Here is a 60,948-nt window from a genome sequence, read left to right as displayed (position 1 = left end):
TAGAAATGTGTGCTGAGAAGTTGTCACCTATAAGTCACGGCTAGACAAGTCTAGATATGTGTGCTGAGAAGTACTCACCTATAAGTCGCGGCTAGACAAGACTAGAAATGTGTGCTGAGAAGTACTCACCTATAAGTCGCGGCTAGACAAGACTAGAAATGTGTGCTGAGAGGTACTCACCTATAAGTCACGGCTAGACAGGACTAGAAATGTGTGTTGAGAGGTACTCACCTATAAGTCACGTCTAGACAAGACTAGAAATGTGTGCTGAGAGGTATCCACCTATAAGTCGCGGCTAGACAAGACTAGAAACATGTGCTGAGACATTCTCCCTCTATATGTCACGGCTAGACAAGACTAGAAACGTATGCTGAGAAGTACTCACCTATAAGTCACGGCTAGACAAGACTAGAAATGTGTGCTGAGACATACTCCCTCTATATGTCACGGCTAGACAAGACTAGAAACGTATGCTGAGAAGTACTCACCTATAAGTCCCGGCTTGACAAGGCTAGAAACATTTGCTGAGACATACTCCCTCTATATGTCACGGCTAGACAAGACTAGAAACGTATGCTGAGAAGTACTCACCTATAAGTCACGGCTAGAGAAGACTAGAAACGTATGCTGAGAAGTACTCACCTATAAGTCACGGCTAGACAAGACTAGAAATGTGTGCTGAGAAGTACTCACCTATAAGTCACGGCTAGACAAGACTAGAAATGTGTGCTGAGAAGTACTCACCTATAAGTCACGGCATGACAAGACTAGAAATGTGTGCTGAGAGGTACTCACCTATAAATCACAGCTTGACAAGACTAGAAACATGTGCTGAGACATACGCCCTCTATAAGTCACGGCTAGACAAGACTAGAAATGTGTGCTGAGACATACTCCCTCTATAAATCACGGCTAGACAAGACTAGAAATGTGTGCTGAGACATACTCCCTCTATAAGTCACGGCTAGACAACACTAGAAACATGTGCTGGGACATACTCCCTCTATAAGTCACGGCCATACAAGACTAGAAATGTGTGTTGAGAAGTACTCACCCATAAGTCACGGCTAAACAAGACTAGAAATATGTGCAGAGACATACTCCCTCTCTATGTCACGGCTAGACAAGGCTACAGTTTTTTCCCGAGACATCCTCTATAGGTTACACGTGGACTTCACATACCTTGACTAACAGTAAGAGTTCCGATCATAAACACAAAGAAACACAGAGCGACACCCGCCATTGTTGCTGTGAAGAGGTCAACAGGGAGACGAAGTCAAAGATAACACCGAAAGTGTGTTACTTATTTTAAAATAAATGGTTTAATTTACTTCAATTTTTTTTAAACGAGATAAAAGTCTGCATTCAAATTTAGTATAAAAACCTTTGCGTTCAGGATTGCGTTCTCAAATGAACAAAAATAACATGGAATAATCCTGGAATATACTATAGATCTTGTCCTTTAATATTCTTTATAAGAATGTACACTCCTTGGAATGTCCTGTTTGTAATCTATGAGTTTAAAAAAAATAATTTCTGGAGAAATAAACAGCTGCAGAGCGTACCAAACGTTTGTTTTGATATACTTAAATTCGCGTTTCTAGAGAGTCAGTGAGTGAGTGGGTAAAGTTTTACGAGGCTGTTGGCAACATCAAATTCCGAAGGCGCGTTTCGCATCTTCACTGATAGACAGATTGATAAAGACGCACAACTTTTACCAATGTATGCAAAATTAAACATGTGTATTTTGGGACACAAGAGTAAAAGTAGAATATACTAGGCGTTTCCAAGGTTTTATACCCCTTTCACATGCACAACAATTACTAACATAAGTAATTTTGCATATATGTAACTATACATACGTGTGTATATGTAAATTTACTCTGCGTTCACATGAAAATCAACTTAGGTGTGTAAATAAAGTATGTAAATTGTGTAAGGCACACATATTCGTTAGTCTGTTTACGACTTTCAACACAAAACAGGTTGTTTTCCAATCAAAGTTGAATGAAAAGAGAGTTTTCGCGTGAAGCAACATGTGTTTGATTTAATTTGTACACAAAGTTTTGACTCCTTGAAACCAAAAGAAAACACAAACTCAACACTGTAAATACACATAAAAGTTGGCAACTGTTGACAATTTGTTTGGTGTTGGCAAAAGAACAGATATTAATCAGATCATCCTCTGACGTCAACATAAACGTTCACATTGCAACATATACACCCAGTGCAAATTTACATTTACATTTGCACCTGCTCCAGACATGATGTAAATTTGCTACCGGTGTAAATATACACACATAAGTAAACGCCTTCACATGACAAGTATACTCACGTATGTATTTCTACACACGTACGCACAGTATACACACATGTACAGAGGCGCATGTGAACGGGGTATTAGCCAGAAGTTGTACATTGGAGACTGTACATGCACAAGCTACATCTTCAGCATCATCTGATGCCATTCAACAAGGAAAGAATTATTTCACATCGCAGAAAAATAAGGAGACAATTTCATTTCCAGCGTGGTTTGACAACAATGGCTAGCTTCTACAAAGACAAATCTGGGTGAAAGATTCACAGAGATACGGCTCGGTGGGAAAGTGTCACCATAATAGTCGTGGCAATGATTGGTTGGTTTGTTTCTTTGTTGTTTAACGCCACACTCAGCAATATTCCAGCTACATAATCGAGTCTGGACCAGACAATCGAGTGATTAATATCATGAGCATCGATCCATGTAATTGGGATCGATGACATGCATCAACCAATTCAGCGAGCCTGACCACCCGATCCCGTAAGTCGCCTTTTACGACAAGCATGGGTTGCTGAAGACCTATTCTACCCCGGATCTTCACGGGTCCAATGATTGGTATGCTAATTGTCGTATGCACACAGGTTTGCTGAAATCTGTGAGAAGGTCAAGGGGTACCTGAAACCTAGTGACAACTGGGTAAGATCCAACACATGAAGCGAAAAGAAAAAGTTGGCATCTTCAACGCAATACAAAACTGTTGGAAAACCTGTTGGATGTTGGCAAAACGGAAACCTGTTGGGTGTTGGCAAAACTACAGTGTTCGATAGCATCAACGTACGTGAAGGTTTTAGTGAAGAACTTATGGACGACTGCGCCTCCTTGCCACGTGAGGAAGGTTTGGCAGAGGTCATCAATGGTTGCGAGGAAAATGAAACCTTCCAAACTGTGCCAGCTGCAATCGACGGACCTCATATCCCTAAAACTTTGTACCAAGAGAGGCAATGGAGATTACCGATGTAGCTGGGCTTGATATTCATTAATGATGGAGGGTCTTTGCGATCACCGGTTTGTTTTAAGAAACATAACTATGGGATGGCCCTGTGGTGTCCACGATGCCAGAGTTTGTACCAACTCTGAAATATTCCACGAGGGTAAACTGCACATTGTATAGTTACCTTTACATAACTTATTGACTTGATATATGTAAATGTTCTCTCTCTCCCTGTGTTCCCCATGAAGGGTTTATGGTGCTTATCATCTGAGATATCATGCCGCAGTTTAACATGGCTACCACCTCAGATACAGTATACACCACAGACTCCGAGCCCATCTGTCCTTGTTTTATCCCTTAACGCAGAGCGCCAGGTAGGATAGCAACAAGTACCATATTTTATCGTCTTAAGGTATTACGCGGCCGGGGAAAGAGGCTTCACTTACAGACACAGATGAAGCGAGTCTAACTTTACCTTTCTTGTGCTCTTGCATTATGGACCAAAACTAGAACGAGCGATCTTCTTGTGATCATGATCATCTTGTGTGATGTTCTGACAAAGACGTATCCACTCCTCGCTGACTTAGTTGATGCATGTCATCGTATCCCAATTGATGCTCATGATGTCAATCACTAGATTGTCTGGTCCAGACTCGATTATTTACAGACCGACGTCATCAGGAATATCGCGAAATGCAGCGTTTAACATCAAACAGACAAACAAACAAAAGTATACCACTCGATCAACAAAAAAACATCATCACGGTTATTTGAGTTTATTGGACGGTACGATGCTCCCGTCATCCGATGATGGGCGAGCCTGCAACCTGCAATACGTGGTAGTTATTCGCATCCTCCACGAACCCATTACCGCTGGACTTTGTGAGGTTAACAACAAGAGGTGGATGTCCACATAGCTGCAGCGCCATCTACCAACACAAAGACATGCATGAGCTGTCTGTCGCAGAAAGGTCAGGTTTCGGTTAAAGCACAGAGTTGATATGTCTGTTGTATCCTTATCTTGTCAAACGTAACAGTTGTTCCTCACCGAAAACCCATCATCCGTGCAGCCTAGGAAGACACCAGCGATACCATGTTCGTCCTCCACGTAGATCCCGAACACGAAGGTGGCAACGGGGGTGTAGGGCGGCACCATGCAGCATATGTCAACCACCTGTGAGTGAGTGAGTGAGTGAGTGAGACCTACACATGCCCCCCCCCCCCCCCCCCCCCCCCCCCCCCCATCACTTGTGTTTTTGTTTATTCAGCAAGGTCACGTAGGCCATCGGCCCATATCACAACAGTTGTACAGCAGCCATCATTGTAAGTGACATTTACATCAGCAGTTTTGTCCTTAATTGACTTATACATCTACAAAGCCAAATTTCTTTTGATATTAGATTTTTCACTTGACATCAAGACATTGTAATTATGTAATACATAGTAGTTTTGGGGAATGTGCCGTTCACGCCATTCGGGATACACCGTACATACCAACAAGAAATGATAGTATTACTCATCCTCAACAAACCTTATTTTACAAACATTGCAAAACCTTTCGTTTCTTGGTACATTTGCATATCTGCCAGTCTCAATTTTGAGTTGCTGAGAACTACACCTAAACTTAGCTAAAGCTACACGAAATTTAGGGATAGAAACATACTTAATATAACACTCTTGAGACACTGTAGATTTATGCTGATAAATATAATTTGCTTTTTCCATCAGTTCTGATAAAAGTGATGCGTATATGTGAGTGTGAGTGAGTGAGTCCTACCCATGCCCCTTTCACTTGTGTATATACTGAGTGAGTGAGTGAGTGAGTTAGTTTAACGCTGCCCTATCAGCATCTGAGCCATATCACAACCGCTAGTTGAGGACAGCCCAAGGGTGCGTAGTTATAATCAACACTACTTCACGGGTAAACAAACCTAGATGCCTAGTATAGCTTTCTCACACTCTCACATTCTCACATTCTCATATAGTAAGGTGGATGAGGTGAATTGGGGTTTAACGTCGCGTTCAAGATCTTTGCACTTATATAGCGACGTTCTTGCACGCGCGTGCGTGCGTGTGTGTGTGTGTGTGTGTGTGTGTGTGTGTGTGTGTGTATGTGTGTGTGTGTGGCCACTTGTACTAGTCCGGTCTAATGCCGGCCACATAGTACTAGCCGATTGAGATATTACGCTGCAGTAAAATATGAATACCCCACAGTATGCTGACTCCGAGCCGACCAGTCCTTGTTTTAGCCCCTTAATGCCGAGCGTCAGGTAGGGTAACAACAAGTACCACATACAGCACATGTTTAGACCTACACATGTTTAGGAATGTATTTAAATCTTAAATGAAATACTCATTTGGTGTGTTCTTTGTGAACACATTTAGGGTCTAAACACATGAAATGAGTTATCGTCTCACAGCCTAAACACCACCTATTTTGAAATTGATGTGCAAATCAGATTCAGTTGCATAAAACATATACCAACATGACTTACAACGAACTCTGTTCATTATTACAAAAAAAATGTAGAAATAAATCAAGCTGGGTTAATGGTGACTAAGAAAATTGACACTCGTGACGATAACAGCCAACGCTGCACATGTGGTAGCGTCAAGGACTACAAAATAAGAGATTGCAGGTTCGTGTCCGCCTAAGTTTAACAAGTGTTTATGATCCTAAAAGTGTTGTTTTTGCATGACAAATCACAGGATACTAAAGCTGACAGCGAAAGTATACTGAACCAAATTAAAAACTTCACAATCCTAAAATTTTACACATGGACCCGGTTTGATCTTCCAACACGAAAATGCCAGACCCACACAGCAATTTTGACAAGGAATTTCCTTCAGAATGCGGGAGTCAACGTCATGGACTGCCGTCAAGGTCTCCCGACCTCAATCCAATCGAACACATCTGGGATGCTCTTGCTCTCCAGAACCAACCACAGAATTTGCAAGATCTTGGCACCATTTTGCAGCAACAATGGCGTCGTCTTCACAATCACGTGTTCACAAGCATCACAAGGTCCATGCGGAGGCGTTGTGTGGCAGTTATCAACGCACATGATGGCCATACACGCTACTGAACTTGTATGCCATCAGATTCTCGTGCTTGGGACTTATGATTTAAACTGTTGATGTTATTACCGAATACCGTAGGTGCTTGGAACAAATTATGGTTACCACCGATAATTAAAATCCTTCTTTGGACATTAATGATTAAACATTACCTTCTCTGATACATTTGTCCGTTGTATATCATATATGGGATTACTTTTAAAAATGTGAAGTTTTTAATTTGACTCAGTATGTATCTGATAACTACAATATACCCTTAACATTTTAGTTAACAAACCCCTCACACACACACACACACACAAAACACACACAAAAAAAACCACACACACAAAAAACACACACACACACAACACACACACACACACACACACACACACACACACACACACACACACACACACACACACACTACTCCCATTAAACGATTAAAACAACATAAATAAAGGGGGTATAGGAGTCTAAACACGTTTTGCTGTTAGTCTCATTCCTAAACATGTTTAGACCTAAACATGTCAAAACTATGGGACAAGGACCGTGTGAGACAGGGAGCACATGTTTTTACAGTGCAGCGAAACAGACGCGTGTGTAAAGGAAACGGAAATTGTTTAGGAATGCCAAGGTCTCCAAAAACAAAATGTTTCTCATCAATTCCAGGTATTGATAATGTTAAGGGGGTCGACCAGGCTTGTTAGAAATATTTTTTAATTCCATTTGTGTGTAGATTTACATGCTCTTGTTTTCAAACAGCGAATGAAAGGAGACAACCAGAGACACTAAAAAGAGTGAGTATTTTCCAACACGGAACTTTAAAGTCGCATTACTTGGCTCCCTAATATAACGTCACAGACATGCTGACAATGATTGTCACGAAATTGGCCAAATGTTTTCAAAATATTAAAAACTGCACTATCCCTAGGTTGTCGTAAATGTATACATGCCCGCCACACACTAAGGAAAAGATAACTCTAATTGAACACTAAAATCTATAATGCGGAAAATTAGGAATGGCTGAATTTGGATCGGGAAAAAAAGCATTGACCGGTTAGTTCTAAAATAACCCACACGACGATGAGAAATATGTGTTTGTCTTTTTTGGCCCAATAGCCAGCGACTACTCCTACCCTGGGACCAGGATGCCATTTGTCTACTTCCGGGACGCCGCAGTAACTGAGGACGAGAGCCTCGGGCCTGTCGGATCCTCCATCCGGACATTTGCTGGCACCAGGATGGCTTGTCGAAGCCTTGTGAGTGACCGCCCCGTCTATGTTTCTTTCAGTGCAGTCTGGAACCTGAGTCCTCAAGGCTGATAACAGTCATAACACATGGCATGAGATATCGATCAGAGAAGGTTTAGCGTATATTAAGAGTTGTGCATCGGTCCAATCTAATTAAAATCAGATCTAAGTTCTCGCTGCCGCTAAACAAAAGATCTGAGGACATCCTATTACGGGTCACATCAGAACGACCTTTCACGAACTTTGCCCACTGAAATGACTAACAAGAAGTCGACACCAGCCAATGGAAAGCAGATTTCTCGAGCTTTACGGCACCTGTTTCAACCTGGCGACTTCCATTTCAGACTACGCTTGAAAAATATGTTGATACAGTTCTCGATTTAAATTTCGAAAATTGAACAAACGAACATTCATGAATGTCTAATATATTGCGGAGATTGTATGACAGTGCTTCCCACGTACCGCACAACGCCTCCTACGTTCAAATGAAATAGATGATCATTTTGACGGAATCAGTCGCAGGGGCCGTAAATGACGTTCGGAATACCTCGTGTTTTCGAGGCTGCATGATTAGAAAACACATTCCGACTGTCACTTTCACGATCTGGTAGCGATAGCGAGTACTAAGATCTAATTTGGATGAGATAGCCATCCGTCTCGAGGGGACATGGGTTGATGTACCCTTGATGTTAGTTTCTGTTCACCAAGCCCAACGAGCATAGATGGTACATAAACTATTTCTCCCGAGGGACCGATGGACAACAAATTTAGATTACTGCACATCTCATTATATTGCAGGTATGGCTTATGCAAGCATGCTTTGCTCCGAATCGGTTAGAATACCACAGTTAGGCATTTATTTACTTCGTTCTTTTTTCACATTCATCGACTAAAAGACTTAAAAGAGTTATTCCCCTTAGATTTCATTCGGTAAATATCCATGGAATGGCGTCTTACAGAATTAATTTCAGATATAAAATTGCGGTTGGTATGTTACAAATGTTATGCCAACAATTCGGCAATTCCAGCGGGGAACATAAGAAAATGTATCTTTCATGTTAGCGGGGTACATTGAAATATTTGAATGGGTCTCAACCATTTAGAATCTCACATTCATGTGTAAGGTAGGTAAATACACATACTCGCATCGAGAGAATCGAGTAAGTGTCGCTAAAAAACGCCTGTTCAATTGAGTTTTCATGTAATAAATATCGCAAGTGAACGCCTTACTTCCTACCAGAATCAGCCCCAATCGAATACTAAACTGTGTAACCCATGTGATCGGGGAAACCTGAAAATACGTCTTTTCGAAATAAGAAATATATTGACACCTTCATCATCTAAGATTAATTCCATCCCGGAAACGTTCAAACCTTTTTTTGTCCATGCTGAGCAACAGTGATCCCAAAAATTATCAACGTAACGATCACAGTCACAACCGGCACATCAAAATACCAACAAAGGGACGTAACTCGGGTCAGAAGCCGGGAGAGCCCCAGGTTTTGTACAGACTGTGATCGGTGCCGTACCCAGCCAGCAGATCTTATATTGAAAACAGTTTGGGACAACAAATATTGCACCCCCGCACCCCCCCCCCCCCCATCCCCCCCCCCACACACACACTCACTGTTAAAAGGGAACGAAGCGAACATTTGACTTCCGATTCGATATCCGAGCGTTTACCTATAACAGTATGACATTTTGAAGACTTACTCTTATCATGGACGTTGACCACGACCTCACTGTAACTCAAAGCCGCCGACAAATAGGCGGAACTGCAGTAATAGTTCTGCAGATCCGCGGTCTCTGGGTTAGTAAGTCTGACAGCGAGACGACCTTTCCCCCAGTGGGTCTGCGTTAACCTGGATGATAGACGACTGTCCACTACGATGAGAGAGAAGTACTGGTCACCAACAATCCTCGCTATAGGGCTGTTTCCGCCCCCTGAAGTCTTCCTCCCCAGCTCCATGCTGTATACGTCCGAGACGGAGGCGGTTACTTTGCAGTCGAAATCCACTTGACTCGTCTTGGGGTCGCCACACATGGTGACCTCCGAAGGGGTGACCGTAAACGTCAAACCATTTCCTCCTGGGGATACAAAACAGTGAACCCGTGAAGATCCGGGGAAGAATAGGTCTTCAGCAACCCATGCTTGCTATAAAATGCGACTATGCTTGTTGTAAGAGGATCGGGTTGCCAAGCTCGCTGACTTGGTTGATGCATGTCATCGGACCCCGATGCTCATGATGTCAATCACTGTATTGTATGGTCAAAACTCGATTATTTACAGACCCCCGTCATGTAGCTGGAATATTGCTGAGTGGCGTTAAACAACAAACAAAACAAAATATACATTGAAAATAGAGGGTGAGAACTTATTTATAACTGTTTATCATCACTATCACGGCTGGCCCAGAGTTGCGTCCCTTGCTAGGATCAGCTGGTTTGAATTCCAGATCCGTCATCCCTCAGGACCACAAACTACTAATCGTGTCACTTTTTCTCGAACATTAAGCTGACATATCTCATATTCAATACTATTCAAAACCATATACACACCTCACTCATTCACTCACTCACTCATTCACTGAAACCTTGGCAAATCTTAACTATAGGCGGGTGTGAAATGAATACATTTTTACATCAAGCTGTGAGGATTAAACACATCTTTGTGTATTATGTTATTATTATGACAATAATTTCAAAATGTCAATGATACCGCCCTTAACTTCGAGATGGCACTTAGTGTATTTATATTGTAAACCTTTTAAATATATGATTGAATTAACCCTTGAATTGGCATATAAACAGACATTTTCAATTAACAAGCGCCACAAAATTGGGACTAGCATTGAGAAAATTGACATTTCCAGCAATCTTGTATCAAGTCGTTCAAACACCGCCTTTTTTTTACTTTTTACTAAAATTACATCATACACATCAGCCGATGTCTCAATAGCACACATGCTTTTACAACTTGGATCTTCGATATTATCTAAATACACCCTTGACAAGTAGCTGAAATATGTTAATCCGGACAGTACAGTCCGGATTAACGGGGATTCAAAAGATCGCTATCGGGAGGAGATAACTCGCTATCTTAATGTGAACGGTGAATAACTGAATTTTTTGTAAGTTTTATGATACAAAGACACTCCACTCCAATCCACTTGTTTTTTAATGAGTAGTGTTTTAACAGTATTGAACAACTGATAGCAGCAGTTATGGATAAACAATAAGAAATAGACAATTGAAAATGTAAAATAGGGAACCGATAATTGTGACTTACCGAATTGGGCCATGGAGCCATTATATAATAGAAGGATCGCGAGAGAGATCACTATCATGTAGACGTCCATTTTGCGAGTGCTCTATTCACCCCAGCTGATAGCGTGTGTATAGTGTGTTTGGGTATTGTGTAATATGTGTCATTTGTGTGCTTTGCCAAGTGGCATCAGTGTTGATATGATCTAGATGCTCTCTCTTGGTGTTATAGCATATAAAATCGGCAGAATTAAATCCGAATTTTACAAACAGACCACACGGTTTTAAAACAATAATAATATAAGGCATTTGCAGCAAGTGAGGAACTACCCCAACACCCCTGTACGGTGCCTCAGCCCCCACCCCCGAGATTCTCTCCCCTCCAGCCCTGCGCATTGCGCGCGTGGATATATACCACGTGAGGTACTAAAATCACGCTGTATCTTCGGGAATAAGAACAATATTTTAAAGTGGGCGTCTTTGTTGCGACGTCTTTAATATACACTATCTTATCTTGTTGGCAGAATTTATGAAGAGTGTATGACGTATTTCTGAAATTCAATAACACCTGTCGGATGTGTTCCTGAGTGAGGACAACATGCTGTTTTGGGGATCAGCATATTTTCAAAAATATTTTGAAGCTTACTTATTTTTTTCAAAATAAATAGGTTCTTAATTATTATTATTTGAAAAATATATATAAATAACGAACTGTACTCTTTGGACACTTTAATACATTCTTTCGTACAGGATGGTCAAGTCATTTTTATCTGTGTTCTTTGGAGGCATCCGTCGATCTGCTCCCAGGTTGAATGTAAGTCAGTTGACACTGGCAGAGCAGCGATTGTTGTGGCTGTACACGCTCACTCGGGAATGGTAGCCCCTGTTGCAGTTGCTCAGCTTGAACTCGCCTCTCTTGATTCCTCTGATGCGCTCCTGTCTCCATGGTGGATGGCGAGTTGCTTCCACCACTCAAATTACATGTATATGGCTTGTCTGTCTGACAGTAGTTGAACAATATTATTTTCCCTTCCGCCCAGCCCTTTCTGTAATGCAAAAACCCTAGATTTCCCACAAGTTCCGAATCTACCATCTCACTGGGGCTCCTTTTATATCAAATGGAGTTTTTTATTTCTATCAAAATTATATATTTTAAGAGACTAAGCTTTAGCCTATTCCATGCCCAGCGCTCTGAAGTCCCGCTTGCAGACGCCTTTGAAACGGAGGTGGGGACGTCTAATTACTCTTCTCCCAGAGTCGAGCTGTACAAAAAAAACCTTGAATCCTCCCGTCCTCAATGTGAAGGACGTTGAATTCGAAGTCAATCTTATTAAAATCAGACCTCAGTTCTCGCTACCGCTAAACAAAGATCCTAGGACATCCCATTAGGGTTCAAACAACCGCGGTTCATTGCACAATTCCAATAAAACCTGGACGTGACTGAGTAACGGTTGTGCCCAAGCGGCGTTGTTGATCGTATCGCTGACGGCATGTCTGTGTATTACTCCGAGTGAGTGAGTTGGGTTTAACGCCGCTTTAAACAGTATTCCAGTTATATCGCGGCGTGTCAGCTTAATGTGGGAGGAAATCCCGAAGTGATGCAGGTCTCAGACGTTGACAACTTTGGTGAAACCCACGAGCACGGGTATGGTGCTGACAAACCTAGAAACATAATCGGGGAGAACCGGGATTCGAACCCACAATCATAGATTTCTGGCGCCCAAATCGCGGCGCCTTAGACGACCCGTGCCCCCCTTATTACCCCGAAGCCTACATGCCTACCGGAAGTAGTTACAGTATGACAATTATTAGTAATAGATCCTACTGACCTCAATCTCCTACATGAAATAAAACAGACCCAAAACAACCTTTAATTACACGGCATAAATCAAAGAAGGAGAATAAACATTTCGGCAGTGTTATTATCGATGGAGGGTAGCCTTATTCCTTACATGGTGTATTCAGCACTCTCTACCTTATAGGACTTCTACATGGCTGGCTTTGGTATGTTCGAATGGCCCACTACAGGAATGGTAAAAGGTGACTATGATTGTCGTAAGAGGTGACCAACGGGATCGGGTGGTCAGGCTCGCTGATTTGGTTGATGCATTTCATCGTTTTCCAATTGCGTGGATCGATGATCATGATCACTGGACTCGATTATTTACAGACCGCCGTCATATAGCTGGAATATAGCGGGACCAGATGGTATCAAGGCCGAGGTGATACAATCATCCAGCTCCTTATCAGCTCTTTATCTCATTTTTATTTTAATAACATTTTCACGACAGGAGTATATCCAACAAAATGTATGTGCAGAAGGAATTCTTGTACTACTTCATAAGAAGGCAATGTCGATTGTGTTAATAATTACAAGGCATATCATTGATGGATATTATTTGGGGAACTATTTTGTATAATATGAAATTAACCTTTACGAGGTTTTGCGGATTATTTAGAGAAGATGCCAGAATCCTAGGCATGATTTCGAAAAAGGGACTGTCCAGCCGACATCTTCACCTTACAGTGTATTAGGCAGAAGTATTTATCTATGTCTAGTCTGGTGGAGATTCTACAGCGGTCAAACAGGCAAACATGCCCAAATCATCAACAGGGGCGGACGAATTGCAAAGATCGTCGCATCACTGACGACTACGTGCGTTCTGTCACGCGCTTACCATCATATGTTTTTCACTCATCAAAATAAACATGGCTGCTGTTGTCTTAAACTTTACACCAGAGTTTGATTAGCATCGCCCGACTGTGCTAACAACCGAGGGCAAACCCATGCTGTTGGGCACTTCCGTGAACCGTTACAACACTGTGGTCCTGTTATAGAGGCCGTTTGACAAAGAGATCGTTAACGTCATTAAAATCAAGGTCACCATACAATGATGTGTTCATTTCAAGAAAACAAATACATGTTCTTTTGTAAGAAAATGAGTCCCGAGTCCTAGGTTACACGTGAACTTCACATACCTGCACTAACAGTAAGAGTTCCGATTATAGAGACAAGGAAACACAGAGCGACACGCGCCATTGGTGCTGTGAAGAGGTCGGCCAAGAGAGAAAGTCAAAGATAACGCCGAAGCCTTTTTCTTTAATAGTCTTTATAAGAATTGGGGCGATCAGGTTAGAGCGTTCGCTCGTCACGCTAAAGACACAGGTTCGATTCCCGACATGGGTACAATGTGTGAAGCCAATTTCTGGTGATATTGCTGAAATATTGCTAAAAGCGGTTTTACGCCGCTATTAGCAATATTTCTAAAATATCACGGCTGAGGACACCAGAAATGGGTTTCATTTTACCTATGTTTGGATTCGAACCAGGGCCAATGTCATGACTAGGCTTCCTGTATGCCCATGGTATTTTTAGTTGAAAGATCACCATGGACCGACCACATTTTCAATCAGTGCTTCAAGACACAATTTATTTCACCGAAAGGAGGACATACAGGTTCTTTAATAGATTGAATGCGACGTTTCGAAGATGCTAATAGAAAAGACGTTTTCCTCACCAGCAAAGCTACCTGCTCTTGAAAAGTGTGACGACTCGGGTGTAATGGCAGCTGTTGCCGGACATCAGTTTGTAAATGGTAGTTGTTCTGACGGAAGTCAGGAGAGACGGAAACGCCACTTATCAAATTTTGTGGAGCACCAGCTACCAGCATGTGGAGACCGGGGAGGAAGGGGAGAGAGGGTAGAGCTTTAACGAAATGAATCAGTTTACGAATTTAAGTGTTGAGGAATCACAGGAAAGAGCAGAAATAAATAGTAAAATCGACACCAACAAGGATTTTGACATAAAGTTTGGTTCTGGCCCAGGTAATCAACAGCAGTGACAGTCTGCCACTACGCACTCCGGTGGCAACGTTTCAGATGGGCTCCCAGGTTAACAACATGGCTGGACCGTTCCTTGGCTGTACACCATTTGAACTTGTTGACAAGAAAGAACTAACATGTATGGTCGCTCTGTTTGTCGAATTACTTGTCTATGATAGACGTGACCTGCGACTAAGAAGCATACCATTTCATACACTGAACCCATGCTTGCCGTGAGAGGCGACTACGCTTGTCGTAAGAGGCGACTAACGGGATCGGGTAGGCAGGCTCGCTGACTTGTCGTATCCCAATTACGTGGATCGATGATCATGATGTCAATCACTGGATTGTCTGGTCCAGACTCGATTATTTACAGGCAGCCGTCATAAAGCTGGAATATTGTTGACTGTGTCGTTCAACAACAAACAACAACAACAACAACAAAAACAACACTACTGCACCATAAAAATCACATGTTATTTTTGAATTACGTCTGTGGTGCACAAGTGCAGAAATGCTGCTACTTATAAGTGAAGAGAACGTTCATCTTCAATCAGCGGCATATTCCCTGCAGGCCAGGTTCATGTCATTCCATCTCCGTCATCTGTAAACCATACAAAGAAGGTGATAAATATGTAATGAAGTCTCCATTCTCCAACATCCTGGTACAGTGGCTGTCTTTACATATTTAGAAAATAGAAAAAGAGTTAGGTCCTGGAATAATTTCTGCACATGCTTTTGTGGTGTGTGTGTGTGTGTGTGTGTGTGTGTGTGTGTGTGTGTGTGATGTGTGTATGTGTTGTGTGTGTGATGTGTGTTGTCTGTGTGATGTGTGTATATTGTGTGTGTGTGATGTGTGTATGTGTTGTGTGTGATGTGTGTTGTCTGTGTGATGTGTGTATATTGTGTGTGTGTGATGTGTGTATGTGTTGTGTGTGATGTGTGTTGTCTGTGTGATGTGTGTATATTGTGTGTGTGTGTGATGTGTTGTGTGTGATGTGTGTTGTCTGTGTGATGTGTGTATATTGTGTGTGTGTTGTGTGTTGTCTGTGTGATGTGTGTATATTGTGTGTGTGTGTGATGTGTGTTGTCTGTGTGATGTGTGTATATTGTGTGTGTGTGTGTGATGTGTGTATGTGTTGTGTGTGATGTGTGTTGTCTGTGTGATGTGTGTATATTGTGTGTGTGTGTGATGTGTGTGTGTTGTGAGTATATTATGTGTGTTTGTTGTGTGTCAGTGTGTGTGATGTGGTGTGTGTATGATTGTGGTGTGTGTGTGTGTGTGATGTATTTGTGTGTGTGATGTGAGAATTATTTCTGCCTAAAACATGTCTGTCTCGAACACAAATCTCCGTCCACCCTCACCCCACTCCCATCCTTTCACCACACATATGATGTCAAATGGTCGGTTGTTTGTGTGTGTTGTGTCTGTGTGATTGTGTGTGATGTGTGTCTTGTGTCTTTGTGTTGTGTGAGATGTGTGTATGTGTGGTGTGTTTGTGTCTAGGTGTGTATGTTGTATGTGTGATGTGTGTGTTGAGTGAGTGAGTGAGTCTTGTTTTACGCCCACCCAGCACGTTTCCATTTACATACCGCTGCACTATAAAGTAATGTCTGGACCAATGGACCAGTGAGTGACAGCATGAGCACCGATTCATTCAGTCGTGGTACGGTAAATATAAAACTCCAACGCCAGTGAATAAACCGTCACGATTATCACACGAACCAGACATTGTTCCAATGGGCTTAAAAGGCAGAGTGACGGTGAACATTATATGAATGAATCACTGAATAATAGTGATGACACCGGGTGTTCGCAAAAAGGGTACGCATGTCCTGCCTTACCGGTACAACACGTATCAACACGATCCTCAATAGTGGCTCATACGACAAACAATGAAGACTACAAATGCTTACAATTAAAAACTTGTCAATGTTCATTTTCCATGCCATGAATCTCAGAAAGCATGCACTTATTCAACGACTTGCTGTAATTTAACAGTTATCATGGCTTTTGGTGAATATCCTGTTGCATACATGCACCTTCAACTACTTGTACATGTATACTACTCAAAATAAGTTAAGGATCACCTGATTCTTCCATATTACAATAGTTAATCTCTCATGCCATGACAGATTAACATTACCAATATGAAAGAATTGGGTGATCCTTAACTTCCTTTGAGTAGTATACTATAGACCTATGGATTTTTTTCAGTATTTAAAAATAAAGATTGACAAACATTGGGTACTTAGGATATAATCTGCCCCGACTCCCATTGGGTATTATATATGCGGGCGCTCTTTTGCAGCTTCTATAGAAGCCACAAAGATGCACTGTTTGACTGACCACCTAGGACCAGCGTCTCAGTGTCGATTACCCTAAAGGCCTTCGTTACACCTATCGACTGCTCAAGCGTCGTTAACTTTGAATGATTGGTTCACTGAAGGGAATACGAGCATTGTGCTGCATAAACTGCCGGGCATGAAACAAACAAGAAATGGTTATTCGATGGTAACGTGTGTGATACGGGTATCCCCGTAATGTTTTGGACCTTACATTTGTAGTGTTTCGGCGACTGCTTTCAGCCTGGTATGTTAATGATAACGTTTGTAATAATAATAATTATTATAATAATTAATTGTAACATTATTGTTTTGGGAAATTCAAGATCCATCTGTGTTGTGTAGCTGCCACCCTGGCATAATGTGAGACTTTAGAAGGGGTTATTGTGAACATTTATTGATATTTGTTAACATAACAGTTTAGGGACCGGCCATTTGATATTCTGGGGGTTTAGGAGGGGATGGAATGGGAATGAGGGTGGACATACTTTGCAAAAATGCATTTTTTGTGGCAGGTAATCCTTTTCTCATGCATGAAGCATACATTTTGTTGCCAGAATTTTCGAGGACAATTAATATTTTTCGATAAAATCCCAGTACCCAGCTACCCCCACCCCCTACAACTAAAATATGAAATGGTCGGTTCCTTATTGTCATCGCACGTTGGAATGTTGTCGGATTCTTTCAAAAGAGGTTATTGTGAACATTTAATGCTGCCAAAAAATGATATATATTAAGAAAGGGGTGTAACTGTGTACCCGTGTTCATATCCATCAGATCCTTTTAGGGGTTATTGTGGAAAAACCTTATGTACCCGCGCGTTGATATATCATCTGATCCTTTTGAAGGGGTTGGTATTTAATGTTGACGCACATTTATATTTTTTAGGAGGAGGCTCTTGTGAATACCGTGAATGTTTGCATAGATTCAAATCTCATAAGATAGATTTATAAGAGCTTATTGTAAAAAACAAAACGCATGAGTATTGCACGATGACACCCGATAGGATGCTTTTTGAAGACGCTATTGTTTCTTGTTTACGACAAGCATGAGTTCTTGAAGACACATTCTAACCCAGATCTTCACGGGTGACGAGGCTATTGTTAATACAAGTATCGCACAATGATATCTCAAGAGATCCTTGAAGAAATGGCTATTAGTAAGGCTAGATTTTACCACTAAAAGCTTCTCGGGCACATTCTTCTCAAAGGTGAGAAGTAGGCCGTTTGAAAAACATGTATTTTTTAAAACAAAAGTGACGCGAAAGGTACACTTTTTAAAAAAAACAAAAAACCTTCACAACCAAGAATACCAAAAAACGCAACCGGTCGCGCACTGAACTCGGCTCTATAACTCACTGTCAGTCGTCAAGCTTACTTTATGGATAATAGGGTTTGCTTCATATTACATATGGGCAATAAAAATGACTGACAGGCAGGTTTGTAGGGATATGCCGATACCGATATTTTTTCATTTTTTAGCTTAATACAGTTATTGTTATCGCAGGTTGAGATCTGATCCGATTCATTTAAAAGGGGCTATTTAAAATACCGTAATAAATATCCGACATGGACATCTTTTCACATTCTTTAGGAATTGTTTACTGGTAATACAGTTTTTGTAAACACGTAAGTATGTTATTAAACCACTGGAGAGGATACTGCAAAACAAAGCGGTATCTGTCTTCTTTGCATCAACGGAACGGATTTCTATTGAAGGGGGATGTATTGCAAGTATGATGCGTATGTCGTATGGTTAAAACAGAAACTGATGCCATCAAAACTAAGCACAGAAATGTATGTATCAAAGCCACGTGTCCATGGGTTTGCCAGTCACCTTGTGCCTGAAGTCAGTATTGGAAATCGACTAATCTGACACGTGTCTCCATCTGATGCACTCGACATGGTACCCACGGCAACCCGCGCTGGGGCCCACCACTTCCTGAAACACCAACACTGGCACAGGGGGCTACCATGGAATGAGAATTTCCACTTTCTGTAACTACTCATTTCCTCACCGAGCAAATTCGTGTATAGGCTTATAGCAATATTTCCCCCGACCATTGTTAATTCCATTTGGTTATTTAAGTTATTTTCTCAATAAAAAGGTTTTATACAAACCTATACCCTGTAACCATGACACATAGAGAACCTCATCCGTGTGTCTTTTGATATGACGTATATGAATTCTCGTAGATAAAAAGAGATATTTATACGAGCATGTGTGTTATACTGCTAAAACGAGACCAGTGTCAGAATTCTTCATATATTTGGCGAGTGAGAGTGAGTGAGTGAGTATGGTTTTACGCCGCTTTTAGCAATATTCCAGCAATATCACGGCGGGGGTCACAAGAAATGGGCTTCACACACTGTACCCATGTCGGGAATCGAACCCGGGTCTTCGGCGTGACGAGCGAACGCTTTAACCACTAGGCTACCCGACCGCCCTTGCCGAGGGAGAAGCCCATGTAGGTTGTTTCCCGTCGTGATATTGCTTTAATATTGCAAAAGCGTCGTGAAACAATACTCACTCAGTGGTAATGCGACGGTCGAATAATCCAGGGGTAAAAGGATTGGCTCGTGATCACGAAGACCGGGTTCGATTCCCCACATTGGTGCAAAGACATTTATTTGAAACCCATTGATGGTGTCTCCGCCCTAAAATGACTGGAATATTGATAGATGAGTTATACAAACATGATAACTCATTCGCGGGTAATGATACAGAAAATAATTTACAAATGTTCAAACTCATCTAAATCAACGCATCTCACTATGAGAAACTCGTTAACGTCCAGTCATTATTTCATCAAGGTACAAATTGGTTGTGATGCCAAAAACTGCGAGTTGGATAGAACAATACATAGAGTTGATACGTTAAATGGAAAATCAGCATCACCCACCTCTAATGCATCGATCCGGTCGTATTACGACTATCGATTTGTACAGCGCCCAGGCAGTTAAAGAGAGTAAGTGTTGGACTACCAGGAAGAACCAGTGTGTTGGTGGCAGTCGACAGTGACGACTGTACACGTCGACCGGCAGTAACAACACTGGCATCTCCACAGCATTTAGTGAACCACAACATCTTTGCAATGCGTTCTGAGGTGATCGTGATACAGATGTAAACATGCAGGGGAAGTCTCTACTGGAGTGATTACATCGATGGGGTAAGTCCGCACGCACCATGTATCTACACAGGGTTGAACGTATTTCTCTCTTTTTGGAAAAAAGACGAAAGGCGGGAATGTATACCTGAACCTGTTGAAAAGTGTCTTTGTACCTTTTGATTCCGAGTGAAGGGATGAACTAATGAATTATTAATTGAAGATTGTAGATTTATCGCATAGGCAGCGTTAAACGTATATATATCGTTTGATTGTTTGTTGTTTAACGGGGCACTCTGCAATGTTTCAGCTATATGACGGCGGTCTGTAAATAATCGAGTTTGGACCAGACAATCCAGTGATTGACATCATGAGTATCGATTCACACAATTGGGATAGAATGACATGCATCAACCAAGTCAGCGAGCCTGACCACCCGATCCCGTTAGTCGCCTCTTACGACAAGCATAGTCACCCTTTACTGCAAGGATTGGTTGCTGAAGACCTATTCTACCCCGGATGTTCACGCATATCAGGGCATCAGGCACAAATAATGGGATTCACAATGTGGGATACCAAACTTGAGTCCCGACTTCCCACTGTCCCTTTGACACAAAATATGATTGTTATGTTGTTACAGTGTTTCCTCGTAACATACATTATCATTGATTTATCATATTATCTAAATATTATTCATTATAAATATCCATGGGCGGTGTAATTGCTGCAGTGTAAATGTATGATTATAAGTGATACAGACCTCGTAAAATACAATAAATAAAGCAAGTACCTGGCTGTTTCCGAAAGTCAATTAACCAAAGATTGAAACAGGACACGGGGTGCATGGTACATGCATCGATTCTGCGCCCAATATTGATTGTTTATTCCCCGTCCTGATAAACATCTCACCCACCCAGTTGACAATGAATTGACTAGAACATCACAATAAGGACGCAGTCACTCAGACTAATCGTTACTTGTCTCTTCATGAAATTTTCATGAATGGTTGGATCAAGGAAGTGCTGCAACTGGATCGCCAGGTTTGATTGGTCTTGTCAGTCTCCGGGCAGCCTGGGTAGAATTCCCGGTGGAGGCATGCAGCTAATCTTGCATGCTGCTACCGCCACACATGGCTTGTTTTGTGAATTATGGGTCGCTGAACGAGGCTTGTTTTGTGAATTATGGGTCGCTGAACGAGGCTTGTATTTTGAATATATGGTCGCTGAACGAGGCTTGTATTTTGAATATAGGGTCGCTGAACGAGGCTTGTATGTTGAATATAGGGTTGCTGAACGAGGCTTGTATTTTGAATATAGGGTTGCTGATGGAGGCTTGTATTTTGAATATAGGGTTGCTGAACGAGGCTTGTATTTTGAATATAGGGTTGCTGAACGGGGATTGTTTTGTGAATATAGGGCCGCTGATGGAGGCTTCTTTTTCTTGAAAACAAGGTAGCCAAACATGGTTTTTTGTATTGTTAATATGAGGAAAGCCGAGAGATGAGATAAATATTGTTTTTTAATATTAAAAAAATCGCCTTGCAGATAATTTATTTCCTTTCCCCCAATGTTTGACGCAAAAAGACAGACAATCCAGTGATTTACATCATGTGTATCGACCTACACAATTGGGATGCAATCCCGAACCCTTGACGCAGGAGATGTAACTTACTATAACTGTGGTCACCACTTACATATATGCCCCCTGGATGAATGAAAGTGTTTGTTTACGTGTGTGTACCCTGGCAGTGTTGGACAATGGTATGTCACCCTCCCCCCCCCCCCCCCCCCCCCCCCCCTCTCTGTATATATCGGGCTGTGGGGTAGCCTAGTGGTTAAACCGTTCGCTCGTCACACCGATGACCCGGGTTCAATTCCCCACATGGGTACAATGCGTGAAGCCCATTCCTGGTGTTCCCCGCCGTGATATTGCTGGAATATTGCTAAAAACGGCGTAAAACATACTCCCTCACTCTCCATATAAAATCACTGAGCGTTCAATGCCATGTTTCAACATTCCACGCACCACGTCATATATCGTGTTGTATTTCAAGAATGTATTTGACACAGTATCTATTGGGTGTGCAAGCGTTACTTGAAACTCCCTACCTTACTACGCTATGCGACAGTCTTTCTTGCACAATGTTTTGACGATACCTGTGCATAGTTTGACTTGTCCAAGAATCCATAAAATCCCTCGTTCGATTCCCCAAATGGACATAATGTGGCCATTCTTGGTAAGTCAAAAAGGCAGACAGCAGCTGATATCGGCATGAAACCCGACCCGCACTCACTTACTCATATTCAACTAGACCATTTTATATTTTTACTATACACGGTATACCGGCTCATCAAACACCGCATCCTGTTTTTGAAAGGTCAGTTATGTTACATGTGTTGGACAGACATTGCATAGTGGGCGTGTTTGATTATACGCCGCTTTTAGCAATATTCCAGCAATATCTGGCGGAGGACACCACATATGGGCTTCACACATTGTACCCATGTCGGGAATCGAACACGGATCTTCGGTATGACGAGCTAACGCTTTAACCACAAGGCTACCCGATGTGGGTCACAGGTGGCCCAGTCATCTATTGCGCCGAAATTCGCTGTGCAGAGTTGCGTTCCTTGGGCACGCCAGAAACCTGTGATTGAGGGTTCGAATCCCGATGATGTTTCTAGGTTTGTCAGCACGATACCCGTGTTCGTGCTCGTGTGTTTCACCAGAATGGTAAACGCCTGAGACCTGCATCACTTCTGATTTTACTCCCTCTTTAAACTGACATGCAGTGATACAAACGGAATACTGTTTCATGATACTTTCATGATACTTTATTGTTTCAGATTATACAGCAAGATGCAGCTGTTTCTATGTGTACTCTCTACGCTAGTGGCCACAGGTAAGCATGTCCCCTTGTAAAATAACTCGTTTTCCCTAATACTCTTCCCTAATGTTCATCTGCGTTTGGGGGTCACGGGTGGCCTAGTCTTCTTAGGCGCCGCAATTCGCTGTGTTGAGTTGCGTCCTTTGGCACGCAAGAAAAATGTGATTGTGGGTGTGAATCCCGGTTCGCCCCGATTATGTTTCTAGGTTTGTCAGCACCATACCCGTGCTCGTGGTTTTCACCGAATTGGTAACCGTCCATCACTTCGGGCTTTCCGCCCACATTAAGCTGACACGCCGTGATATAACTGGAATACTGTTAAAAGCGGCGTTAAACACAACTCACTCACTCACTCTTCATGTCAAAAGAAAATTCAAGGTCAAACTAATCATACAGAGCGTGCGTTTGCATGTGAGTGAGTGAGTTGGGTTTAACGCCGCTTTTAACAGTATTCCAGATACTTTTATTATTCAGTTTAATTCTAATATTTCAGTTTTAATTCTGTCAAAACATTCAGTTTAATTGTATGTTGAAGGATGAGGATGAAAATAATTTGACTCAAACCAAACCTGAAGTACGCACAAAAGCATAGTATTTTTCCACTTTCGTTTTGCCGACAGCTTTTGGCAAGTTTGACTGTCGAAGGGACAGCGGCATGTGTCTCCATGGCTCCAACTGCAATGACGTCGACGGAATCTGTCAGTGCTCTGTACCTTACAGCGGAGTCGACTGCAGCATCGTTGAAGGTAAGAGCTTAGAAACTCACTTTACATCTTAGAGTGAGTGAGTATGGTTTTATCCCACTCTTAGCAATATTCCAGTAATATCACCGCGGGGTCGCCAGAAATGGGCTTCGCGCATCGTACCAATGTGGAGAATCGAACCCGGGTCGTTACGAGTGAACACGTAAACCACTAGGCTAACCCACCAGCCTTTTACATGTTAGAGTGAGTTGGGTTTAACGCTGCTTTGAACAGTATTCCAGTTATATCACGGCTTGTCAACTTCATGTGGAGGAACGCCCGAAGTGATGCAGGCCTTAGACGTTTACCACTTTGCACCCGCGAGCACGGATATGGTGCTGACAAACCTAGAAACATAATCAGGGTGAACCGCTTCGTGTGGGAGGAAAGCCCGAAGTGATGCAGGTCTTAGACGTTTACCACCTTGATGGCACCAACGAGCACGGACAGTGCCTGGGTCAGTTCATTCAGGTTTTGAACTGGAGGGTCTCATTATTTTTCGGAATCGGATTGCAAATCAGGTGTAGCTAAATTGATGGTCATGTGTATATATGACAATGATCGCGTCTGTTAATTGATTTAATGAATTCATACGTAGACGTATTTGGGTGGTATGATTGCGATGTCTTACAGACGCACTGTTTTTCCAGCTGAAAAAGAACAAAGTCTGTGTGGGTCTGGTCCTTGTTCTAATGGTGCCACGTGCAGCTCAGACTCGTCGACGTACAAGTGCCATTGCACGGATAATTACTTCGGGTCAAACTGCGAAACGTCAAGATGTAAGTTCATTATCACTGCATGGGAAGGAGCAATTCGCATTCCACTGCATGCATTTGTTTGTCCCAGTGGTCAACGAGAGCCGACTAATCCTTGAGGCTCTTAATCAACTAGATCTCCTAAAGCATTAATTTATATACAGCTAAACTGATATCTCCGTCGCTGTCGTCGTTATGTCATTATCTACTAACGTTGTCAATCTTTACGGATGTGAATGAGGGAGTAAAGATTAAGAGTGATTTAAGATTTATAGTCACATCAGCAGTACAGTAAACTACGGTTATAACGAACACGCTTATAACGAACTGACGGATATAACGAACTTACTTTTTGGTCCCTAAAATGTGCTGTAGTTATGCTATATATATATGCTTATAACGAACTACGGTTATAACGAACAAAAATTAGTGGTCCCTTTGAGTTCGTTATAACCGTAGTTTACTGTATTTCAGCCCTATAGTGTGAAGGAGTGAAGTTTAACGCCGCTTTGTACAGATTTCTAGGTATTTCACGGCGAGTCAGTTTCATGTGGGAGGAAAGCCCGACGTAATGCAGGTCTTAGACGTTTTTAAACTTTGATGAAACCCATGAGCACAGGTATGATGCTCACAAACCTTGAAACATAATCAGGGCGATCCGGGATTCGAACACATTCACAGGTTTCAGGCACGCCTAAGGGACTCGACACAGCGAAATGCTCCGCATTAGATGTCTGGCTCACCCATGCCCCTTTACTGATGCAGTTTCAAATGTTTGTGCGTCATATAGCCGGAATATCGCTGAGTGCGGCGTTAAACAACAAACAAACAAACAAAAATTAAATCTTTGTTTGTAGATATCATCACCTGCACCTCCACACCGACGCCTCAGATGACGCTCAGGCTGACGCCGCAAGTCCCCATCTTTACTGGTAAAATCTTCGTTGAAGGGAAGGCGAAGACTACGGCATGTTACATGACCCTCGTGTCGGGCACGACTCAGACGTACGAACTGACCCTGACCCACACCCACGCCACGTGCGGGAACGCCGTGCACAATGCCACTGTAAGTATTCAGTACCTTGCCCAGTTTAAGTCCGCTGGATACTCGTGAAGATCCGGGTCAGAATAGGTCTTCAGCAACCCATGCTGGCCGTAAAAGGCGACTATGCTTGTCGTAAGAGGCGACTAACCAGATCGGGTGGTCAGGCTCGCTGGCTTGGTTGATGCATGTCATCCTATCCCAATTGCGTAGATGGATACTCATGATGTCAGTCACTGGATTGCTTGAGTCCAAACTCGATTATTTACAGACCGTATGTAAATTGTGATGGTCTTAGCGCTAAGATCACTGAGTGAAACTACAGTAAACTACAGTACTGGACTTCAGTAAAGGTAACATAGTGGTAATTCATGAAAACCAGTAGGTTCTCGTGAGATTTGCATTGCTATTACCGTCACATGTTGGAAACCGGTTGATACGTTGGGGTAGAGTGAGTGAGTGAGTAAGTGAGTATAGTTTTACGCCGCTTTAAGCAGTATTCAAGCAATATCACGGCGGAGGACACCAGAAATGGGCTTCACGTCGGGGTAGAGTAGATCCCCGGTAACCTTGACGTAAGAGCCAACTAATGGTTTGTTGCTCAAGCAGCTCAAGCATATCCGGTCCAGGGTCGACAATGTCCAGGCATCCAGAGCGGTGGGGTAGCCGAGTGGTTAAAGTATTAGGTCGTCACTCCGAAGACCTGGGTTCGAGTCTCCACATGGGTACAATGTGTGATGCCCATTTCTGGTGCCCCCCGCCGTGATATTGCTGGAATATTGCGTGAAACAATACTCACTCACTACAGGCGTCCATGGTATAGTAAAAAATTCACTCACTCACCCACCCACTAGATTGTCATCATTCGGCCCGGAGAAAAAAGATGTATCATCGTGTGTCGAGTACATCTCGACTGATGTTGGATTCGCCACAGTTGTGTCAGCAAAAACAAACAACCCCCAGTCGTGTCAGCATCATCCACCTCACCAAAGTGGACAACGTCTATGACTTGAGTCACTGCTGTCCACTTTAAAAGGGAACCGTGAAGATGCGGGGTAGAATAGGTCTTCAGCAACCTATGCTTGTTGTGAAAGGCGACTATGCTTGTCGTAAGAGGCGACTAACGGGTTCGGGTGGTCAGGCTCGCTGACTTGGTTGATGCATGTCCTCGATCCCAGTCGATGCTCATGATATTAATCACTGGATTGTCTGGTCCAGACTCGATTATTGCCAAACCGTCGTCATATAGCTGGAATATTGCTGAGTGCGGCGTAAAACAACCAACCAGGCAACCAACCACTTCAAAATGACATTAGTATGGTGGCCGAGAGGGGACATCGTTTTCTCGCCTTCAATTACGGCCGTGCAAAAGCGATAACGCGAGACGAGAAAGCGATAGCACGAGACGAGAAAGCGATAACACGAGACGAGAAAGCGATAGTTCCAGACGAGAAAGCGCTTTCTCTTCTGGTCTTATCGCTTTCTCGACTCGTCTTATCGCTTTATCGTCCATATTTGAAGGACATCCTACAATGGGTTTTTTTCAGACAGGATTTCCACATTCACCAGTCAAAAGCTTCTACCAGTAATAATTTCTGCTATCTTTTTTCAGACTGACTCTCACACACGGAAGTTTTACGTTTTGTTTGCCAGCGACAGCATCGTGTTGACGTCAGACGAGGTGGTGACTGCTGTCTGCGACGACACACAGAGCACGGCAGCCAGCTCCCAACTCGGCATCACCGACATTGACAGGTAACGTGCAAATGTGTTACCGACACGATCAGGATAAGGGTGCTAAGGAAATCAATGGTGGCATCGTGTTATTATGTTTCAAGATAGTATATACCTCTTTATGTTATGTATTCTCCCATGTTTCGTCTCTTTGAGTAATATAGGAAATCACAGAACAGAAGATTCAGAAGATTTTATTTCCCTCATTCACGCCGCACTGATCGATATTCCAGCTATATGACGCTAAATGGTCTGTAAATAATCGAGTCTGGACCAGACAATCCAGTGATTGACATCATGAGCATCGATCCACGCAATTCGGACACGATGACATGCATCAACCATATCAGCGAGCCTACCTACCGATCCCGTTAGTCGCCTCTTACGACAAGCATCGTCGCCTTTTTCGGCAAGCATTGCTTGCTGAAGACCTACTCTACCCCAGATCTTCACGGGTAGAGGGAGAGAATGAATTGATTAACATCCAAGTCAGCAATACTTGTTTTGTCATCCAAAACTCGCTCCCACAAGTGATATCGCTTGGGTAATCATGACGTTAAGTGATATCTTAGATGTCCTATGAGATATCACTGCAATGAAATTGTATGACAATGTTTTGCCGACCATCGTGACGTCATCGTTACTATAACGTCATAATCAAATGAAGCTGTTAGCTCTACTTTTAATGTACACTCTGCTTATAAACTACTTCTTACTGTTTACACACTGAAAAAGGTGGAAGAATGTTTTGGGGTGATAATAGAAGCTCTTCTTCGTGCCACTGGATTGTCTGGTCCAGACTTGATCATAAACAGACCGCTGTCATATAGCTGAAATATTGCCGCGTGCGGCGTTAAGCAGAAAACAAACAAACTTATACATGTTTTTTGAGTGAGTGAGTGAGTTGTGTTTAACGCCGCTTTAACAGTATTACAGTTATATCACGGCGTGTCAGCTTAATGTGGGAGGAAAGCCCCAAGTGATGCAGGTCTCAGACGTTTACCAGTTCGGTGAAACCCACGAGCACGGGTATGGTGCTGACAAACCTAGAAACATAATCGGGGCGAACCGGGATTCGAACCCACAATCATAGGTTTCCGGTGTGCCCAAGGGACGCAACTCTACACAGCGAATCACGGCGCCTCAGACGACAGGGCCACCCGTGCCCCCACATAGAGTCACATTTGCAATTCAGGGAGTGAGTGTTGGTGAGTTGGATTTGTCGCCGCCTTAAGCAATATTCCAATAATATCATGGCGTGGGTTTCACACATTGTACCCGTGTTGGGAATCATTTGCAATGTGATCACCAATGGAGCTTGTCTTAATTGACATTAAAGCCACATTCCCCCGTTGACATCTTGTTTACTTCTACTTAATAGTATCCTGAGTCCTGTCGGGGTGGACATGAGCATTAAAGATGAAGACGTGAACCTGACGTTGACGGCGTCTGGCAGCCCCATCTCCAGCAGCGTCAGCTTGGGTGACGACATCACAGCCACGATAGAAATGACAGCCGCTGGCCTCCTCAGTAAGGGCTCCATGACCTCTCAGTCAGGAAATGTTGATATCACTGATAGTGTTGTTTCTTATACTACGCCACAGCACGCAGATTTGCAGCTGGGTAAAGGGACCTGTTAAATAATCAAATTTGGACCAGATGTGGAAGAACATGGCTGAATTTAATTTTATAATTTATTCTTGATGCAGTTCAGTACATTGTCAACCCTTTGGAATCTTTATCTTTAACTCGACAAATTACAGTACAGTACAGACTGAAAAGTAGTACTATGTTGGTCTTCAAGAACCAATGCATGTCGTAAGAGGCGACTAACGGGATCGGGTGGCCAGGCTCGCTGACTTGGTTGATGCATGTCATCGTATCCCAACTGCGCCCTGCACCATAGTACTGTTAAAATAGTGCCTGGTAATTTATGAAAACCATGGATCGATGCTCATGATGTCAATGACTGGATTGTCTGGTCCGGACTCGATTATTTGGACTTGGCACATGAAATAGTAGTCTCACATGAAGTAGTAATGTGGTAGTCTCTCCTACGTTTGTAGACTGTATGTGTAGTAGTACACCTGGTAGCAGGAGGAGGTTCAAGAAGATATTGTGTCCCTAAGTTCCCACAAAGAAGTTAGGACATAAATTACCAACAGCTTGCTTCGCCACAGCGATAACTCAAACCCTCCCTCCAGCACACGCAAATACACCAGAAACAGTTCCGTGTTTTAACCACGAGAGATAAACTACACTGGGTACTACTAAAACAACATAACTTTGATCCCGGTGAACAGAATTCCTTTTGTAGCCCACCTACCTATTGACGCAAGTACCTGTAGTGTCAATAAGAGCACATGTGTAACCCAGAAGGTAAAACAAATTGTAAATTGCAAGTGGTACCTTCAGAATCAGGAATGAGAATATGGCACATTTAAAAAAAAAAGGGACACGGGTGGCCCAGTCCTAAAATGCGCCGCGATTCGCTCTGCAGAATTGCGCCCCTTGGGCACGCCAGAAACCTTTGATTGTGGGTTCGAATCCCGGTTCGCTCCGATTATGTTTCTAGGTTTGTCAGCACCATACCCGTGCTCGTGGGTTTCACCGAAGTGGTAAACGTCTTAGACCTGCATCACTTGGGGCTTTCCTCCCACATTAAGCTGACACGCCGCGATATAACTGGAATAATGATAAAAGCGGCGTTAAACCCAACTCACTCACTCACTCATTGTTCTAAAAAGAGTTTCTTAACATCTTTACAACTATTACTCATCCACATGTAACTTTCTAAAACCAAACACAAATAACAGTACCAGTAAAGGATGCGCACATAAATGTTCCAGTGTTCGATCTAACACACCACGGTATAGTGACACACAAATCAATTAAATTTGTTCCTAAATTCCTTTTCATACAAGCATATAGGTTACACGGGACCCATTCTATCCCGGGAGACGTGGGACAGATGGAAAACTGGAAAACGCTCACATGGCTCGAAAGCTTTTAGGGGTCCAAAATATAAAATATCAAGGCCAGAGAATAACCAATCTCGACAATCAGCCAAAACTGCTTCCATTTGGCGTAAAAGGCGAAGCAACGGTGAAAATTGTATGAATGGATCACTGAAAATCAGTGATGACACCAGGTGTTCGCGACGCCTTCAGAAAACATAGACAATACGCTTACGTTCCATGTCGCATATCACTTGTATTTTATGTAATGTGTGAAACCTAACTCACTTTCGTAAGAAAATGTGGCTCGTTCACTGTCTTGAACTATACAGGGTAGTTGGACTGGTATACATTAATTGGTGGTGTAAAGAGTAGTATGGCAAGACATTGTCATAATTTTTTATAACGCGCATAAATTCAGGTGGTTTGGTAAAATCGGGTTTAAAGTCGTGTCCAAGATCATTGAAATTATATTGCGATGTGAAAGTACATATGTGTATCTCACTCATTCACTCACTCTATGATATTGCAGAGTTTGTCGCCCTCCGCGTGGAAGGTTGTGCGGCTAGCAACACACTGACAGGCGGTGACTTCAAGTCAGTCAGATTCATCAATTCCAGGTGAGATCATTTGGGACACCCTCGAACACGTGTAGAGACATGAATAAACAGGGTAGTGGGGGCATACACCTCTATACAACACGGGTAGAGATATGTATAGACAGGGACGGTGGTGACAGCGCACTGTGATCCGTGTCAGAGCACTGTGTTGCGTGTCAGCGCACTGTGATCCGTGTCGGGGCCATGACGCAAAGAGTTGCGTCCCTTCTCTTCGAGGATCCTTCGTTATTGTAAAGCCATGGACATTTGAACATTTGGAAAAAATATTCATGCTTCAGACCTTTGAAAGAAAAGAGATTGCCTGCCACAAAAATTACATTAAAGTAAATTGTTTTCTTAAAAAAGAATCAGGCTCATAGTTTTAAATAAAATTTCTGATTTTCTGATATAATGGTTGGCCCCTAACACACTATAGGTAATGTTTATGTGGAGTTATGGTATGGACTGTCGTAGCATTAACATCGCTTTGTGAAAGGGGCATGATTAACGCCTTTAACCTGCATCATGCCGGGTGCTCCCACACTATAACTCACCGAGATATTACATTACTGTTAATAACTACTGACATTCGTTTAAATCCACACTCACTAACTCTGCTGTGCCTGTATCTCCTCCAGTTGTCCGTCCAGCGACGTCGACAACGTCATGATACAGAAACCAAGCAAGGTGTCTGATACCAAGGTGACCTTCATCTACGACGCCTTCAAGTTCACCAATCAGGACGCAGTGTCGGTCACGTGCACTGTCAAGATGTGCACGGAGAAGTCCACGTGTGCAGCAGTAAGTCATCAATTGACAGTCCCCGCTGTATTACGCAGCCAAATGATCTATTTTTGCAGTCAATTTTTGTTAATTCTGAAACCAAATTTTTAATAATTCTGCAAACTATGAAGCTTAATTTTCGTGAATTTCCTAGGGTTTTGCAACTGTTTTTCAGGCATTTTGCTGATAACGTATCCACGGCTAGAATAACTTATCAAAGGGAATCCGGCGATCACTAGTGTAAACATACATACATGCACTTCCAGTAAGGAATGACTTCACTTGAATCAAAATATGTATATTGATTTCATTTAACCATTTCTCAAAACGTAAAAATGTTTAAAGGATCGTTTGTAAATTGATTTTTCCCGTATAATACAAACCTCAAATAATTATTTGGAATGATTTAATTAACACAATACTCAATCCAAATAATGACTATTCGTTTCAGTAAACTTATGCAACGCGTTTAAAACCAGGTTTCGACTGTGAGTGTTAAAATTCTGCTGTGTGTTTGACGAATTCTGCGGCAGGAAAGAGCGAAATTCCGCAGCAGTTTAGCACAAAATGTGATTTTCTGCTCAGTGACATTTCTGTGGGCTTTTCTGCAAAATATTCTGCGATCGCGAATACGCGGAATTACTGAATACAGAGGGTACTGAATTGCTGTGATGTGTGTCTTCACCCCAACATATTACTGACACACACTGTTCAACACGGCTACGTACATCAGGATCCGGGGTAATATAGGTCTTCAGCGAGAAGCGAGAAGAGAAAGCGATAGCACGAGGCGAGAAGGCGATACCGCGAGACGAGGAAGCGATAGCACGAGGCGAGAAGGCGATAACGCGAGGCGAGAAAGCGATAGCACGAGGCGAGAAGGCGATACCGCGAGACGGGAAAGCGAAAGCACAAGGCGATACCGCGAGACGAGAAAGCGAAAGCACGAGGCGAGAAGGCGATACCGCGAGAAGCGAGAAAGCGATAGCACGAGGCGAGAAGGCGATTCCGCGAGACGAGAAAGCGATAGCACGAGGCGAGAAGGCGATACCGGAGACGAGAAAGCGATAGCACGAGGCGAGAAGGCGATTCCGCGAGACGAGAAAGCGATAGCACGAGGCGAGAAGGCGATACCGCGAGACGAGAAAGCGATAGCACGAGGCGAGAAGGCGATACCGCGAGACGAGGAAGCGATAGCACGAGGCGAGAAGGCGATACCGCGAGACGAGAAAGCGATAGCACGAGGCGAGAAGGCGATACCGCGAGACGAGAAAGCGAAAGCACGAGGCGAGAAGGCGATACCGCGAGAAGCGAGTAAGCGATAGCACGAGGCGAGAAGGCGATTCCGCGAGACGAGAAAGCGATAGCACGAGGCGAGAAGGCGATACCGCGAGACGAGAAAGCGATAGCACGAGGCGAGAAGGCGATACCGCGAGACGAGAAAGCGATAGCACGAGGCGAGAAGGCTATCGCGAGACGAGGAAGCGATAGCACGAGGCGAGAAGGCGATACCGCGAGACGAGAAAGCGATAGCACGAGGCGAGAAGGCGATACCGCGAGACGAGGAAGCGATAGCACTAGGCGAGAAGGCGATACCGCGAGACGAGAAAGCGATAGCACGAGTCAAGAAAGCAATATGAATTCAGTATTGTGTTATCGCTTTGTCGCGATGTCCCCCTTGGCTATCATACTTAATAGCATGTTTTGTCGTCTTCAAAAAAAGAATAGAGATATACGAATAATAATTGCGTCATTATGACCAAATCACATGTGCTCTCCTCACTTCTTGTCACGTGAACAGGTCCAGTGTGGTGGCGAGACGCAGCCCTACTCCGGTAACGGGAGGAAGAAGCGAGGGCTGCAGTCTGACATTATCACCAAGAGGACGGTTAGGACGACCTATCGTGTGCTGACCAGCGGCGTGCAGGGGAACACGAGCAGTACACTAGGTAAACTCTTACCTCATGGTAAAATGGGGTTCACGTCGCGTCCAAGGTCATTGCACTTATGTAGCGACATGCATGCCCTAGTGTGTGTGTGTGCGTGCGTGCGTGCGTGTGTGTGTGTGCGTGTGCGTGTGTGTGTACCCGGACTAATGACACTTTTATTGCGTCTGCCCACTGAGATACTATGCTGCAGTTTAACACTCAGACACAGTATACTGACTCCGAGCCGGCCAGTCCTTGTTTTAGCCCCTTAATGCCGAGCGTCAGGCAGGCGTCTTTTGGTATGACGCGACGGGGATCGAACCCCGGACCTTCCGCTCTCCGTACGGACGCTCTACAACCAGGCCACGGAGGCGGTCTCAGGTTCTTGACGGCTGTGGACGGTAATGACCGGGGAGTTGGTTTAAACTTCTTAAACAAACCAACCAATCAACAACCGTGAGGGTACGGGTTAGAATTGGTCATCCACAACCCATGCTTGTCGTACGAAGCGACTAACGGGATCGGGTTTTCACTCTCACTGACATGGTTGATGCATGTCATAGCATCCCAAATGAGTAGGTCGATGCTCACGATGTCAATCACTGGATTATCTGGTCCAGATTCGGATATTTACAGGCCGCCGTCATATATCTGAAATACTGCCGAGTCCGGCGTTGAACAACAAACAAACGAAACAAATCTTCTTAATAATATCATACCACATGGAGCGTCTGGTCTACGCAAGGAAAATAAGATTTCATAGTAATTTTCAATTATACAGGGTTATGTTGAAAATATGGGGGTAAAGAGGTAAGGGGTGTGGAGTTGTCATGGGAAAACCTAGGGGCAATAATAATAGGTTAATTGGTGTTATTGGTGTGGTCATGTTACAGGATAATAATGAGTATTTCTTGGGGCGGTGGGGTAGCCTTTTGGTTAAAGTGTTGGCTCGTCACGCCGAAGGACCGGGTTCGATTCCCCACATGGGCACAATGTGTGAAGCCCCTTCTGGTGTCCCCCGACGTGATATTGCTGGAATACCATACTCTCACCGTCACTCATATGTCTTCATATTCATTACATTTCCAAAACGCAAGTTTTACTAATTTCCATAGATGGACATATTCTCTTTTATCAATAGCTAGCAAGATCAGTGTTTATAGACTTGTTTCCTTACCTCATGTTTTCCATCTTCCAAAAACAGCAAATAATCAAAATATTACTGTATATTAATATTAATGATTAATATTAGATTAATCTCTTCAGGGGAAGATATGCACTTTGCGTTAGTTAATTCTGCCAAAAATCAGTCTCTCAGTAATAGCTATCCGATGACCTTGAATTGTGTAATATGTTTCATTTATGTGTTCAGTTCCAGGCGGCTTAGGTAGCAACAGAGGAAGTGACGTCACAGTGGGCTTCTGTACAGTTGGTTCCGCCATTGTTCTTGCGCTGTGTTTTAGGAACGACGCGTCCCATTAGTCCCAGGTTGTCGAGGGGTTGCGTAAACCAGAGAGAGGGCTATTTGCTTAAGATCATGACCACTGGTCCAAAGTAAATCAACGTCCAAACCATTACCATATTGATTATCTCGATTATCCAGAGCATGGGTGGATACAGCTTTTTTGAAAAGGGGGGGTGGGGGGTGGGCGGGGTGGGGTGGGGGGGGGGGGATGGGGGTGGTGCACAATTAAGATCTATTTATTGTCTTTGGTGGTAATTTATACAGAAATAAAGATTTTTTTCGAAATAAAAAAAAAAAGGGGGGGGGGGGGGAGGGGGGTGGTGCGCACCCCCCCCTGTATCCGCCCATGCAGAGTAGGAGTCTTTATCTCCATTCTATTATGATAAATACCAACCGTAAATGAAGGCTACATTTCGAGAGTGACGCAAGTCTTAGCACGACCTTAGCACATAATTATCACGGTCATGTGCTTGTATTGGCTTAATGGCTATTTTTAGCGCCATGCGTAATTTCACTCAGGTTCGATATCAAACTGCTAAGTCGTATAGGTTAAGGGCACTTACGGGGGCACGGGTGGCCCAGTCGTCTAAGGCGCCGTGATTCGCTGTGCAGAGTTGCGTCCCTTGGGTACGCCAGAAACCCATGATTGTGGGTTCGAACCTCGGTTCGCCCCGATTATGTTTCTAGGTTTGTCAGCACCATACCCGTGCTCGTGGGTTTCACCGAAGTGGTAAACATCTTAGACCTGCATCACTTCGGGCTTTCCTCCCACATTATGCTGACGCGCCGTGATATAACTGGAATAATGTTAAAAGCGGCGTTAAACCCAACTCACTCATTCACTAAGTGCACTTACTCCAATAGAGTGGAGGGTATAATACACTGTATTATCGAGCATCCGCCTTCGAGAACAATCTATAAAAGTAAAAACACGGATATTGTAAACCTTTATACCAAGAAAGGAAACCATCCTTTCGAAAAAGAATACTTGATAAAACTCCAACAGGCAGTTCATGAGGACTCCCGTGCAGTAATATTTAGACCAACACTCTGATAATATGTCATTCTGATAGAAAGAAACAACTCCATTTACAGAGAAATGGAGCCCCGGTGAGATGGGAAATAAACCTGTGGGAAAAATGTAGACTTGCATTACAGTAAGGGCTGGGTTGAAGGGGATATGGTAAGGGTGAGGGACAGAGACAGACAAATAAGCATTATGTCAACAGCATTAGTGACAGGGGGATTCCAACAACTTAGATAATCTCACTACAAGCAGTTGTGTTGAAAACAACGTATTTTGTACATACAGTAAACAACGTTTATAACAAACACGCTTATAACGAACTGACGGACAATACGAACTGTTTCTTGGGGTCCCGTCCATTTGCTGTATATATGTTGTATTTTGCGCTAATAACGAACTTCGGTTAAAACGAACATAAATTAGTGGTCCCTTTCAGTTCGTTATAACCGTAGCTTTATGCCGATTGGAATGCTTTCCCTGATGGAGAATGTCTTTTGGCGAGCTCTTGCTATGCTGGAGGAATGTAGTTTCTTTGTTTGTTGTTTAACGCCGCATTCAGCAATATTTCATGTCGTAAGAGGTGACCATCGGGATCGGTTGGTCAGACACCCTGACTTCGTTGATGCATGTCATCACATCCCAATTGCGAAGATCGATGTCCATGTCAACCACTGGATTGTCTGGTCCAGACTCGATTATTAACACCGCCGTCATGTAGATAGAATATTGCTGACTGCGGTGTTAAACAACAAGCAAAGAAACTAGTCGGACTTGCATCACTTCGGCCCTTCCTCTGTTTTCGTTGAAAGGCTGTACAAAGCAGCAACACATATTGCGTAATATCCATCTTCTGGAACAGATGTAGGTTTTATAAATGCATCCGCAGAATCACCTATCACCAGCTTTCCTGGTATGTCTAAACACTGTTAGAAGCAGCCTTAAATTCCAATATTATTCATCTGCACCAGTGGCAGAAGCTTGTGTACAATCATAGAACAAATATATAAGTTCACATAACTTATTTAGTTTAAATATATTATATATTATAAAAGTGTAGTTACATTCATGAGTTACGCACATCTAATTGTATGACATTTGTAAAACATTTGCACTGCCTTAAAGATATGTTTTTCAAAAATTGTCAGACATTCTATTCCGTTTAACATCAAACTAAAATCTAATGTAACATTGTTCACGGCCTTCTGCAAAATGTCCCGAATTATTATTTAAATGAATTCTTTGGTGAACATCCAATGGATACATTTCATTATTTATAAGCGTTTTCACATGCATTACCACATTGACATATTGGATCATCTCATATTCTGTATTATCATAATTGGTCTGGCTTTTCATGAATTTTAAGTATGAAAAACAAAGATTTGTTTGATGCACACACAATTCCAGTTCACGGCCAGCACTCGGTGGTTTTCCTCATCTTCACATATACGACGTTTTAGGAATGAACAGTGTTGTGTCTAATGCATAAAATGCCTTTAGCATGGCCAGGTTGACTGTCTGGGACTGGTGGGAAAATCAAGCCGTCACGTTAACTGTCAAAATGTACTTGTCCGGAGGTGAAGGATTCTTGTCCTGAAGTTTAGGATAACCATATATTTCAGCTTGCGGCATTGGTAATAATAATTGTATGTTAAACCCGGATGTGTACTTGGATATTGTATGGAACATGTTTTTCTATTGAGACCACTTGCACTATGCTATTTTAGCGTTACGAACGCAAGTCTATGTTAAAGTTAAGGTCGTTTTGTGCAAGTGACCCCCGATCCACTAATGAATAAAGCCTTCAACACCGATCACCGTGAATATCGATGATCAAGATTTAATAATACTATCCAAAATGTATGCTGCAAACAGAAATGCAATTTGCTATATGTATCTTGTCTATATATTTTTATTAATTTATTAGATATAGTCTAACCATTGACAACTTAACTATATTCATCTACTTATCCGACAATCTGATATACCATGTCGAGTGAGGAGGTCGTGGTATTTATGCATCGACGGTGTGTTAATTGTCACTGTGTATATATGTGTAGGACTATCACATTGCTGTACTTACTGCTTATGTAAACTGTTTCGTGTAAGAGTGTGTCCTTCACAAATAAACTGAATTAAAAGTATTCATAAAACAGTGTTTTTCATCAGTTGCTGCCCATCTGTCACGCTGGTAGAAAAGACCCCAGTACGGTGATAGAGCCGACTACCATGGGGATAGGGCGGACATTCTCTGATTTAGCTCAGTGTCTCTTTTCATAACTCGGCGGCATATCATGCACTCGAAAGACTGGCATAAACTATTTTCAGGCCGCATTTTTACAGCTGGAAAACTGCTTACGGCGGCGTTAAACAAATAATACATTCACACAGAACCATAAGAGTTCCAAGGCTGAATCATTAGCATATCTCACCACGTTTTATCCAGATTAGTAAGGTCATTTTCAGAGGATGAGAGTGACAGAAGTAAAAGATATATATATTTAATATATTTTTAACAATATATATATATATATATATATATTGTTACAAATTCCAAAGGGCTATGAAAAATCGCTAAATATCCCAAGGGTTTATCAATGAATGAATGATCTTGACCAAACACCTTGCAAGGCGGCGCCATCATACCCGTAGCTCATGCCGCAGTCAGTAATCTTGATATTATGCCATGTGTAAAACGTAACCCGCCCATGTTTTTGTAGGTTATGTTCATACATAAGTCTATGGTCGGTTAGTTGTTTAACGCCGCACTCAGCAATATTCTAGCTATATGACGGCTGTCTGTAAATGATGGAGTCTGGACCAGATAATCCAGTGATTTATATCATGAGCATCGATCCACGCAATTGGGATCGATGACATGCATCAACCAAGTCAGCGAGTCTGCCAACCCGATCCCGTTAGTCGCCTCTTACGACAAGCGTAGTCGTCTTTTACGGCAAGAATGGGTTGCTGAAGTCCTATTCTTCCCCGATCTTCAAGGGCCAAGTCAATGGGGACACATTCTACCCAGGGCCCCCAAAAGTTCAAGGGCTCACTCAAGATCGATTTTTAAATATTGGATCTCTGCAGGATTTGAGTTTGTTCTTAAGCCAATAAGCGAGATTACTTTTCTGCTAAGCCGGTGATCAATGAAAAGGAGACGCTAGTTCTCTCAATAACTGTCCTCACATCACCTTGCATCACTTTGGCCTCCTGCCAACATTAAGCTGATACGGCTCTATGGCTCAACATACATTTTAAGTCCCTGTTGAGTCTATAACAAACCACAGCAGTGCCAACAAAGATTATAGAATGATATATTCTTTTAAACCATGGTTCCTACTAAAATCCTGGATTAATGAACTAAATATTGCCACAGTGTCACTTGGTGATGACGGACATTCGTTTTACAATTATTATGTAAAAATATAATTCAATTCACAAAAATGTGTGTCGCCAGCGGGGTTTGAACACGAAAGACCGCATCGAAGGCTAACGAATGTAGTACTTCGTAGAAACCAACATCAAGACTAATAAAAAGCATGTTTGTCAATGGGGATATGTTTGCTTTATTGAGTTATTATTCTGTACATTTGACATTCAATATTTCCTGCATTAGACGCGCGCCGCCAATACACACCAGCCTCTAGTCCGTGATACGGAATGACTGAAATATTTGGGAGGTACTCTGCTGGTTGCATATAAAAATATAAACAAAACAATAGGGATACAAATCTGCATCCCATATACTAACATATTCCGAACATATTTTCTCTATTTTGACATTTTGAACGTGTGGCATACTCCGATTGCATGGATCATTGCTCATCACTCAATGAATTCTCACCTGAACATGGAGTCTTCTCTACCTTCTCCGTGTTCCTCCATGGCGGTCTGGAACTTCTCGAATTGCTCGAACTTCTCCATTTTCTCCCTCCTCTCTCTCATCCACGTGGCCACCTGCTCACGATGCTTCCGCGCTTGTTCCTCCTGCCACTGCCTCACGTCGTACTTGTGATGAAGTCTCCACCAGGAGAAGGGTCCGGTCCGGTCCCAGGGGGCAGCATGGCTTGCATGTTTCTTCGGCTCATCCTGACCTTCACTCATCTTCCATATGTTCCTCGAGGGTGTTACACTTGAGATTCTGGCAGCTACATCAACTGCCAACCCTCGAGCCCACCGTCAGCGTCCTGGAAGTCACCAACCTCACAAGCTTACAGCCGTCGTCGGTGGCACGGGTGGCCCAGTCGCCTAAGGTGCCGCGATTCGCTGTGCAGAGTAGCGTCCATTTGGCACGCAAGAAACCTATGAGTGTGGGTTCGAATCCCGGTTCGCCCCTATTATGTTTCTAGGTTTGTCAGCATCAGACCCGTGCTCATGGGTTTCACCGAAGTGGTAAACGTCTGAGACCTGCATCATTTCGGTTTTTCTCCCACATTAAGCTGACACGCCGCGATATAACTGGAATAATGTTAAAAACAGCGTTACTCACTCACTCACTTACAACCGTCGTCAGCTTCAGCTACCCATGCTTGCCGTAAAAGGCGACGCTGCTCGTCGTAAGAGGCCACTGACGGGATCGGATGGTCAGGCTTGCTGATGCATGTCATCGTATCCCAATTGCGTAGATCGATGTTCATCATGTTAGTCACTGGATTGTCTCGTCCAGACTCGATTTTTTATTGACCACCGTCATATAGCTGGAATATTGCCGAGTGTGGCGTTCAACAACAAACCAACCCTTGTCAGACGACTTTCGTTTTCGGTCATAACGATAGAGCAGGTTAAACCCACCTTTATTCTATATGGTACTATGTATTTTTCAAAGTTTGAAGGTCAAGGAGTTCGATCCCACACCACGTCATACCAAAAGACGTTAAAACATGGTACTACTGTCAGGCGCTCGGCATTAAGGGGCTAAAACAAGGACTGGTCGGCTCGGAGACAGACACACATCACGATATAACATTATAAGTGCAATAATCTTGGATGCGACGTTAATAGAGAATACTACACTCATTCTCGTTAGATACCATTTTTTTACGAAATGAGTGGACTTTCTTTAGTATCTGACCGAGCGAAAGCGAGTCAGATAACATAGAAAGTTCACGAGTGACGTGTGTGGTATTTTATTTATTACCCACGTTAAATATGTATATAAGTGTAAATACATAACAACTTTTGTTCGTTGACAGACCAAACTGAAACCGGTTGCAAAATCTGGTTGCTCATGAATATTGATATATGCCCAAATATGGGCATTGTTTACATTCCTTTGCATACGCATTAACAACATGCACCTGCAGTTGTGTTTGCAAACATAACAGCACCGACGCTCAAGATACTTTGGGAGAATTTCTTCAACTAAAAAAAATTGAAAAGTCACATTAGCGCCGCGCTTTGAATATCGGTCACTCGCACTGCCGGGGTCTGTGCATTCAAGATGGCTCGGTTTCCTTGATCTATCATTTGAATTTATATCATGTCCGTACCATTTTGGAGGGGGGAAATCAGAGTGTTCGCCAAAGACATTCATGTTTACTGTACCACAAGGGCAAGGTCACCACCGGAATAAGAAAAGACAACCGTGATCTACTCAGCGTTTTACGCTAGTGATAGGTAATGTTTTTGTTCACCTTTGGGATATGTTGGGTCACATAATCAGAAATCAGGCACACTTCTACGGAGCTTGCGACTGATTTGTATCGGAAATGTTCACTTTGAGTGATCTAGCTGTGCAGTCGTGAACAAACAACTCCCGAAACAGCGCCACAAAATACCATAATGATTCGAAGGGGACACTGATGGCACAACCGGATTATCCCAAGTAAGTCTAGATATCTGTCCAGATAAATTAAACTGACTACATATCACCATGATTATCCTTTTACGTTAAATCAAATAAATTAAATTAAAAGTTGCGAAAGTAGTCGGGTGCGTCACGCCCATGTGGACCCTCGATCTATTGAACGGTAGTCGAACATTGTAAATGGATATAGCTCGATTCCATAATGTCTGTGGAAGCTCAATGCATAACTTATATAGGATGCAAACAGAATTTGATGCGTGTGACTATCTTGTTTGGTTTAATACAGTGTTTGTTAATATCTCTCGCTCACATGAGATTGCTTCAGTTCTTCCTTGTAGTTGCAAAATGAATGACGCCTCGGGATTGTTGACGAATGAAAAAAGTAGTCCCGGTGTGACAGAGGTCAAGGTTATCCAGTCAAAACTAATAAAACATGGTCAACCCTGTACGACACACGTGTGAAGTACGGATTAAGTATCTTAACATCTGTATCTTCACCACGTGGGTAATAAAACCCGATATCTCCCATGCTAGACTTATAAACGTAGTATATTCGTCATTTTAATCTTTGGCTTAACTGGTACACTGTCGTCAGTGACTGAAGGGATGATATAAATCCTGCCGGGGTCCGTGCAGGAAGTAAGTGTATGTCCCTATGATACCCAGTATGTTGATCTCCCTTTAGTTACTGACGATCTCTAGCCAATTTTTATGTTGTGTTGGTAACTAATGCTTTCTGCTATTAAATGTTCTAAACTGGTTTTAAATCGCATCTGTGATATTCTAGTTATTGTACCGTCCACCGATGACGGATTTTTATTTGGTCTCAATACATGTATTACTAATGTATAACTTCTCTTCACGATTTGGCTGAAATATTGCCGATGTGAGGTTAAGTATGAACTCACTCACTCACTAACACAAATATTTATAATCAGACGTGTTTTTTCTCATTCCCTATAATTAACAGATCCTTTAAAATGAATGTAATTACAAATGAGCTACGTTTGAATCTTAAGAGTGATGGGATGAGTTGACGTCTTGTCGTGATGTCTTGTCGCATCTACAAGATGGCGTGAAGAGCATGTAGATATTGATAGTCCGACATAATTACAGTCTAGTCTCAAGAATGCCATTGCAGAACTTTAACCCACGACACAGTAAGCTACATTGTTATGTCATGTACTCTAAATATGCAAGAAAAAACATTTTTGATATTACCGATGGGAATTGCCTTGTTGACCTTTGGCCGAATGATGATGATGTAATCATGTCCTTCCTCTTAGGACCCGTGAAGATCCGGAGTAGAGTAGCTCTCCAGCAACCCATTCTTGTTGTAAAAGGCGACTATGCTTGTCCTAAGAGGCGACAAACCGAATCGGGTGGACAGGCTCGCTGACTTGGTTGATGCATGTCATCGATCCCAATAGCGTGGATCGATGCTCATGATATCAATCACTGGGTTGTCTGGTCCAAACTCAATTATTTACAGACCACCGTCATAGAGCTGGATTATTGGCGAGTGCGGCGTAAAACAACCAACCAACCAACCTTCCCCTTAGGCCCGATTGCATGAAAGACTTCGAGTTTGATATATGGGGCGAAACTACTATGTAACTGGCTTCAGATTATGTTAAAAAGTGTCAGGATGTGTTCATATCCGCTTTACTCTGACGTGTAACCATGTTTGCTTTAGATTGTTTGCAGAGATTTCTATTGGAAATGGAAAGGGCTCTGTCGCATTATTTACAATTATATTCATGTATCTGTCTCATATAATGTATCTTTAACACTGGAGGGGAAAAAAAGACAATCTTTTTTTATGGCGGTAGGGCAGTACTATGTTTAGGTGCTTGCTGGTCACGCCGAACCCTCGGTCGATTCCCATCATCGGTACAATCTGTGAAACTCATTCCTGACGATTTGTCAGATATTTTTACTAAGAGCGGGGACGCTCCGTGAACCCATGCTTATCGTAGGAGGCGACGAACGGGATCAGGTTGTCAGGCTCACTGACTTTGTTGATGCATGTCATCGTACCCAAGTTGCTTAGATCGATTATTTACAGACCGCATTGACACAGCTAGAACATTGTCGAGTGCGGCGCTGAACAACAAACTAAGAAGATCGGGTACAAGTGTATTCGAACGAGCCGTTAACCAAACCTTTCCTAATCGCCCAGATTATTGTTTATGTTGATTGATATGAAACAGAGTAAAAGTCAAGGAATTTCAGTTATATAACAACATGTCAGCTAAATGTGAAAGGAAATTCAAAGAAATTCACCAATTTGGTGAAACCCACGGACAGACCAGGGGTCGTAATCAAAGAGTATCTGGAATTCGTCCTACAAACACCGAATGGCGGTTCCTCAGCCTCGGTGGCCAACAAAAAAAAAGAAAAATCTAAAAAAAACACCATTCATCTTCATCTTTGATTCTCGTTCATGCATCCTCTGAACAAGGCTGACAGGTAAATACTCACTCTATCGTATCAGTTACTCTTTTGTCACATGGCACTGAAACAGATGTTGTGACGTCGACCAAGTAACACCTATTGCTATATTCAGGATATAAATGAATCCTGCGTCACTCCATCATTTGCACTGCGGGCACCATGGCAGTACAGGTATATGTTGTGGCAGCACTGATGGCTTCGGCCTCTGCTCTGATTGCACCGATGAAGAAACCAGATGGGACTGTGGACTTGGAAAGTGTCCATACCCATATCCTGCTGCTGGAACAGATGTTCGCTAGCTTGGCCAAAGCATCTGAAGTGGAGACCCTTAAGTCCAAAGTTAGTACGTTGAAGTCCAACGTAAGGACGTTGAAGTCTGAGAGTACAAGCACTAGACGTCAGATACAGGCCGTCAACGCCACCGTCATGGAAACAAGATCTGCCGTGCAGGAAGCCAATGTGTACAGTAAGTGAATCACTAACACTTTCCTTCTTGCCAAGTATGTACAATTACTTTTCTGTTCAGATTTGTACCCTACTGTCCCCGTGTCATGACAGGAATTGACACTGGATGGTAGTAGGATAGGGATGAGGGTTTCACTTTGATCTGGAAGGGTAACTGAGTGAACGAGGCATTGGTAAGCTGAGTAGGCATAATACGCAAGGTTTCGCTGAAACAAAGACCCTTTGTGAATATTTAAATTTGTAGACTGTTAGACGACAGTTGTTAATAAACATACACGATTTGTGAGAAAATTCAATGAAACTTTTTTATGTAGAATAGTGGCTTTTTCTAGGGCTTTGATAGAACATGCTCACGTATACAAAGCAGGCCACTCTGCAGCTACTGTTAAGCTTAATTTCATGGGTTTAATTTCACTGTTAATAAAATGATGATCATTCCTTTCAACAAGTGCTTTTATAATTATTCCTTTCAACAAGTGCTTTTATAATTATTCCTTTCATCAAGTGCTTTTATAATTATTCCTTTCATAATTATTCCTTTCAACAACTGCTTTTATAATTATTTCTTTTATAATTATTCCTTTCAACAACTGCTTTTATAATTATTCCTTTCAACAAGTGCTTTTATAATTATTCCTTTCAACAAGTGCTTTTATAATTATTCCTTCCAACAGCTGCTTTTATAATTATTCCTTTCAGCAACTGCTTTATAATTATTCCTTTCAACAAGTGCTTTTATAATTATTCCTTTCAACAGCTGCTTTTATAATTATTCCTTTCAACAGCTGCATTTATAATTATTCCTTTCAACAAGTGCTTATATAATTATTCCTTTCAACAGCTGCTTTTATAATTATTCTTTTGAACAACTGCTTTTATATCTATTTCTTTCAACAACTGCTTTTATGATTATTCCTTTCATAATTATTCCTTTCAACAAGTGCTTTTATAATGATTCCTTTCAACAAGTGCTTTTAAAATTAACCCTTTCAACAACTGCTTTTATAATTATTTCTTTTATAATTATTCCTTTCAACAACTGCTTTTATAATTATTCCTTTCAACAAGTGCTTTTATAATTATTCCTTTCAACAAGTGCTTTTATAATTATTCCTTCCAACAGCTGCTTTTATAATTATTCCTTTCAACAACTGCTTTTATAATTATTTCTTTTATGATTATTCCTTTCAACAACTGCTTTTATAATTATTCCTTTCAACAAGTGCTTTTATAATTATTCCTTTCAACAGCTGCTTTCATAATTATTCCTTTCAACAGCTGCTTTTATAATTATTCCTTTCAACAAGTGCTTATATAATTATTCCTTTCAACAGCTGCTTTTATAATTATTCTTTTGAACAACTGCTTTTATATCTATTCCTTTCAACAACTGCTTTTATAATTATTCCTTTCAAAAAGTGCTTTTATAATGATTCCTTTCAACAAGTGCTTTTATGATTATCCCTTTTATAATTATTCCTTTCAACAGCTGCTTTTATAATTATTCCTTTCAACAAGTGCTTTTATAATTATCCCTTTTATAATTATTCCTTTCAACAACTGCTTTTATAATTATTCCTTTCAACAACTGCATTTATAATTATTCCTTTCATAATTATTCCTTTCAAAAAGTGCTTTTATAATTATTCCTTTCAACAAGTGCTTTTATGATTATTCCTTTCAACAAGTGCTTTTATAATTATCCCTTTTATAATTATTCCTTTCAACAGCTGCTTTTATAATAATTCCTTTCAACAACTGCATTTGTAATTATTCCTTTCATAATTATTCCTTTCAAAAAGTGTTTTTATTATTATTCCTTTCAACAAGTGCTTTTATAATTATTCCTTTCAACAAGTGCTTTTATAATTATTCCTTTCAACAAGTGCTTTTATAATTATTCCTTTCAACAGCTGCTTTTATAATTATTCCTTTCTACAGCTGCTTTTATAATTATTCCTTTGAACAACTGCTTTTATAACTATTCTTTTGAACAACTGCTTTTATATCTATTCCTTTCAACAACTGCTTTTATGATTATTAAGCACACATGTAAACATTACTCAGATATGATAAGCGATGTAAATATTGTGAAAATATTTATGCGAAATAGTTGTGCAAAATGATGCGAATATAAATTTAACGAAGGCATTTGAGACCGAATTGTGGATTAATGGTGGCCACCAAGAAAGGGATAGGCCGCATCTCAGAGATTTTCAGAAAAATACATGCTCGTTGTATATGGTAGAGTGTACTGATTCGCTGCTGATTTGGCATTTTGAATAGAAATAGAATAAGAACAGAATAGAATAGAGGCGACTAACGGGATCGGGTGGTCAGGCTCGCTGACATGGTTGATGTATGTCATCGATCATTTACGTGGATCGATGCTCATGATGTCAATCACTGGATTGTCTGGTCCAGACTGGAATTTTTTAGAGACAGCCGTCATATAGCTGGAATATTGCCTAGTGCCGCGTTAAACAACAAACAAACATCAGTACATATGGGGCGAATTGTGGTGTAATAGTTTCCCACAGACGTTGGTCCAGATTGTGCGTAGATTCTGTCATCGACACTGATAGAAATGATAACATATCTGTTTCTTCTTGCATTTGAAATCAACATATGGTTGAACGAGAGGTAATTCTGAGAGAAGAGAAAAATGCATTTCTTTCTGACTTACATGTGAGGGTTTCACAATGTACAATTATGTGGCTGTCATGTATATTGCAGAACTTTGGAAACTTTATTTCGTGATGAGACGTTCACACAAGGTTGTAAAGCAAACTGCCAAAGTACATAGTACGTTAATTTCGTACGAAATCTCTTATTACTAGTACTGGACAGTATAGTGTTATTTATTACATTTACGAGCCAGAATCGTTCTTCGTGTTTACATTTACACATGCACAAACGTTAAGCGCCACCCACCATATTTGTGAGCTGTTTGGCACTTGTTGATGACTATTATAACTAGATGTACGATTGTTATAAGCCGTTTAGGGGCGATCGGGTAGCCTAGTGGTTAAAGCGTTCGCTCGCCACGCCGAAGACCCGGGTTCGATTCCCGATATTGCTGGAATATTGCTAAAAGTGGTGTAAACCATACTCACTCACTATTAGCCGTTTATGTAAACCTCATGTGATGCAAAAGTTGTCCCAAAGCAAGTTTATCTTGTGTTCCAAAAGAATATGAGCAGAAAGGAATTTTACCGAAGACCAGAAATTGAAGGATTAGAAAACATTGAAAAACTTTTTTTGTCATGTAACTGTCATGATATCAGCAGATCATATCAGGTGTCACATAGTCACCCTAGGGAGTGCAGAGTCTATTGCAAGACAGAAACGTCAGTAACGTGTGTATGATCCACGGACATTGACCACAGCTTCAACCCTACGCCTCATACTCATTACAAGTCGTTGAATGCTTCTCTCAGGCAAACAGATCCATTCTTCATGAAGTGCGGCTTCAAGTCCAGCGAGATTTTGAACTGGGGGATCACGATGTCTGATTTTCCGGCCAAGAATGACTACAGGCCGGCCAAGGAAAAGTGGCAATAGCTTCTTGACGCAAATAAGCCATAAACTGCCCGATATCTGTGTGGTCTATCATTGTCGTCCATGTAAACAGGTCTTGTCTGAAGAGAATAGTTGTCAAAATGAGGGACTACGACTGGACGAAGAACGGCATCTTGGTATTGTTGGCCATTCAGGTTTCCACGAATTGTCACCAGCGGAAGTTTGCAGCCGAAGGAAACACAACCCCATATCATGACAGACCCCACCACATGCTAAGGCTGTTCCTTGGTGCAAAACGTGTGTTACGTTGCCTCCAAACACGTATTCGTCCATCAACAGATTGTAGCAGAATTCGACACTCGTCAGACCAATGGATCCTTCTCCAGTTGGCCAAGTTCCATCGACTACGGGCACGACACCACATCAGACAATTCCGCATGTGCCTCTCGGTCAGTTGAGGGCGTTTTACTGGTCTTCTGGCGTTATAACCAGCCGCTCTGAGGCGACGCCTTACGGTCATCGTCGAGAGTATCTGATGGGTGATCCACTGCAGTCTTAAATCTGTTGAAGTGGCAAATGGATCATCTGACTATCCTGAAAAATACGTCTATCCTCTCTGTTCGAGGTCTTTCTTGGCCTACCAGACCTATGCCTGTCATTGACAATCATTGGTTTGACTATGTTTGACAATCATACGAGTGATAATACTGTGATGGCGACCCATTTGTCTTGCAATGGCCCTGCATGACATGCCAGCATTTTTCATGCCTACAACTTGCCAACTTTCAGCGTTCGTTAACTTTCTCCTCACCATGGCTGATTTTCAACCTCTATTGGAAGGGGAATCTCACACAGGAGCAAAATACAACCACGTGTCTGAAACTTGAATTTCACTATTTATAGGGTAGGGAAACTGCAGCAACGCGTAAAACACGCTTTCCTTGTGGTATCTAGACAAATTTTGGTTCATGAAACTATGGAAGCCTAATTCAGTCATACATCATAATATTTCGTATTTCTGATTCCCACCCGTGAAATCTATGAATATGGTGGCGCTTAACCTTTGTGCATGTGTATATAATCATTAACAAGATTTTGGTGGAAGTTACATATGTTGAACAGTTTATAGTTACCCAGTTTATCAAGTATTGATTAAATATCTTCACAGATTGTCTTTGATTTGACAGGACTTGCAATGGGCGCATAAAAATATATTTGCAATGTTATTACAGTTCAGGTTGCATAAGTGACCAAGAAATAAAAGTTTGCATTAAGCAGTACAGTAAACTCCGGTTATAACGAACACGCTTACATCGAACCGACGGATATACCGTATTTACTTTTTAGTCCCGACTATTTGCTGTAGTTATGTTGTATATATGCTTATAACAAACTACGGTTATAACAAACTAAAATAGTAGTCCCTTTGAGTTCGTTATAACCGTAGTTTACTGTACATGCAGAAATTATCCAATGTCCAAGATTCCCAATAGTGGATTCTGATGGAAATATTTCACCAAGACCCCGTACAATGCGTGCAAAATATCTTTGTGTGCCTTACAACAAATCGTCAAGTTGACCCTTGATGTCAAAAAGTAATTCAAATACTGGTTTTGTGTATCATTCTGACTCATATTTTCATATTCTATTGGATGAAAACCATAGCTATTTTGTCCTAAATATCTCAGGGAGTTAATATGTAGTCTTGCTCTCTAAAAGTACTTTTCAATGCCTGTTTTACAAGGGAGATAATACGTTGAAAGTATTCCAACATATACATAAAATAAAGGTATGCCCCTTGCGTTTTGATTTCGTGATTGCGCTCTTTGATTGATAATATGTTAGGTTCCACAATGAGGTATATATACGTATTAGGTCTATCATCAAGTTCATGTAGTTTGTGAAATAGTCCTGCGTAACATATTCAATCGAATGTTGTTTTCCAATAAACAAGAAAGCAGAGACTGCAGAGTCCCTTTGTAAGTAATACTGAATGCCGTCTATCATGTTAAAAAATGACATAATAGCTGCGTGTTATTTCTCACATCCAAACAGTAGCATATAATAAAAACGGGGTCTAAAGGATGTGTCTACCATTCGTTTCAGTAATAAAATTTCAAAGAGCTTGTTCAAGAGCTGTGAGGTAAGGTGAAATGGGGTTAAACGTCGCATACAAGATTATTGCACCTATATAGCGACGTGGATGCACGTGTATGTATGTGGCTGCTTGTACTAGTCCGGACTGATGCCGATTTTTTGTGCTAGCTCACTGAGATACCATGCCTCAGTTTAACATGAATACCCCACTCAGACACAGTATACTGACTCCGAGCCGACCAGTCCTTGTTTTAGTCACTTAATGCCGAGCGCCAGACTGGGTAACAACAAGTACCATCTTTTGGTATGACGCGGTCGGGAATCGAACCCCGGACCTTCAGCTGTCCGGGCGGACGCTCTACCATTAGACCACGGAGGCGGTCCTTGTTCAAGAGATGTTAAAATAATACCTCTATGATTTTGAGGTTCAAATTTCACATTCCTCGCTACCCATATTGGTATTATCATGCAACGTATATAGGCATTGGGAATATATTGCAGTTTTATCATATTACAAAGTTCGCATGAGTAAGAAATACGGTACTTTCCTACATACACGGTATGTCATTTGTCATTATTGTGTCAAGGTCATATTGAAGGTGTTTCGCTGAAATACCTTGCAACTAGTTTCCTTCAGAAGATAGTGTCAGTATGTTATAGACACGTAATACAAATATTTTGTAGGACAACTTAAGCCTGCAACTAGTTATGTTCTCGTATGGGAATGCCGGACAATGAGGGTCAAGCATACATTAAATGTAGGAAGTGATGCAATACATGAACGTGTTATCATGTTAGGTACTGTTAAGTACTGTTAGGTACTGACATCTGTTAATAAGCACTTATTGACCATTGACATTACAGGTAACAAGTCCAACGTTGCGTTTGAAGTATCAAATGAAAAAGCAGGGCACACCGTCCAAGCAAGTCAAATCTTCAAGTTTGACACAGTTACTCTGAACAATGGCGGCGGGTACCACGCTCCTACTGGTGTATTTGAAGCCCCCGTGTCCGGCACCTACCTGTTCTGGGCGAGCATCAACCCTAAAACACGCATGCACGTGACTCTGTACAAGGAGGGTACACAGATAGCGGTCGCGTACGCCTCCGATACTGCCAGTCTTACGTATGCCACAGAGGTGAAGAAAGGAGAGAAGGTTTGGTTTCAGGGCTTTCACTATGCTGCGGCAGTCGAGCACGCCCGACACTCTACATATGGGGGAGCCTTGATCCATGAGCATAGAGTGTAGCTTCATATCCGAATCTCAGCTTAATAAAAATTCAATCTGAAAATGTCCTTCTTCCTTGAATAAATCATTATCACTGAATAGGCAACTATATGGGCTTGGCTTCACTGTCTGGAGACAATTATTGTCTCGACGCTGTGTCCATGTTTTGATTCGGGAGTTAGAATTGGACACCAGCAACCTATGCTTGTCGTAGGAGGCGACTTAATGGATCGGTTGGTCAGACTTGGTAGATAGTGTTTACATGCTCCGACGGCGTCCATCGTTGCTCATAATATCAATCTCTTGTTTAAGTCATTCAGACTCGCCTTCATACACAAACGTGAAATACTGCCGATGTAACGTCACAAATGAACTCACACACACACTCATACACAATACACAACACATTGTGTTACTGCCTTCTGTGAAATTGGGGGACACGCGGGGCCCAGTCGTCTAAGGCGCCATGATATTCTATATGGATGTTTTAAAAAAAATTGTCACTCTCTCAATGAAGCATACTAAAATAAAACGTTTTAGTTTAGTAATACATTAAGACAGACCTGTGAAGATCCGAGTTACAATAGATCTTGAACAACCCATGCTTGCCGCGAGAGGCGACTGTGCTTGTCGCAAGGAGGCTACTAACGGGACTTGTTTGATGCGTTTGGATCGATGCTCATAATGTCAATCACTGGATTGTCTGGTCCAGACTCGATGATTAGCAGACTGCCGTCATACAGCTGGATTATTCCTGAGTGCGGTGTTAAACAACAAGCATCGAACAGCATCATGCTGATGACATAAGCTGTATGCCTTTCAATTTACCGTTAAGGAAATATCACAGGTGTAACATACGTCATCCGAATAAATGTCACCAACGATGAACAGACGTGTAGGACAAGACCAATATATACTGCGTAGAGAAACATAAATCTATAGTAGCAAGGTTAAACAATCAGTGAACATATCGCTATTCAGTGACGAAACGTGACCACACATGTATGTATCGTCTGTAAACAGAAACGGAAATGTTTTCACAGACCGGCGCCCACGCCTGTCCAATAATAAATCATATGTAAAAAAGAAAGATAAAAGGGATAATGTCATAAAAACGTTCATTCTTGTATCATGAAATACTTTTCGTTACATAATGTGAAACACGCACATATGAGCAACTACTAATCTTATTTGTGATGTGAAGCATTTACCGATATCTGTACATATACACTCTTAAAAAAAGACACGCTCAGGCAGTATGTACGAGGGGTGTTCGTTAAAGATTTCCCCTTAACCACTTAGGGTTATCATATTTGGTTAAAATTTCACATGTGTAATGATACATGTTTCTATGGGTTATGTCTGAATTTGCAGCAACGAATATTACTCTTACCACTTTTACAGGTGTAATGGTGTGGGTGTAGGGTGTGACAATGGAACCAATAGAATACCGAACAGTGATTAGGTTTTTATATTTGAAAGGTCGCACACCAAAAGAAACTCTCCATGAAATGAAAGCAACTTATAGGGAAGATGCCCCATCATATGACGTTGTTAAACACTGGCATCGCCAGTTCAAGTGTGGTCGGACATCTGTGGAAACAGCTGCCATTCCTGGTCGCCCCCATTCAGCCTTTGATGAGGACACTATCCATCAAGTGGAGGCCACCATTTTGGCAGACCTACGTATAACTGTTCGCCAGTTAGCACAAGATATCAAAGTAGGGTCTGTGGAAAAAATCATCCATGACAATTTGAACATGCATAAGGTGTCTGCACGATGAATTCCCAGGTTGCTCACACCTTTCAAAAAGCAGGAAGGAGTCAATTGCTCAAAGGATCTTTTGGACATGTGCCAAAAAAACCCAGGCAAACCTTTTTGACAGACCTTTCACACAGGATGAAACATGGGTCTATCACTATGATCCTGAGACTAAAGTTCAGTCGGTGCAATGGGAGCAAGTGGAGTCACTACCCCAAAAGAAGGCACGTGTCCAACCCTCTGCAGGCAAGGTCATGCTCACGGTGTTTTGGGACCAGTACGAAGTAGTGATGATGGATTTCTTGGCAAAGGGTACCACAATTACAGGAGCTTATTATGCTGCACTGCGGCGGAAATTGCGGGGCGCTATCAAGCTTAAGAGGTGTGACATGCTGACCAAGGGTGTCCGTCTCCTGCAAGACAATGCTTCAGTACACAACTCTCATGTTGCCAAGACAGAAACTCGGTCCTGTGGCTATGAAATCCTTCCACATCCTCCTTACTCTCCTGACCTTGCACCATCTGACTTCCACCTCTTTCCAACCATGAAGTCATTTTTGAAAGTAAAACGTTTCACAGATGATGAAACCTTGATTTCTGAAGTCAAGTCCTGGTTTGACACGCAAAATGAGGGCTTTTACAAGCGAGGTCTCCACAGTTGCATAAGACGATGGGAGAAGTGTGTAACTCTTGGTGGTTCCTATGTGGAGAAAGACTAATACCTATGCCAAGTTTTATTCCGCTAGGTCCATCGGAAGTGGATCAGGGGAAATCTTTAATGAACACTCGTAGTTCATTCAACCTGACTACACAAAAATTCCGGTATATAAATCGGTTAAATGTTATTGGAAAATGTTGGTGGCCTGATATTCGACAAACGGTGCGTCAAAACGAAGCCATCGTCGATTTGCAATGTCTTAAACGGCATTGTTTTCACAATTGTTAAAAAATGCCATGGAGGAAAACAGTAAAGCAAAATGCACAAGCAAGTTAAGACATTCGTAACTCGTGGTAGTGGCTATAAAAAGGCAAGCATAAGCTAATACTTTGTCATTCAATTGTCAACATTTTTCATGTTCGAAAATGCCGAGAATCAGGACTGCCGATCGGGACATCGCCATGGGACGTATTAAAAGAGGGGAATCGCAGTCTTATGTTGCACGCCACTTCAACGTCCATCACAGCACCATTTACCGCCTTTGTGACCGATACACTCAATTCCACAGCAGACCGTCCGAGAACCGGCCGACCAAGAGTTACCACCCCCACACAGGATCGCTACATTCGCAATGCCAAGGCTACGGAGACTGCAGGACGCATACCTGGTTTGAGAAGGATATCGGACGAGACTGTCAGGGACCATCATTGCGAGGCTGGAATCCGACCCAGATGACCACCTATCGTCCCTGTTTTGCAACAGATCTACCGACAGCGACGCTTGCGTTGGTGCCATACCTTACAGCCTTGGAATTTGAGAAACTGGAGACGAGAGTGGTTTGGCGACGAATCACGATTTTTTCTTCTTTACCGGCGAGATGGAAGTCAACGTGTTTATCGTCGTCGAAATGAGCGTTTTGCCCCACATTGTGTACGTTAATTTGACAAATTCGGTGGCGGTAGTGTCATGGTGTGGGGGGCCACGAAATCTGACTTGGTTGTGGTTCATGGAAATTTGACAGCAAATCGCTACGTGAATCAAATTCTTCAACCCCACCTTCTTCCAATCATTGACCGCCAGAGGGAGCTGTTTCAGGACAACGCTCCACCGCACACAGCTCGTTTCAGGGTAGACTACTTTCATAATGCCAACATCAACGGCTTGCCTTGGCCGTCGAGATCTCCAGATCTCACCCCAACCGAACACCTCTGGGATGAATTCGAATGATGTGAACGTCAACGTCAAAACACGCCGCAGACACTCCCTCAACTGGCCAACGCGTTACAAGCAGAATGGCGCAGAATTCCACAGGACAGAATTCGTACACTTATCCAGTCAGTGCCGAGGAGATGCAGAGCCGCGATTGCTGCCCGGGGGGGGGGGGGGGGGGGGGGGGTCACACGAGATAACGAGTTCAGCTCTCCCTTGTGGCCTTATGTGACATGGCAATGAACAGTTTTCCATGCCTTTGTGCATGGACAACGTGAGACCATCGAGCTCCAAAATTTCATAAATTTGTATCTATGATCTTAAATTAAATATGTCAACTTTATTTGGTACAATAAATTTCCAAAAAATCTACCTGTGCGTTTCTCTTTACGATTACACTTCATTTGCTCCCAAGCACATTAAAATGTTTTAACGCCTCTTAAATAACCATTATAACTAACTTGGGCTCCAGGGTTTGAAAAAGGGCGTAAATGTCTGCAATGAGCATGATATAAGGGAAATAGTGCTGGCGTTACTCAGCATTTATTCACTTACTGTTTCACGTGAAGAAATAGGAATTTAGTATATATGTACTTCACAATGAAATAAAGTTACGAGCTTTTCCGAGTTCTATAGAAATATCCCTACTCTTCAGGACACTTCAATTTAGACTTCAGAATCATAATGCAACAGCAAGAAGAATTTAAGTTTAGAGGATTTCGGATACCAATATGTTTTCAATAGATATTATTTATGACATACAGTATATGGCAATACACGTCCCCAACAAATTATAATTCTTACGTTGAAAAGGTCAAGAGTTCCACAGTTTGCTTCATCTACAATGCATGAATGCATGTAAGCTGTCATCCGGGGATATGTTAGTCCACGCTATATGTTACAATATTGATATCTTTCAAAACGCAAACAGATAATTGTTGCTTGTGAAGTAAATAACATTGAATCAATTACTCAAATAATTGTTAGGAATTCGTTATTTTTAACATTCAACCATGCACATTCACGTTACATATCGATTCCCTGAACATGTTGGATTAAATATGTCGATCGGAGAGGTGTAGAATCAGTGTTGGTAATACGATATATCAATTCCTGGAACATAAGGCACTGGAGATGTCTATCGGAGAGGTGTAGAATTCATGTTGCTGATACCATCAAACTTCCCGGATCTGCACATGCACACATACTAAGCTTATGACATATAATATAACAACTTGTTAGTTCACGCGAGTAAAATATTGACAGCTGTAAAAGAGAGTATGCTAATGTATAACACATCATACAAAACCCTATATGTAAACGTTCACGGTTGTATAACATTCGTTCATAAATGATAAACTTTTTAAAGGAAATTTACTTTGACCATTAGTGCAAATACCTCTATGTATCCAAGATACTCCTGTTTCATATTTAGATAAAGTACAGATAGATTATGTATATTCTTGTCATTTGCATTTGTGGGTGCACCGCCCATGAGATATCCTCTATATGTCACCCATACATTTCTTTACAAATGTACCGCCAAATACCTGTCTCAAAGATTAACCATAATCCTTATACAACAAGTAAAGGACTTTCTTTATATTCACAGAAAGTATCTGAGACAAGTGGAACTAATACGAAGTAGATTCTCAAACTCAAAGGATTTGCTCAAATTGTAACAATTTCAGAAGAAACCAACTTCAATTCTGTTAAAACACTTGATTTTGCAACCTTATACACACCCCTATGCCATATAAGGAAAAACTTCCTTCCCTGATCCATGGAGCTATTGTGACAAAAAGTATTTTTGTGTGTAAAATTTGGGGTAAGACATCCGGCAAGAAGTAGAAATCAAAATGGGCACCAATTGTGCGCCCCCCTTGCTTTGCTTGCGTGCTTCACCGTGTTCGAATTTATCAGCTATCAGCTGATGAAAGTCAACAAATGCTAATTCAATCCATGAATAAAGGAGACCAGTGAGACTGCCACATCTGTTTCATGTTTAGATTTATGCATAAAGATTCAGAGCAACAAAACATTTTCCACAAGACTGTATTACAAGAGAGATGACTTCAGCTTTCCCTTCATGGAGAGCAATAGTCCTGCAGCTCCAGCCTTTGGTGTCGACATTTTACAACTTTTGAGGTACGATCAAACATCTTTTTTCTACCAAGATGTCTTGCTCAGAAGTTGTTTGATCAAGGTTACAACAACATTCAAGGCCTCGGTAAAACTTTCAAAAGTTTTATGGTAGGCGCATTGAGACTGTTTCCAATTTGGAAGCATCAGTGACAAACATGTCAGATGCTATTCCCTATTTTGGCTTGTACTATATGTTCCAGTGTTTTTTTTAAAGTGAACAATTGACTTGCCTTTTGATATGTTTGTGACGGGTGCCACCGATATGGGCAGGGTAGGATCACTATTTGATAGTGATTCATAAACACATGCTCGTGATATAGTAAGGATCGTACAATCGACTCTTTCGTATGTTTCGATTGCTCCACTGGACTAAATCAGGGTTGTGTATTAAGCCCAATTTTATCTTCACTTTATCTTAATTAGTTGGCTGCGGAAAGTCTTGATACAAGTCGAAGAGAAGTGCAATTATAAGCCGATTTACATGTCTTGTTTCTGTTGATATGTGCTGATGATGTGATTTTAATTTCCGATCGAGTAAATGGACTACAAGAGCAACTGAATATTCTAGATGATTATGGTTGAAAACTGAAGGTAGACGTCAACCTATCGAAAACGAGAATAATTGTTTTAAGTAAAGGTGGAATTGTTAAACAATGTGAGATATGTTGTATCAGAATATAAGTACATTTTTCAAAGTAATTGATTAAAAAAATATAACCATCCTTTCTTTAAACCCATGCGAAATATGGGAGGTAGTAGAAAGGGTCCAATATCACTCATATAAATAGTATCTTGGTATGGGAATTAACACTCCCAATGTAATGGTTTTCAGGGAATGTGGACGGTACCCAATGTTTATAAATAATTCGGTGAAAGCCATTTAATACTGGCCAAAACTACCTCATATGCCATCTAATAGGCTTCCAGGTAATGCACACAAAATGTTATTTAATCGCCATAAGCAGAAGAAAAATAACAGATGAGGCCTTCCCGACATTTGCTACCGAATTTGCTCGTGCTCAAGTTGGATACACTGTGGCTTAATATTGATACTGAGAGACACCAAAAAATTCCAAAATCTGAAAGATTATGTACATATTGTAACCTTCAGACCTATACCATTTCACCTTTATATTTCAATCCGCTTAAAACATTCGAAGGCAAATCATACAAAATAAATATGTTAATCGAACTCCAGTTAAAAACTTTTTTTTCGCCTCATGGCAAAAACGAATTATCAACATGTAAAATCGGTCATGTTTTATTTCAAATATTCCTTCAAGAGCAGAAATTTCCTGAGATGGAACATGTTAATCTATTTGTAAAACGATCCCATACTATATTGTATATACACTGCATCTATATCGAATTTGAATGTCTCCATGTGGTGCCTGAATGTTATCCGTCACATATCAGCCGGTCTGTTGTATAGTATCTATTATCTGTTTTGCGTCCAAGTTGTGGTTCCGCCAGGTCGCACTGGGTTGTTGTATAGCGCATCACTTGTCATTAACATCACGTGTTCAATTGAAAATAACTATCAGAAATAAACACAGTAATGCAATAATAATCTGTTCAGTTCTTTTTTTTCAGCTAAATGTTTTGCTCTTTTTATTCATCCATCCATCCCTTCTTATCTTATGCCGAATCCTGGGATGCGCCCAAACTCGAACTACTTTAGTTCCTGAGCTGTTCATTAGTGAGATGACTAATGCCGAGTTTATATTGCTGTCCCACTGAGTTACCATGTCGCAGTGTAACTTGAAAACCCCACAATAATAGCGAGTGGTATTATGACACTTCCGGTGTCCAGCACCTACCTATTCTGGAACGGCATCGTGATTGGAGACGGTTGAATTCTCTGTATTGATTAAATCAAAGATGGTGTTACTCTGTAAACTGAGTATTGTTCGGGAAATGTTAACTGTGGCGTTGTTACCGTAACTACATGGTCCAAGTTAACGAAGGGAAGGGAGTCTTGTGGAAGAAATGGACAAAAAGTGTCCAGGACCTACCTCTTCTGGTCTAACGCACTGAGTACACTGAGTATTCGGGGAATGTTAACTATGGCGTTGTTACTCTAACTGCATTCCCCAGCTAACGAAGGGGAGCCATCCTTGATTACGCAACTGACAAACGGTCTGTAAAAACAATCTACACAAACATTTGTGGCACCCTTTTTCGTTAACGTGGAGATTCCACACAACATGCCATCATCTTTGTCTTTGATGGTTTATTTCGAATTGTGACATGAAAGTAGGTATATTCTCTAATTGGTTAAAAAGTGTTGTGGAATGAACAAAACTACCATAAATGTCTGGGGCACATCACCGTGTATGTATATATTCATGTATGGAACTTCTGAGGTTCAAGATGATGAAGGTACATTTTACCATTAGTTACACAATCATAAACATGTAATTTGCTTAGGCTTGACAAAACACAAAATCAGTTTCTAAGGGAGACAACATTTAAAGAAACATTTACTTTGTCTGTTATTAGATACGACTTTCATACATCCCCCTATATGTGTTATTATTGTTATCCACAACAGCTGACAAGTGTTCAGAGACGGCCCATGAACCCAGAAGTGCAGCGAGCGTTCTCGGTACAACCCATGCTGTTTTGGGGGGGGGGGGGGGGGGGGGCACGGATGGCCTAGTCGTCTAAGGCGCCGCGATTCGCTGTGCAGAGTTGCGTACCTTAGGCACGCCAGAAACCTATGATTGTGGGTTCGAATCCCTGCTCGCCCCGATTATGTTTCTAGGTTTGTCAGCACCATACCCGTGCTCGTGGGTTTCACCGAAGTGGTAAACGTCTGAGACCTGCATCACTTCGGGCTTTCCTCCCACATTAAGCTAACACGCCGCGATATAACTGGAATGCTGTTAAAAGCGGCGTTAAACCCAACTAACTCACTCACTCACTCACCCATGCTGTTTGTTTCCTGCAAAATGACGCCGGTCTGTAAATATTTTAGCCACGAACATCGAACCATGCTAATGGGACGTGGTGGCCCCTGGTTCTGTGCACAGCGCACAAATCACAAATCAGGCGAAGTTAAGCAACGTCGGTTTCGGAAAGTATTTGGATGGGTGACCACGTTCAGCAGCTTGACTCCTGAGAGTTTCTAGGGCTTCGGTCCTGCCCCACACTGTAGCTCATGTACTACATGTGGTGTCTCCTAAGGCAAGTGACTTCGTTCGAATTGTGCCTCTTTTCACCCAGCAGTGAGTGGGTACCCGGTAGAATGAGATGGTAATGTGCCAGTTAACCTTCTAGCGCATCACAGGCAGCTTAGGTTGTATACTCCCTAGGGAGCTGAGAATGAAAAATCGAGTGCTCACTGATCCATTGACCGAGGTAATAATAGTGTAGCGCTATGAGCATCCACTTGGTGAATGGAATCTGGCGCACAAAAAATGCACTTATTATTATTTATTATTATTATAATGACAGGCTATCAACCAAGTCACCTAGTCTGACCACCCGAGCAGTTAGTCGCCTCTTTCTCTGTGTGTCATGGTGCAACTGTGAGATGACTGATCGGGCTTGCCCTTGGCTGTTTACGAG

The 60,948-nt window shown here is 42.0% G+C and overlaps 3 protein-coding genes across 3 annotated transcripts; 2 read left to right on the top strand and 1 right to left on the bottom strand.

Annotated features, from left to right (window-relative positions):
* Positions 1 to 4,011: 4,011 nt before the first annotated feature.
* On the bottom strand, positions 4,012 to 10,933 carry LOC139465230 (uncharacterized). Its single transcript, XM_071246903.1, has 5 exons — positions 10,854 to 10,933; positions 9,278 to 9,652; positions 7,451 to 7,632; positions 4,300 to 4,425; positions 4,012 to 4,180 (listed from the first exon to the last, which is right to left on the bottom strand). The coding sequence occupies exons 1-5, from the start codon at positions 10,921 to 10,923 to the stop codon at positions 4,052 to 4,054; spliced, it is 882 nt and encodes a 293-aa protein (XP_071103004.1). The 5' UTR covers positions 10,924 to 10,933; the 3' UTR covers positions 4,012 to 4,051.
* A 3,385-nt stretch (positions 10,934 to 14,318) lies between these two features.
* LOC139466029 (EGF-like domain-containing protein 1) lies at positions 14,319 to 35,012 on the top strand. Its single transcript, XM_071248044.1, has 12 exons — positions 14,319 to 14,528; positions 14,654 to 14,802; positions 22,949 to 23,004; positions 23,610 to 23,735; positions 24,383 to 24,511; positions 25,345 to 25,553; positions 27,142 to 27,284; positions 28,645 to 28,793; positions 30,753 to 30,840; positions 31,458 to 31,620; positions 33,404 to 33,551; positions 34,903 to 35,012. The coding sequence occupies exons 1-12, from the start codon at positions 14,319 to 14,321 to the stop codon at positions 35,010 to 35,012; spliced, it is 1,680 nt and encodes a 559-aa protein (XP_071104145.1).
* A 9,435-nt stretch (positions 35,013 to 44,447) lies between these two features.
* LOC139465229 (multimerin-2-like) lies at positions 44,448 to 51,622 on the top strand. The gene is made up of 2 exons (XM_071246902.1): positions 44,448 to 44,754; positions 51,237 to 51,622. Exons 1-2 carry the CDS (start codon positions 44,448 to 44,450, stop codon positions 51,620 to 51,622), a joined length of 693 nt encoding a protein of 230 aa, XP_071103003.1.
* Positions 51,623 to 60,948: the final 9,326 nt, after the last annotated feature.

This window comes from Haliotis cracherodii, unplaced genomic scaffold, assembly GCF_022045235.1.
Source record: "Haliotis cracherodii isolate W230 unplaced genomic scaffold, xgHalCrac1.p SCAF_18, whole genome shotgun sequence".
Classification (NCBI taxonomy): Eukaryota; Metazoa; Mollusca; class Gastropoda; order Lepetellida; family Haliotidae; genus Haliotis; species Haliotis cracherodii.
The sequence above is the reverse complement of the archived record's forward strand: the minus strand, read 5'-3'. Positions and strand labels throughout refer to the sequence as shown.

What these genes read in the sequence shown, in the direction of transcription:
- LOC139465230 (XM_071246903.1), bottom strand. Translation starts at nt 10,923, where the DNA reads ATGGACGTCTACATGATAGTGATCTCTCTCGCGATCCTTCTATTATAT. An exon ending in GGTCAACGTCCATGATAAGA is followed by an intron (nt 7,633 to 9,277) that starts GTAAGTCTTCAA and finishes GACTGTTATCAG; the next exon opens with CCTTGAGGACTCAGGTTCCA. An exon ending in AATGGCATCCTGGTCCCAGG is followed by an intron (nt 4,426 to 7,450) that starts GTAGGAGTAGTC and finishes ACTCACTCACAG; the next exon opens with GTGGTTGACATATGCTGCAT.
- LOC139466029 (XM_071248044.1), top strand. Translation starts at nt 14,319, where the DNA reads ATGCTAATAGAAAAGACGTTTTCCTCACCAGCAAAGCTACCTGCTCTT. An exon ending in GGGGAGGAAGGGGAGAGAGG is followed by an intron (nt 14,529 to 14,653) that starts GTAGAGCTTTAA and finishes GTTCTGGCCCAG; the next exon opens with GTAATCAACAGCAGTGACAG. An exon ending in GAACACGAGCAGTACACTAG is followed by an intron (nt 33,552 to 34,902) that starts GTAAACTCTTAC and finishes TTATGTGTTCAG; the next exon opens with TTCCAGGCGGCTTAGGTAGC.
- LOC139465229 (XM_071246902.1), top strand. Translation starts at nt 44,448, where the DNA reads ATGGCAGTACAGGTATATGTTGTGGCAGCACTGATGGCTTCGGCCTCT. An exon ending in GCAGGAAGCCAATGTGTACA is followed by an intron (nt 44,755 to 51,236) that starts GTAAGTGAATCA and finishes TTGACATTACAG; the next exon opens with GTAACAAGTCCAACGTTGCG.